Below are 72,089 nucleotides of genomic sequence, written 5' to 3'. Positions count from 1 at the left end.
CCAACAGCCGTAAATGGCTTTGGTAAATCACGCTGGTACATTTCCATTAACATGAGCAAAATTTATGTCAACTCCTTTGACAACAACTGTCAGCCTTGAAAACCCCAATCTCCTCTTGCACAGAGAACACACATGTTTCATACCTACAACTTCTCATACGAACCAGTACCATTTGTCTATCTTGTTTCCATTTTGTTCTCCTCCTCTGGACTCAGAAATCTCCCAGGTCATCAATCAGCTTTAGTGTCAATGAGGTGTATTCCGACTCGGTACAGGCTGTCCCCATTATTCCCTTCTCTGGCTCAGCTGCCTTTTTATTCCAGTGAATGAGGTTTTCCTTGCAAAGCAGCTACATTTGTGTGCTGCAGAGATGGGAGATAAATTGGTTTTGAAACTGCACCATTCTGCACCACTTCAGGGTAATGTCCTTTATTCCATACACAGATTTTTTTTTTTCCTATTGTAACATATATGAGGGCTTTTAATTCCCACACATCAGAAATCATGACCTTAGCTTTTACAGGGTTTCTAGAAAGTCATGGGATATGGCCAGCCCTCAGGTTCACATTCTGCTCTGTAGACAGAGTGAGCCACCTCTACATTTGATCCTGCTAAGAATTCAACTAGGGTTTCTCTTACTATTTGTGGTGAAGGACTAGTGCTTTTTTATTTTCAATATATTAGACGGATACTTTTGTAAAATGCAAAATCAGGCACTTGTGGTGCCTGATGCTGTGGTGATATCAAATTGCACATAAACGCTTCTAAGAGCTTGTTGCCATTGTCCATACTTAGCGCAACTGGGTGGCCGTTGGTTCATGGACCAGCCCAGACCAATGTCTACCTACTGTGGGTAGACATTGAGTTTGGGCCTGTTCGCCACACTGTTCTAAGACTCGTCTTGCAAAAACGACCATGTGATGTAAGATGTGCTCTTCTCTGTTTCCTAGGGCAGAGAGTTTCAGACGGTGCAATGAGTATTACTCAGCCATCAGCCACAAAAAGGAATGAAGTGCTGATAAATGGGACAATATGGATCAACATTGAAAACATGCTCAATGAAAGAAGGCAGAACAAAAGGTCAAAGATTGTATGACTCCGTTTATGTTTAAACAGGCAAGTCCATAGGGACAGAAAGTTTAGTGGTGGATGGGGATTGGGGAGGGGCTGGGTGAAGAAAGGGAAAAACTCAGAGATACAAAGCTTCTTTCTGGGGAGATGGCAGTGTTCTGGAATTGGATGGTGGTGACTGTTTAACAAGATTTTCGTTACAATTGACCCATGAACAATGCAGATTTAAACTGCACAGTTCTACTTATATGTGGCTATTTTTCCAAGTAAATACTACAGTACCACTCAGTCCACCTTTGGTTGAATCCTCAGATGTGGAGGACTGCATATAAATTATACATGGATTAACCCCCATGTTGTTCAAGTGTCAACTGTGTCCTGAAAACTACTAAATTGTGTGTTTTTAAAAGGTTAAAATGGTCACTTTTTTCATTCAAATTTTTTCTCAATACGATTTTGTCTTTGAAGTAATGCAAAGTCTTGAAGGATTGTAAGCAAATTTGAGTATTCAAGGTACTCTGATAGTAGTAGGAGAATGAATTGCCAGGAGCGGCTAATGCAGAGGCCAGGTAACGGCGATCAGAGTAGCTCAGGTGAGGGGTCAGAGCCATGAGCAGGTCCATCTTAGCCACTGACACAGCGGGCACAGTGCCCAGGGCCCAGAGCACGTCTTACTGGCCTGGGAAAATGTTTAAGTTTGGTTTATTTTCTAATAAGAATTTAAAAATGAATATAATAATGATGAAAATAAAATAATGAGCCCAGCTTGGTTTATATTTGTCTTTGTACCAACAAACTCACAAAACATAATTTTTAATTTTTTCTTTTTATGCCGAAGGGGCCCATGAAGGTAAAAATGCCCAGAGTCCATTGAAGTCATATCGTGGCTCTGGCCATAGGGCAGAGATGAAGTGACTTGGATGCGTTCAAGAGATATTTAGAAGATAAAAACTGATGGGTTGGTGGTCAGATGTAGGGATCACACGGCTGGGCAGATGATGGTGTCGAGTGCTGAGCTAGGAGGTTGTGGGAGGAGAGTTGAATTTGGGAGAATCATGAGGATTTGGGGATGTTTACTCTGAAACAGGGAAGCCTGGAGTGCTGCAGTTCTTGGGGTCACAAAGAGTTGAAGACGACTTAGTGACTGAGCAGCGAACAACTCTGAAATGAATGAAATTTCATTTTATTTCTTGGGACCTGGACAGTGTGTGTCAATTGCAGGTAGCAGAGTTTTATTTCTATGGCCTCTGTAATGGGACTGGGAAATGGCTTTATCAAATAGCTTCTTTTGAAGTGTATTCATTGCACTAGAATTTTCGTTTTCTTATTTTGATTGGCGCACTTTGAGGTCTGGGAACTGTTTGATGAGACTCAAAGAAGTCCTGCTCTTTTGCTGAAATGTGTAAACTCCATCAGTATCTTCCCCAGTAGCTGAGTTGGTCAAGAAACTGTCTGCAATGCTGGAGACATGGGTTCGATCCGTGGGTCAGGAAGATCCCCTGGAGAAGGAAATGGCAACCCACTCCAGTCTTCTTGCCTGAAAAACCCCATGGGCAGAGGAGCCTGGTGGGCTACAGTCCATGGGGTCTCAAGAGTCAGACATAACTCCTTGACTAAACTCTCAGTACCGATTGCATTTTATAAGATGTAGAAAACTCCCATTAATTTAAAAATTAAAAAAAACAAGCAAACTATTATTCACCCAGTCCCCTCTTTGCACATTTAGGCAGATAATACTATGAATGTTGGCGCGTAAGCAACAAATTATATTAAACAAGCTATGCCATGTACATCTCCTTTACAAACATGTTAGGAAATGAAATTCAACAGCTGCCAAATGTACTAAGTGATCAAATCAGAAGGAAGTTAATGTTGTTTTGAAGCTCATCAAGAGAATTTACAACTGACATGTTAAAAAATATGAAGATAATATGCATTTGGTGGTGACCTTAGACATCTTAAATGTCTTTTGACCACATTTTCCTTTCACTTTTCATAAAAACCTTTGTTTCTTCAATTACATCTCATGATATGAAGCATTTTTGTATATTAGAGAGAAATTGATGTTTTTTGCTCATATAAAAAAAGAGATATGACATCCAAATTTGTCTTTTTGTAATAAAATAAAATCTGACCCAACACATCGTAATAAAAGAGCAGTTGAACCAAATCGGATGATCTACTTCTGAGAAATACACGAATCATCATTTTGATAATCTCTTTCTTCCTGAAACATCAACAGAAGTGGGTCTTTCATACAATTAACTCTGTGCTAAGAAGCTTTTATCTTGAAATTTCTTCCAGACAGCTATGAATTTTCGAGATCAACCAGTGCTGTAAAATTTGTGTACACAGAGATCTAACCATCTCTTTTCTTCCTTTTAACTCTAACGCCTGGGGTAATGGTCAGGCCAAAAACAATTAAGCAGAATGTAGGTCATTTCACCAGGTGATAAATTTACCCATTCCTTTGGGTCCTCACTCTGAAGTTTCCGAGGCTAATGATATGGCAGGTGCTATTTTGAGCTGAGATGAAAGGAAAGAATCTTCAGAGATCGTGACTGCACAGTGCACGTTTTAGGGCACGTGGCAGAGGGGCCTGCCGGAAAGGGTTCTTGGCTTCAAGAGAAGCCTGCTGTCCTAGAAGCAGCCAGGAAACTTCGAGGCTGCATCTGGCATCACGCTTCTTTCAAAAAGGGGGAGGAGAAAATGCGGAGTGGAAGAAACTGGCTGGAAGGGCTCAACTCTTTTGTGGGGTGCCCTGGGCTGGGAGTCAAGAGTTGAATTCCAGGCCTCATCAGACCACGGAAGAGCTGTGTGGATGTGGCAAGCACTTCACTTCTCTGAACTTCTGTTTCCTCTTCTGCAAATGAGGGCATAAGTTGATTTTTTAAAGTCCATGAAAAGTCTTGATAGCCTAAGAATCTGTTCATTTATCTACTCCTTGGGCCTCCCTGGTGGTTCAGACAGTAAAGAATCTGCTTGCCAATGCGGGAGATGCAGGAAGTGCGGATTCGATCCTTGGGTCGGGAAGATTCCCTGGAGAAAGGAATGGCATGGCAACCCACTCTAGTATTCTTACCTGGAGAATCCCATGGACAGAGGAGCCTAGTCCATGGGCTTTAGTCCGTGGGCTCACAAAGAGTCAGACGTGACTGAAGGGACTTAACATGCTCACACATTAGCTTCATAAAATGCTAAGTAAAAGTACTCATTCTATACTTTTATTTTAAAAGGACTTTTAATTTATATTAGTAAATCTACGCAGCTGGATGATGGATGTTGCTGGCCCTCAGACTCTTGGAGTATCTTATGCTCCACGTGGGTGATGGTACGGAGAAAGCATTCTCAGGAGGCAGTATCCATAGCGATGAAGCACAAAAGCTTGGAAATCGAAGAACCTGGATGCATACATGGTTTCTGCCACTTCATAGATCTGCAATGAAAGCCAGTTACTTGCCTCTCCAGGCTTCAGTTTTCTCATTTTTAAAATGAAAGCTAAAATGGTACTTCCCTCTAGAATGCTTATGAAGAAAAATAACAACTACTTAATGCATACAAAATGGGAAACAAGGTGCCCAGCATGAAATCTGCATTGAATATCTCCTCATTATTATTAATAATTAGTCTCGACGTGGATTATTTCTGCCTGTAGGTGCTACACGTGATGATCAGGCAGCCAAATTTATGAGTTCAAAACCATACCCAGGAACGTCTGCTTTTGCGGAAGAGCTGGGCATGAGGACGGAGCCCTAATTCTCACGTATGCCGGAAGTCTGGAGCACCTGCTCTTCAGCTTTCATGGCTTGGCAGCTTCTAGCAAGTTCTCTGGCAAGCGCTGCCCCATTTTATAGTAGAGGATTAAATTACCTTTCCATCCACTACAGGGCCAGAGCATGCTCTGGGGCCTTGGGCATGATTAAATATGGAAAATCTAGGACTGGAAGGACATTTTTATTTTTCTCTCTCACCTGTGAGAAGGCACAGCAGGGGTCTCAGGGGTCTCCCCTTTTCCAATGTAGTTTCAGACCATGGAATAATGAGTGACTTGTGGAAGAGACCATGAGCCCCAGAATTATTTAGATTCCAAGTCGATGTGTCGTGAGTATATGGTAGACACAGAGGCCGCCCAGCTCCAGCCTCCACTTGCTGCTGCCCCCATAGTGACTGCAGACATGAAACATCTGTACTCTATTTCTCACTCCCCTTCCGCTTAGAGATGAAACATGAAACAGTTTGAGTTCGTAGACAAGCCCTCTATTGGGAGCTTTCCAGGAAAGCTTTATAAGAGAAACTGATACAGTTGGCACCACCATTTCCTTACTCTTTCTCTCTTAAACCCAAATGTGATGGCTGGAGTCTCAGCAACCACGTTGTGACTGTGAGGCTGAACATTGGAAATGACAAAGGAGACACTAGAAAGAGCATGATTGAACTCCTATACCAGCATTGGACAGCCTGTCTTCAGACTTCCTGTGTGAGAACCACAAACTCCCCTTGCCCTTTCTTTTTTTTACTTTCAAAAATTTTATTTATTTGGCTGTGCCAGGTCTTAGCTGTGGCCTGCAGTCTCTTAGTTGTGGTACCTCGTTTTTTTTAAAAAGCCACTACTTATTGGAGTTTCTGTTATTTTGTGAATGGCACGGGGTCTCAACACAGAGACTAATTCTGAAACCCCGAATCCTTACATCTGTTGGATAAGTTTATTTCCGCACAGTCTCCTGACGACTTCTTCCTCTTCTCTTCTGCCCAAAACAGCTTCACATTCAGATTAACTTGCCACTTCTTCGTACCTCAAGGTGTCCCATGCAGTGAGGACACTTCGTTTCCTGCAGGCAATGTGGGAAGCATGCCTGGAGGGCAGCCTCAACCTTGTGTTTTAGTCTGGGTAAGAGTCTGCTGCTTCCAATTGGGTGGCCTTGCATGGGTCACTGAGGCTTTCTCAACCCCAAGCCCCTTCCCTCAAACACTGGCAGTTAAACAGGATATTCTTTCAGTTCCTTTCAGCTCTGACATTCCGTGACTCCAAGTGCCCTCCAAGAGTTATGCTTTCCCTTAAATGCTTAAAGAAACGGCTTCAAGAACACTGGCTTTTCACTTAATGACAAGTGAAGTCATCTCCTTACCTCATACCATTCACAAAAAAACATTCGGCATAATTTTTTAAAATTATAATTTGAAGAGGACTTGAACTCCGGGAGTTGGTGATGGACAGGGAGGCCTGGCATGCTGTGGTTCATGGGGTTGCAAAGAGTCGGACACAACTGAGCGACTGAACTGAACTGAACTGAACTCCCTGATGGTTCAGAGGTTAAGACTCTGATGCAAGGGGTATGGGTTTGATCCCTGGTTGGGGAATAAGATCCTTTATGCTGTGCAGTGCTGCCAAAAATAGCTAACTAAACAAGCAAACTTAAGAAAAGAAAAAATGCAGGTTAAATTCTAAAAAATTATGATTCATATTAAATAGAAATATCAAAGAGTTTATTCTTATTATGTGGGTGAGGGAGGCCTCCAGAAAAAGGCACAGGTCAACATCCCAACTACAAAGGTCAACATGCACAAATTTAACAGCTTCAAAATTAAAACCTCTGTGTTATGGGACATAATGTGTAGACAGCAGGACGGTATTTGCAAGTATGGAATAGGCAGAGATTGTATCTGGAGTATGTGAGTGTGTTAATATGTACAAATCCATTTATACTTCAGAGCTTAGCTCATCAATGCATTCCTTCAGTGATCACAGTTTGGCCCTTCATATTTCTCAAAGTCTGAAAGAAGTTATAATTCTATCAAGGCTGGAAATTGACATTTTCTCAGGTTAACAAAACCTCAGTTTTCTTAAGCGTAGAAAAGTGGGTAAAATATATGTCAGTTCTCAAAAGAGGAAATAAACACAGCTAGTAAGCATATGTGGAGAAGGAAATGGTAACCCACTCCAGTATTCTTGTCTGGGAAATCCCATGGACAGAGGAGCCTAGGGAGTCACAAAGAGTCAGACACAACTTAGCGACTGAACGACAGCCACAGTAAGCATATGACATATGCTTCAATCATTCCTATCCAGGACACTTGAGGTCAAAACTAGCATCACACATTCATAATTTGGTGGTGAATTTAAAGAGAAATGAGAATAAACGCCATGCAACTTGTATTGGTTGTATTGTTTGGAGGGCAATTTGTTAGTATCTAAAAATTAAAATCTCCCTATGCATCTTTTTGTATAGCACTTTGCTTTTTCTATGGCTTCAAATGCATGGATTTAGATGAACAATAATCTTGGCTTCTGACTCATCTTCAATGTTGGTTCCATGTACATTCTTATTCATTTATTCAAACTCATCAAGCAGTGTAAAAAGACTTTTACTTGACAAAGACTCTTACTTTGTCATCATCCCCAGGATAGCACATCTTCCTTGGCCCAAGGAAAGAATATCCTACTCCTGTTCCCAATTTTGTTCTTTCAAAGTTTATATAGTTTCACCTCACCTGTATGGATTGCAAAAAGATAATGTTTGTAAAATGGTAATGTTCTAAAACTTTATATAAAAAGGCACAAAATATTTTCAAGAGTATAAAAAGAAAAGAAAGAGCCTTTTCTAGGAAGTGTTAACTCAACCAAGACGAGGTCAAGTCCGAAGAGAATCTGGTTTCATAGCTACGTATTTAAAGAATTGTTCTCATTTAAAAATTATTTTCCAAATATTTTAGGAACCCACTGTGGGAGACTTTTAAATTAGTGGAAAAGAAAGGAACTCATGCCTCAGTGAAATTTTTATTAATTGAGAATTACTGTTGAGAATTTGGAAGAGCTTGTGTGAGATTTCAAATGGAAGAAAATTTTGAAACATTCACAAGAGCTCCATTAGAAAGTTTGAAAAGATGTGTTAAAAATGATTCAGAAAAAAAAAAAAATTAAGGGAAAGAGAGAGAGAATAATTAGGAGAGAAGGAAGCTTTTTATGTGGTGTGGTGATGAAACAAGCTGGTGATTAACCTGGCAGGTAGAGAGAAGATCCGCAGATGGTAATTGGGGTTGTGAGTGCTCAGGATGGTAATTCTTTCCCTTCTTCCATTCTTCTGAGGAAATAAATGCTTTATTGAAGTGGTTTCCATGAAAATCTTTACAATTTCTTGGAAGAGCTGGTGATTCAAGAGGCTTTTGTGACTACAGACAGTTTTTAAATAATTTCTGGAGGAAAGAAGTTTTTAAAAAATTAATGCTAGTTTAGTTATTTGTGCAGAAATATGCGTTTAGCATCCCCACAGGGCGTTCTGTAGCTTTAATGGCAGTGTCACGTCTTGGCCCATCGGAGGGTTGAGTTGCATCATCACAAAATAAGAACCACCTCCCTTCCAGATTGAACATCACAATGTAATTCTAGGAAGGCTACAAAAGATATAATACTGTGTGTCAGAGCTTAATGGTAGGTGGGAAAAAAGCAAGGAAAGTCAAGCTCAATGTCCTATATTTAACATCCTAAAGGACTTATATTTGAAGAGAGACAGACTTGTTTTGGGCTTCCCTGGTGGCTCAGATGGTAGAGAGTCCACCTGCCAATCCAGAAGACGGGTTCGATCCCTGGGTTGGGAAGATGCATTGGAGGAGGGCATGGCAACCCACTCCACTATTCTTGCCTGGAGAATCCATGGACAGAGGAGTCTGGCAGGCTACAGTCCATGGGTCACAAAGTCGGACACAACTGAGCAACTAACACTTCAGACTTGCATTACTAATAGTTCACTGGAAAATACTTTAAGTCTAACAACTTTGTGCTTCAACAGCCTACATCAGGAGCGAATCAGAGCTCATGTTAATGAGGAACATAAAGTAATTTCCATGCAGGACCTTTTAGAGTGAATATACAGTATGTGTGGAGAAGGCGATGGCACCCCACTCCAGTACTCTTGCCTGGAAAATCCCATGGGCGGAGGAGCCTGGTGGGCTGCAGTCCATGGGGTCGCGAAGAGTCGGACACGACTGAGCGACTTCACTTTCATTTTTCACTTTCACGCATTGGAGGAGGAAATGGCAACCCATTCCAGCGTTCTTGCCTAGAGAATCCCAGGGACATGGGAGCCTGGTGGGCTGCTGTCTATGGGGTCACACAGAGTTGGACATGACTGAAGCGACTTAGCAGCAGCAGCAGCATACAGTATGTATAGAATAGACCCAACAGGTCTGGGAAAGAGTCACATAAACCATTAAAGGACTGGGTTTATGTGGTTTCATTAGCATTAGATATGTTAATAAATACTTGTAATATCACAAGATCGTTGAATTAAGTCGAGTATTTTCACTTGGGAGACAGAAAGTGGATTATCATGAATTTTATTACAAATGCTACCTGAATTATGGGCACTTGGCTTACCTTTTCAGGAGCTTTATCCTAATATCTTTTTAAAAACTGTGTTTATTTATTTGTTTTGGGCTGTGCTGGGTCTTCGTTGCTGTGCAGGCTTTTCTCTAGTTGTGGGGAGCAGGGCCTGCTCTCTAGTGTGTGCTGGCTTCTCATTGAAGTGGCTTCTCCTGTTGCAGACCATGGGTCCTCGGGCACCTGGGCTTCAGTAGTTGCAGCTCCCAGGCTCTAGAGCACAGGGCACAGGGGCTTAGTTGTTCTATGTCATGTGGGATCTTCCCATATCAGGGATCGAATCCGTGTCTACTTCATTGGCAGGTAAATTCTTTACCACTGAGCCACCAAGGAGCCCCTAATTTCCCTTAATAAAAAAAGCAACTATGTGGTTATTCAACTTTTCTTTTAATATTAAGTGCACACTGTCAGATTCTTTTAGTATTAAAAGCTGTGTGTAGATGCCTCTCCTTTTCTTCTTTTTAAAAAAATTATAGTTGTTGTAGAATGTTATATAATCGATGCCTTTCTTTTTTGTATCAGACTTCCCTCCCTTAATTCTTTAAAGAAAAAGTGAAAGTGAGTCACTCGGTCATGTCCAACTTTTTGCGACCCCATGGCCTGTAGCCTGGTAGGCTCCTCTGTCTGTGGAATTTTCCAAGCAAGAATACTGCAGTGGGTTGCCATTTCTTACTCCATAATTCTTTAAGGGGCATAATATTCTTGTGTAATATCATGCCCACTTGGAGAGTGATGAATCGGGTGTCACTTTGAAGCACTCACAATGTATCATGTTAGTAGTTTGCATTAAGTTGCCAGTTAATGAAATAACCTCTGTCTTTTACTGCAAAAATCTTGAGCTTTATTAAGTTAGAAAATTTACAACCAATAGCATAATCAATAAAACATTAACAAACATGTCGCCCTGACAAACCTTTCGTATTGATTTTCACATTCTTATAAAGCCTGCCCATAGCCTGAGATGAAAACACCACCACTGGAATGGGTGTAACAACATTAGCCAAATAAACCATTCCACAGGGCAGTCGTGAAGCTTTTCAAATTGCTGTTGGTTCTAATTATTTGGAAGTCCCCACTCATAGATTCTTTGGGAACGGCTTCACGACTGAATGAATTTTAACTCCAGGGCCCACCAGTGAAAGACAGAACTCATAGCAGAGATGACATTCGAATCTTGAAGGTGACTGCAGACCGAAGGAAAGAACTCAAGCAATTTTCTTGCCAAGCCAAATGGCAACTTCAGGTTTGGTTTAGTTGTCTGAATTTTTCAGGAACCTATCATTATTCTTAGTCTGAAATATCCAAATGACAGCTTTCTTTCTCTAAGTGTGCATGGGGAGAGGGCCATTTTATGGGCTAAGTGTCAGGGAGCTGGGTCTGAAGAGACACTGGATGTGGGTGATGAGTAAGTTGCTTCTCTTGCATGGTCTCCACGCCAGTCAGCAGGAGCCACAGACGTATTCCCAGATCTGAGCAAAGGAAAGTCTGTATCACGCTCTGAGAAGGGGATTTGTAACCTGGATTTGCAATTCTGAGAGTAGAAGCTGCCTGAGTTGGCTAAGGAAAGGATTCTGTCTTGTGGCTCCCCTGTATGGTGTTTCAAGTAAATGGGGTGCCAAGTGGTGGGGAAGGGAGCTTCCCTGAAAGGAGAAGGACCCTCAGGTAGGGGAGGCAGCCAGTGGGTGATTAGGTACCTCCCATGCATGCATGAGAAGCTATACTGTGTTTGTCTCATTAGTCCTGATTCTATAAATGCATTCTACCCCGGCAAGTAGCGGAAATGATGTACCCACCAAGCTATTTAATTTCCCATTAGCAGAAAACCCCCTTGGGAGGAGGGGAAAGAACTCATGTAGAAAAATGTGTGTATTTTGTCAGATGAATTTTACAGTTGAATTCTAAAGTGCAAGTCTACTCTGTCAAATCACGAACATTTAGTCATTCATTTTTTCATTCAATAAATCATGTGCTGCGCTTCAACCACAGGCCAAACCCAGCCCTTACATTTTTTTTTTTAATTGTCATTTAGGTGTTCTACAATGTTATGTTAGTTTTTGCTGTACAGTGAAGTGAATCATATATATATATATATGTATGTATTTCTCCTCTTTGTCACCGCAGAATATTGAACAGAGTTCCTTGTTCTATACAGTAGGTTCTCATTGGTTACCTATTTTATACATTTTATACATAGTAGTGTATATATGTCAATTCCAATCTCCCAATTCATCCCACTCCTCTTCCCTCCTTGGTATCCATATGTTTGTGTCCCTATTTCTGCTTTTTCTGCCTTGCAAATAGGTTTATCTGTACCATTTTTCTAGATTCCACAATCCATTTGAACACCTACAACAGTTACAGGGAAATATTATCTCAGCTTCTTGAAGCCCATGGACTATATAGCCCACCACTCCTCCATGGAATTCTCCAGGCAAGAATGTGGGAGTGGGTAGCCATTTCCTTCTCCAGGGGATCTTCCCAACCTAGGGACCGAACCTGGGTCTCCTACATTGCAGGCACATTCTTTGCCATCTGAGCCACCAGGAAGCCCTTTTAAAGCCCAGGTCAGGAATTTGGAGGTGATGATTAGCAACCTGCTCAGCTGGTCTGGAGAAGCAGGGCTGGAGGCCCACTCCATCCTAACCACTTGACTGCCAGGGAATTCCCTGGTTGCCTTGTATTAAAACTCCCTCCTGTGGCCCTTGGAGGGCTGGCCTGAGAAAACAACTGTCCTACCCCTCCAGTCAGCAGTGCTTCCTATGTCCTGTGGGCAGTAGTCATTTGTTAGATGAACGTAAGGAGACTATTGGAAGGAAAACAAAACAGACGGAACTCTGTGGAGTAAAATTACTCAATGGGCTCCCTTCTATGTAAACATTAATCGAGAGGGGATTCCCTTTAGGGCCTCACACTGCTTTCCTCAACCTCTCTTCCCATTTCCAGTGGTAACCGTGGTGAACGGAAATGCTGAGCCCTGTAACAGCAATGGCTTTTGAAATGGATATCTTTAGTAATAGTGATAATTCCTGGGTTGGAAATTAGAAATCAAGGGACTTCGATCCAAACAAGAACCTTTAGAGAAGATTCTGAAACACACATTTCCCAGAGATTAGAAAGGAGACAGAAACTTCAATTGTTATGTGTCACTTGTTATTCAAAGTTGGGTTATATTTTCAGCTTAGCCTTGGGATGAATGGTTCCCACCCCACCTGATGTAACTAAATCAAGGTTCTGAAGATGGTATCATCCTAGATGACCCAGGCTTGCCCTAAATCCAGCCACGGGTGTCTTTATAAGAGACAGAAGCAGAGAGAAGATCTTGTGAATACGGAGACAGACTGCAGAGATGCAGACACAGGCCAAGTAACCCGCGGAGCCTCCAGAAGCTGTAGGAGGTGAGGGCGGAGTCTCCTCCAGAGACTTCAGAGGGAGCAGGGCTCTGCTGATGCCGTGATTTGGGATGTCTGGCCTCCAGAGGTGTGCAGGGCTACATTTCTCTCCTTTTAAACCACCCATCTGGTAGTAGTTTGATTCAGTACTGCTCCATCTTTCAGTCATGTCCGCCTCTTTGCAGCCCCATGGACTTAGCCCGCCAGGCTCCTCTGTCCATGGGATTCTCCAGGCAAGAACACTGGAGTGGGTTGCCATTTCCTTCTCCAGGGACTCTTCCTGACCCAGGGATCGAACTCGTGTCTCTGGCATCTCTTGCATTGGCAGGTAGGTTCTTTACCATTAGTGCCGCCTGGAAGTCCCTGTTTCAACAGCCCTGGTACTGGAAAATGGCTACGTCTGCTTAGTCACTGAGTCTCTGAACCGCCGCAGAATCAGGCACTATTATTATGATAACCCATCTTACAAATAAGGATCCTGAGGCTCAAGGACACCAAGTCCTTGGCCTTCGACCTGACCGGCTGGGCCCACAGTCTATGCATTGATACATCATCATTGCATCGGGGTTCCAGACAGACACAGGTTCTTGAGACTTGAGACCAAATGCTGCTTTCTGTAGGCTCCTCTAGTTTCTACTTCAATCCGTTTTTTTCAAGTGTTAAATGTGGAAAACTTGGACAACTCAGAAAAAAAGAAAAAAAGCATTGAAAATGTCCACAGTTCTACCTCCCAAAGGGACCCAGTGTTTACATATAATTCACACACACCCAGACCACACACCCACACATAATATTTCACTTGAAAGCAATGTGTGTTAGCATTCATCATGAGTCCCAGATTTCCTAGTAAAATTTCAAAAACAACACATAGGATTACCATACCAACTGTTTATTTTGCTAACTAAGGCCACCGAAACAGCAGCAAAACAACAAACAAAACCTACCATCCAAAAATCACCACCATCATACACAACAAAGGAAGTTCAACCCCATAAAAGCAAGATTACAATCTCAAAATACAGTATTGCTATTAATTAAATAGATTTAACTTTGTGAAAAACTCAACACATTGCCCGTTTTTCACACAATGCCACGGACCAGAGGACACTTAATTGCCAACAAAGAGCAGTCTGTCATCCAGACCAGTGCATCAAACTTTAATGTGAATCCTGAACATTTAAATCATCCCTAGGGAGACCTAGGTTGGGAAGATCCACTGGAGGAGGGCATGGCAACCCACTCCAATATTCTTGCCTGGAGAATCCCCATGGACGGAGGAGCCTGGAGGGCTACAGTCTGTGGGGTCGAAAAGAGTCAGATACGACTGAGTGACTAAGCACAGCACACAAGGCTTCTTTAAAATGCAGATATTTATTGAACAGGTCTGAACAGGGCCTGAGATCTGATATTTTTACATGCCTCTAGGAAGTTCCCTGTAGCTCATACGGTAAAGAAGTAAAGAATCTGCTTGCAATACGGGAGACCTGGGTTCGATTCCTAGGTCAGGAAGATCCTCTGGAAAAGGGAATGACAACTCCAGTATTCTTGCCTGGAGAACCCCCATGGATAGAGGAGCCTGGTGGGCTACAGTCCGTGGGGTCGAAAAGAGTCAGATACGACTGAGTGACTAAGCATACACAGAGGGAATGCTGATATTGCTGATCCAGGGACCATCTCCCCCTCTCTCTTTTTTTTAATCCAGTGTTTATTTTTTAATGAATTTTATTTATTTTAAAAAATATGTATTTATTTTTGGCTGTACTGGGTCTTCGTTGCTGTGTGAGGGCTTTCTCTATGGGGGTCTACTCACTGCAGTGTGGAGGCTTCTCAATGCGATGACTTCTCTTGTTGCAGAGCACAGACTGTAAGCCTATGGGCTTCAATAGTTGCAGCTCATAGGCTCAAGAGAGGGGTTCAGTATTTGGGGTGCACAGGCATACAGTTGGGGTCTCCACAGCGTGTAGAATCTTCCCAGAGCAGGAATCAAACCTGTGTTCCCTGCGTTGGCAGGTGGATTCTCAACCACTGGATCACCAGGGAAGTCCCAGGGACCATCTTTTGATTATAAGCTCCTAGATAGTGGCACATTTCTTTGTAGTTTGATTTTCTTTTGCAGATTCTTTACCGTCTGAGCCACCAGTAGCTCAGCTGGTAAAGAATCCACCTGCAGTTCAGGAGACCTGGGTGTGATCCCTGGGTTGGGAAGGTCCCCTGGAGAAAGGAATGGCAACCCATTCCAGTCTTCGAGCCTGGAGAATTCCGTGGATGATATAGTCCGTGGGGTTGCAAGGAATCAGACACAACTGAGTGACTTTCAGTTCACTTTCTTTCTCAGAACCTGTTGTGAACATTTCGGCTTGTCAAGAAACATTGTTCTACGAGATGACTTTTAATGGTTCCATTTACACCTAGTGGCCTGAATGTATTTCAGCATGATCAGCCAACCTCTTATGGATTACCTGTGTGGCTTTCTCCTTTCTTCTCTCTCTCCCTCCTATCATAAATGGTCTGTGATGGACATTCTGTATCTGCATGTCTGTGCACTTTAGGAAATGTTCTAGAAATGGAGCTGCGGCTTCAAAGGAAAAACACATTTGATGCATCTATTTTTTAAGGTGTTTAACATGTTTTCCTTTCATCCTAACCCAGCTCCCGAAGACCAGAAATTATCCTTCCAGTCTCAATGTCATGTTGCATTCTCTAGGAAGCCCTTCCTGACACCTAAATCAGGGTGTGGGGCTTCCCTCTTGCCTGCTCTGCCCCCTAGACCTCTCCCATCCTGGCAATTACCTCAAGGCCCTGGGATCGCCCTGGACAATCTGGGAGTGCTAAACTTCCTGAGGCTGGTGGCTGAGTCTGTCTGTTCTGGCCTCCAAAATGCATGTTAGGAATCCGCCTGCCAATGTAGTGGACATGGGTTCGATCCCTGGTCTGGGAAGGTTCCACATGCGATTAAACCCGTGAACCACAGCTACTGAGTCTGCTCTCTGGGTTCTGTTCTCCTCAACAAGAGAAGCCCCTGCAATGATAAGCCCACGCAACACAAGGAAGAGTAGCCCTACTCATCACAACTGGAGAAAGCCCACGCACAGCAACGGAGACCAGCACAACCAGAAAACTAAATCGGTTAATTTAAAAGAACAGCCTAGGATGAAAGCAGGCATTAAATGCATATTTTAAAAATGCATGCTGAATGAATGAATAAAAAAGAGTTTCTAATAGCCCTTATAGCTAAATGGTTATTGCATGACTAATTAGCATCAATCATCAACTTGAATGACCCAGTTATATATAAAAAAGGCAAAATAAGAGAATTTCTAATAGTTTGTTAGGTCTCTTCATATCTAGAACTTTAACATTGGCCTAGAAAAAAAGCAGAGGAAATTATAGTATCTGAAGCAATTAATGGACTCGGGCTATGAGACCATCAAGTTTGATTCATATCTTCCTTTCCTTAAAGCAAGCATTACATATACTAACCTCTAGTAGGTTTGGGAGAAGGATGGAGTATTCTAGTATACATGGTCTTAACCCTCTCTCATATATGGCCCAGCTTTGACCTCCAGAGGAACTTCCCTAAAATACTGTGGAGAGAAAGGCCTGGGGATCACAGGCCCTTCAGCTGGAATTCTGTCAGGGGGAAAAACAGACCCTCGTTCTCTCTGGGATGAGACTCTGCCAAAGGTGGCAGAGTGGCCCACAAAGACGGCTGGAGGTTCCTTCCACTCTGGTGTTCAGTGGGCATCAATGGATGCTCCTGTCATAATAGTCAGAGGACATCTAAGCTAACAGGTCTTTGGAAGAGGAAAGAAAAAACCTGAAATTCAGAAGTCAAGGAATTTCAACATGTCCTGGTCGTTAATAAAAACGAAACAAGACATTTGGGAGCATCAAAATGACTCTCTTCTCTTTCCAGTGTATTAAAAGAGGATAGTTCTTTTGTTTTATTATTATGTTTTGCATTGCCCTGTCCCAACTGTAAACACTTCTGTAACTCAACACTGGGTTGTCCAGATGCACAAAGCATGCCAGTTGGTAGCAAGGAAGGGTAAGTGTATTTCTGATGGCTCTTCACCAAGGATGACAAATACATGATATGAACACCGCAGCCTATCCCACACCCGAACCATTGCTGCCCTCCCATGCTGGCCCAGTCCCTTTGTGGACATTGCCAACTGGTCACTATGCTCTTTCTAAACCTACCCCAAATCCTGGCCTTGCACTCTGGGTAGCTGGGTAATACCACTCCAGGGGGTACCAGGAGTATTGAAATCTGTGGGAATGTCTCCCCATCCCCCTCTCCCCCCACCCAAACAATAAAACGTAGCCTTGAGTGTGGGAACTATTAGGCAAAAATTGTTGACTGAACGTAGGTATAACAACATAGGCATAACCTCTGATTCCTTCTCAACATAGCCCTTCAAACAGTCACTGCATTTTGATTGGATTTGGCATGCGAGACAAACCCATTTGCTATTCCTGCTTTAAGGAAACACAGTAAGAGGCTGCCAACACAGAACATATTTAATCGTCTTTGCACAAGTGTGTGTTGGGTACATGCATAATGTGTATGCAAATACAATTTGCTTAGAACATGTAATTCTCTCCCCTCCCTCCCTAAATACACAATTTCATGAAAACCACACCTGCGAGTGCTTATTGGAATGGGAAGGGGTCCAACTTATGTTCTCAAATTTGTAACACTTGCCTGTGAATTTCTAAAACGTGGTTCCTGTAATAAACTATAGTGCCTGGCAGAAAGGTACAAAATATTTATATCTGGGCCCCACAACGTTTTCGTTGGCTTCCACAACCTGAGCTGATTAGAGCCATGTTTGTGGACATCGCTCTTTTCTTTCTCCGCCTCCCAGGTTACTTTCTTACCTGTCTCTCCCCATGGGTCCCATTTCATTAGACTGAAAAGAATGAGACGCAATCTGTAGTAAAGTAGACGTTGGCAAATTCCATGATCTGTTAACATTTCCAGGAAAATCAATGGAAAAAGTAGAACAGGAAAAGAAGGCAGAATTTGTACATTTTATTTTTGTCTTCCAGGGTCCCTCAGTGTTGCTCAGCTTCATGGCAGGTTAGGGGATGCACTATTTACTGATCATGAAACATTTGGAAAAGATGTTGAAATCCTGGTATAAGGACCATTTCAGGGAAATTCCTGGTGGTCCAGCAGTTAAGAATCTGTGCTTCCACTACAGTGGGGCATGGGTTCCATCCCTGGTCGAGGAATTGAGATGCCCTCTGCATTTGGTGATATGGCCAAAAAAAAAAAAAACCATAGCACGATGGACCTCCCTCCAATCCCATTCCCCATTTCTTTTTCTAAAAAAAAAATATTAATTTAGAAATGTTCAGTGCCTAATCAATCAAGTGGAAAACTATTTTGTTGTTGTTTAGTCTCTAAGTCGTTATCTGACCTTTTGTGACCTCAGGGACTGTAGCCTGTCAGGCACTTCTGTCCAAGGGATTTGCCAGGCAAGAATACTAGAGCTGGTTACCATTTCCTCCTCTAGTGGATTTTCCTGACTCAGGGATGGAACCCGTGTCTCCTTCACTGGCAGGCGGATTCTTTACCATTGAGCCACCAGGGAAGCCCAAACTCTTTTACCTTCACTTTATCCTTTCCTTTACCCACCCCTCAGAAATCTTGGGCTCAGGGGAAGAGGTCCTAGAATAAATTCATTACATTATATTCAGAACTTTTTTTGAGCTTACAAATCCCTGAATTTGTGGCCTCTTGTGCTCAGGAATGGAAGGTATACTTCTTTCCTTGGCCAAAAAGGAAACATAGCAGGCAATATATTTGGGACAGATAAACTACAGTTTGATTCAGTTAGGACTGTGACATTGGATTATTAAAAGAGCCTTGACTGGATAAAATTTGGACCCCAAAATTGTGGTGAGGTTAAGACTACCCTATGCAAAATGCAAAACACTCAATTGATTACAGTTTTGGAAAATATCATAGGAAACAAAATTTAAAAGTTCTTTAAACACTATTGGAGTTGATAGCATTTCTTCTCGTGAAAAGGGGTAAAGAGGAACTTGAAATTTTCTCAGTTCAACCTTCAGTAGCATTTGATAATATGAGTTCAATTGATCAAAATGGGGGAAAAGCTAATGACCCACTCGGGAACAAAAATAGCTTCTTAATGAAAGAAATGGAGTTAAGAAATTAGAATATTGGCTGATGTGCCCTTTGGAAATTATAAATTTGCAAAATCCCGTGATGTAGTTTTTACATGCATCATGCTCAGTCACGCAGTCACGTCTGACTCTTTGCAGTCCCATGGACTGTAGCCTGCCAGGCTCCTCTGTCCATAGAATTTCCTGGGCAGGAATATAGGAATGGGTTGCTATGCCTTCCTCCAGGGACTCTTCCTGAGTCAGGGATCGAATCTGTATCATCTGCGTCTCTTGCATTGGCAGGTGGAATTTTTTTCTTTTAACCACTGAGTAATCTGGGAAGCCCTGATGTAGTCATAAGCTGGAGTAAAGTTATCGCTTAATCTGACCCTGGAGACGTGATCAGGAGGCACCGGTAGAAGAGCTGAAGTCCTGCTCATTCTTTGAAGGGGAGATTTGGTTGCTGTGAACAGTATGAGCTAGTGGTTGGATAGTGTCTGAGTCAACTTTGGGGTGGTTTCCTCACAGTTTGTTGACTGTTGGCTTCCGTTCTCTCCAGTTTTCAGACATGGGGCTCCTGGGAGCAGTCATCCTTAGGTCAGATGTTTGGAGAAGGTTCACATCCAAGGAAAACATGAATTTTCTGAGCCAATTTGATAGATGATCAGTCTGGGAAGAGCTCTTGTGTTACCAATGGGTAGAGATGAAGCTGAGAGGGTCATGGTGCCCAGAGCAGGGAGAGGATTCGAGCTGGGACCAAGAGACTTAGAGACAGGCTGAATTTGCACAAGCTGAGGACCAGCCAACTGTCTTCCAGGTGGGTGATGGACAACTGAGCACGGTTCTCTCATTTCTTCCCTCCAACTGCACAGTCACCAGCCAATGAAAGATTGGGGAGTTATGGCAAGTGGCACAACCAGTCTTCAGGGATCAAGGCCTTCTTAGCTGGTCTTGCCTAAATCCCCAGTGACCAGAAAGCATAGGAGGTTCTCGATGCTGGATGCTGCTGTTTGCCGGAAAGAACACAGTTCTGGGGACACAGCCCCTGCTTCCCCGTTTAAAAATGGAGAGTCCCGGGTCCACTACCTAAATTTGCAAAACTTCAGCTCCCCTCTAGGGTTATTCTGAGGACAAAACAATACCAAGTGAGTAAAATGCCTATCACAGTCTGCCAATAAACGCTCATTATTTTCATTATGCATTAACAGAAGGATTCTCAATCATGAAGATGAATCTGTACTATGTCCAAGGCATTGTCCTAATGAGGTAGATACAACGTGTTAGTTGCTCAGTCATGTCCAACTCTTTGCGACCCCATGGGCTCGCCAGGTTCCTCTGTCCACAAAATTCTCCAGGCAAGAACACTGGGGTAGGTTGATATGAAGACTCCTCATTTAATAAATACAGGAATGGAGGCTCAGAGACATAGAGGGATTCAGAGGGGCTGTAATGGGGACCGGGCTTGAGAAGAGAAACTGCATATTCTGTAATGGCCCGAGAAGACCGAGGAGAAGACGCTGGCCTTCGACTTCTTTCTTGATGAGAGCCAGGTCCTCTTTTCCCCTCGGCTCGCCAGCCAGCCTTCACCTAGGGACTGGGTGGAGGATCCAATGAGCTGCCTGAAGCTGGTGCTAACCAAGGATTTATGGAAGATTTTACTGCTATTTCCAGCTGAGAACTTTTCTTCAATCATTTATGGAAAACATAAAAGCCAGTGGGAATCAAACAGGATAAAACAAGGTCGGACCCACTCTTGCAGATGCTGCGCACAGCTGTTTTTTGCTTAAGCAGTGGGAGGGAGAAAGAAGGGTCTTCGTTTGCTATCTGGGTCAGAAACAGGACCGTAAAACCTCTCCTCCATTATTCATCTCGTCCCAAACAGAAGGTCAGATTTCAGACCCTCAACCTTTCTTGTCAGTCTTCTTTTATATCTCGTGGGACTAGTCTGGAAAAATACTAAGGATTCTATTCCATAAAGGGAAAAAATCATCTCTCTGGGGTAGTGGATATGGAAATTCCAGAAACACAATGGGCTGCATGGAGGGCTTCCTGACGTGCCAAAATGCAGACAGTTCTTTCTTCCAACTTCATTTCGTACAGCCAGTGAGTCTTAGCCCTGGGAACAAAGAGAAAAGGGGGAATGATCCTGATCTTGATTTTCATAACTCATGTGCAGGCTGAAAGCTTTCTTTAAAAAAAAAAAAAAGTTGATGGCCCTTTCACCCAAGGGACTTTGGAGGGGCTTGAGACGATTCAGCCAGCCTGCTCGCTCTTCCCTCCTCGTGACCTATGGATAGAACTCCCCTGGGGACTCAGCGCAGAGAAAGCATCTGTCTATCCGCGTTGAGTCTCTGAGTGTCCAGGAGAGCCTGATGCCCTCTGCCAGCACCAGAACTTTCTTAGGCTGTCTGCAATCTGCGTGTGAGCGCAGAAAGGACCACACGCAGGGTTGATATCAGATTGGCACCCGTTTTGGTGTGCTCATATGCTGGTCCTAACACGAATCCCATTCCTCCTTTGGGGGATACATGTACCCTGGAGCAGGAGTGAGGGAGAGCTGAGGCTGGCTGCCTGAAGCATGGTATGGGGGGAGCGGGGTAAAGTGGGAAGGCGTGGTGGGCATCGCCTGCTGGGGGAGGCTATGCTGGCTGATCCCTGGGACCCAGCCTCCTGGAAGCAGAGGGGAAGCCTGCGTTTCTATTCTGATTGGCATCCTGCTGAAGGGTCTGGGAGAGAGGCCCTTGAGACAGAAGAGTGATTGTCTAAAGGATGCAAGCGTTTGCTTTTAAAGTGAGAGAGAAAGGGAGGAACTTAAAATGCTCTCAGTTCTGCTCATGGGAAAGCATTCTGGGAGGGAGTGATGCCGATCAGAAAATAGGCTGGCAGGGGAGGACTGAAGAGTATCAGAGGCTTCCTCTTGGGTTTTCGGGAATGCGTGTGATTAATCAAAAAAGAGATGCTGGAAAGAAAAAGCAACAGAGGCAGAGATAGGTAAATGAGTCCTTCCATTAGTCTGTGTGTATATATCCTCAGTCGCTCAGTCGTGTCTGACTCTTTGCGACCCCATGGACTGTAGCCCACCAAGCTCCTCTGTTCATGGGATTTCCCAGGTAAGAACACCAGAGTGGGTTGCCATTTCCTACTCCGGGGATCTTCGCGACCCAGGGATCAAACCTGTGTCTCTTGCATCTCCTGCATTGGCAGGTGGATTCTTTACCACTGTGTCACCTGGGAAGCCCTTTGATTAGTCTGGTTGTTCTCAGACTCCAGGGCCTTAGAATGGGGGGATGTGGGGGGAGGCAGGAAGGTCACCATTTAAGTGCATTTTCCCAGGACCTCTGAAGACTGCAGAGCCATCAGTCCAGGGGAGGGTTTGAGAATCTGTATCTTAGACGTTCACCCTTGTGATCACGATGTGAGTACTCAGCAGATTGCACTCTGAGATCAGAGTGGGGGTAGTTTAGAAGACAGGGGCATGGAATCAAGAATCTCTGGAAAGTTCCTCGAAGGCTCCCAGAATGCCTGAGGTGGGGTGGGGCTGAAAGCGCAGCAGCTGCCGAGGAGGCAGCCCCGTGTCTCGCGAGACCGGACCGCGGAGCTTGTGAGGATCCGCGCAGCCCAGGGTGGAGCCGAGGACGGTGTGAGACGCAGGGAGGGCGGGGAGTGGGACGCGTGAGAAAGCTGCTCTGGTCGCCCCTGTGATGCGCGGGTCATTTAACGGGTTTGCAAATAATTTAACATGCCCCTCCAGTCAGGGTTCCCAGGGTAACCTGTCTCGGTTCCACCACAGAGGAGCTGTACTGTCCAATTGCTCATGGGCTGGGAGCCCACTGTACTTGGATCCTCCAGCCAGAGGTTTGCTGGAAGTGACATCGAAGTAATTACAGCTTAAGAACTAACTGTAATTATTAATTATAATCCTAACAACAATTAAGGCCATGCATAATCCTTTCTGTGGACTGCCTTTTGCCTGCGGAGCTCATTTCTCAAACATCTCATTAGTCTTACCATAGTCCCTTTTGCTACGTAATTTTCTTCCAAAGTCAGTTTTCTGTTAAAAAAAAGAATTGTAGTAAGAAATATACTTCTTTTTAGTCAAGAGGCAGCAATACTCAAGTTTTCTTTCTGGATACTGTGCTTGTTTCCCTTTTTTCTACTAAAATATTTCAATCTTTTATTGTACTGAATTGAGATTTGACTTTTTTTTTTTTTTCAGGTAAAAGTAGTGGGTTTCCCTGGTGGCTCAGATGATAAAGAATCTGCCTGCAATGCAAGAGATGAGGGTTTGATCCCTGGCTCAGAAAGATCCCGTGGAGAAGGAAATGGCAACCTACTCCAGTATTCTTGCCTGGGAAATCCCGTGAGCAGAGGAGCCTGGTGGGCTACATACAGTCCATGGGGTCACAAAAGAGTTGGTTGGTTGTGACTAAACAACCAAAAGTAATGAAATAAAGACACAGAAACTCATCATATGTTTAAGTGCTGGAATAAAGCATCAGTTAAAATGGAATTCTTGATTTTTACCATGGGTAGAATTCAGAAATACTATCAAAGTTAAAAAGAGGCCCACCATACTACCTCCAGGAGAAAATGAATAACAATAGGTAATGCTTATGATTTTATTTAACAGTTTAATTTTTACACGTAAACGCAAAATTACCTGAGAGGAAGCTGGTTTCTTAAAAGCAAAAGAGGTGAATATTATAATAAGTGCCCTTAACACGTCCCTGCTCATCACACGGAATCTTGCCCCCTGTCTCATTTAGCCTCCCCTAATATCAAGCCAGGGGCTTGAAGTCACATCGCAGCTCCCAACCGCTGTGCTTAAATTGCTTCTAGAAACAGAGAACCCCTCCGTAGCTGTTGCAGATTTAGCTCTGGGCTGGGGAGAAAGTGGGGAGAAGTCATTTGCATCAAAAAACTCTAGTTGTCTGTTCCCATTAGAAGAAACACTTAGTGTTTTAGTGCAAATTGTTTTTAAAGGGCAGATAACTTATGGATGCAGAAAGGGCAATCCACAAAGATGTATGCAGTTTTGTTCAGTTGAATGTCCTCAGGGCGAAAACATCAAGGATAACAAGTGTTCTAAATACAAACAGACACAATCATCAAATATGACACCCATGATTAAAATAGTCTGTTCAAGGGTCTTCTGCACGTAGGGGAGAAGCTGCCTTGTTAATATCAAAGCTCATTTCCTAGACTCAGAGGTACGTGAAAGCAATGGTATCTCGTCTTCCTTGACTGTATTCTGGGAAGGTTGTGAAATTCTGGGACTTTAATTAGACTAGCTGAGAATCACCAAGCTGGTTAGCGAGGGTTGTGGCTCTGGCTTTGTTTGGAACAGGGCAGATTGGGTTTTGAATCCAGGTCTGAGGCTCACACACTATCTTCTCTGAAGTCTAGGAGGCTTCATCTGCAAATGAGAAATTAAGTTGTTGAAAGGTTTAAACACAACAAAACAACTAGAAACCCAGAGGTAAAGTGCTTAGTGTAGTGCCTGGCACAGAAAGGAAAAAAAGCATGTTATGGGTGTTTTCCTTCCTTTAGTGCCTGATTCTAGAAAAGATGGAAGCTGCCCTGGTAGCACACAGTAAAGAATCCACCTGGTATGCAGGAGACATGGGTTTGATTCCTGGGTTGGGAAGACCCCTTGGAGGAGATGACAACCAGCTCCAGTATGCTTGCCTGGGAAATCCCATGGACAGAGGAGCCTGGCAGGCTACAGTCCACGGGGTCGCAAAGAATCAAACATGACTGAGCGACTAACACATACTTAGAAGAGATGGAGGGTGGATAACACCTCGTATGTGATGGGAAGAGCTTCTTATGGTGTCAAAGAAACTGCACCAAAATATGGGTAGCTTTAGATAGCAAGAGGGATGTGAAATCTCAGAACTGTCTGTTTGTGAATGGTACTGATATCATAATTGCTCATTGACAGGGTTTAGGTACAGTTCAGTTCCTCCTTTATTTATCCGAGTATAAGAGTTAGCAGCTTTTGAGCACTTACTTGGTGTCGGATGTCATTCTAAGTGTTTTATGGGTACTGTTTCATTTACTCATCATGATGTCTTCATCAGTAGGCTTATGAAGGTCTCCTGACCCCTGTGCCACAGGTCAAGAATCATAGGAACAGAAGAGTTAAGTAATGTGCCCAAGGTCACAGCATCAGCAAATAGTGGACCCAGAATTTAAATTCATGCAGGAAGTACAGAGTCTACCCTCCTGGCCACGATGCTGTGGGTTTTGTTTATTTATTTTTAAAGACCCTGATGCCGGGGACAATTGAGGGCAAGAGGAGAAGGGGGCGACAGAGGATGAGACGGTTGGATGGCCTCACCGACTCAATGGACGTGAGTGTGAGCAAACTCCAGGAGGTTGTGAAGGACAGGGAAGCCTGGCATTCTGCAGTTCACGGGGTTACAGAGAGTCAGACACAACTTAGCGACGAACAACAACAACAAAATCCCTCACAGCATCATACCTGGTGCTTTGTACCTAGTGAGCACTGAATATTAAATATATATAGAGAAATAATATATAAGTATTTATTTTAAATATGTGGTATTTATATTTCAATATTTAAATAAGATATTTGCTTTTAAAGTGGGGGAGAATGAAAGGATTGACTTGTTTTTATTGACATTTAGAAAAATGAAGTTCAGGAGGCTGCCTAGCTAGAAGGTAGATAGCATCTTACCAAAGACCAACGGGATAACAATATTTATGCAGCCCTATGGGCAGTGATCAAGTGACTGCATGCTAGGTTTAATTCTTCAATTCAGATCCAGAAAAATATCAGCAGCAAAGCATGCTGATAAAGAATCTCTCTCAACACTATGGGCAAAATGACTTAGAAAGTTAAGATCAGCATCATCACTTAAATCTTGTGAAATTATCGAGTTTTAGTGGAAAGACCACAAGGTCTGGGTCTGACTACACCTAAATCAGATACCTAATTCCATCTCTGTTAACAGCTTCATGACTTTGGCTACATTACATGGTCTCTCTGAGCCTTTGTTTGTCTAATTTGAAAAGGTGGTGAACATTACTCAGTTGTGTCTAACTCTTTGCCACCCCATGGACTGTACTCCACCAGGCTCCTCCGTCCCTGGGATTCTCCAGGCAAGAAAACTGGAGTGGGTTGCCATTCCCTTCTCCAGGGGATCTTCCTGACCCAGGGGTCAAAACCAGGTCTCCTGTATTGCAGGCAGATTCTTTACCATCTGAGGCTCCAGGGACGGACTTGGGGAGGTAATACAAATAATACTTGCTCCAAGCTTTCTCAGATGAGATACAACAGATGAAAGTGATAGTTGCTCCGTTGTGTCTGACTTTGCGACTCATGGACTGTAGCCCACCAGGCTCTTCTGTCTATGGAGTTCTCCAGGCAAGAGTATTGGAGTGAAGCTATCGCCTTAATGATGAACACTGAAGAAATGTAGATTATTAAAGTAACATTAGCTACAGACAACCCCCACATATCTAGGATATAATGCAATAAATTTTTTTCTTTTTCAAAATGAGTCTTTCCTAGTTCTCAGGTAACTCCACTCTATGTGGAAATTTAGAGACCCAAGCTCCATCCTGTGTTTCCTTCATCTCTGTAAGTTTGCTGTGGACAAGAAAGAGTGCAGTGAAACTCCTGCAGGAGATTTCTACGGAGTCCATGACCACAGCCAAGTGCAGGGGACACTGGGAAATGGAGCCTAGCGGCGTGACCAGGGACCAATGGAAACGGTTCTGGTAATCAGCTAGCAATTCCAGCCTCCATCTTTTCACAAGGGTGTTGTTGAGATCGAATGAGTTAAAGCATAGGAGAGGGCTTTGTCAATCATAAAACACCACAGAAACCATTCTATAGCCTGATGTCTATATGCTAGATGTCCAAACACAGGAAAGTTCCAAATGATGGAAATTTAAAGCCCTCATCTAATAATTTTTTCCCTGAATACCGAAACGGTTCACTGAGGCACACGGTATGTGATGATGGTTCCACGAGGTGAGTAACTTCACGGTGATTCAGCACGGGCAGGTGGTGTGGGTTGTAATGGGCATGCCAAAGATAATTGTCCTGGAGACCATTAATCTTGTGAGAAGCTCACACCCCTCAGAGAACAATGGCCATTGACAGCTGTGCAGCAGACTCAGCAGATAAAGAGGGTGAGAGAGAAATTTGGGAAGAAAAGTAAAACAAGAGCCAACCAGTGATGCAGATAGCTCTTTGCAAAAGAATTGTTGCCTCAACACTGTCTGAAGGAAAGAGACGTTGCTATTCCTCCATGTACAACCAACATGGATTTCTCACTGAGAAAAATTTCATATATCTTTTCATTATAGCATGGTTCTTTTTTATTTGTTTAGGATATTTTAAGGTAGCAAGTATGCACTGAATAGTCTAATTTTCCAGGAAAGGATTGGAAAACGACACATATTCGTTTCGTTTCCATCTTTAAATATTTTTTAACATATTATTCTTGTTTCAGGGTAACCCAGATGCATTCGATGGATGCAGGGGGATGACAGGTTTTTAATATGTTCTTTGATGGAGTCAAATGATATGTGTATGTTATATAGTTTTCTAGGATATATTCTTTTTAACTCTTTTTTTTTTTCTTACCTTTCTTTATGTCTCATTTTATGTGCCATTCTTTACCTAGTAAAACATTTTTTTCAACTATTGTACTCTTTGGAGCTAATAGGTCTAAATTCTGGAAATAAAGGTAATATTAGAATGGATTATCTTAAGGGCCTTCTGTGACTACTTGATCTAACATAGTTCATCATCTTCACTCTCCTTTGTGGCTTCATTTTTCTTCTCAGCCTAGTATATATTTATATGTTTATTGCTGGTCTACACCTGGGCTTCCCTGGTGGCTCAGTGGTAAAGAATCTGCCTGCCAATGCAGAAGGTACAGGTTCAATCTTTGGGTTGGGGAGATCCCTTGGACAAACAAATAACCCACTCCAGTAGTCTTGCCTGGAAAATTCCATAGACAGAGGCGACTGGCTGGCTATAGCCCCTGGGGTGGCAAAGGAGTCAGATTCAACTAAACAGGAAGCTGACACCTATCATACCTATAACATATATATGTGAGGGCAGACTGGGATGTCTTCCTCCCTGTATCCTTGGTCCCTGATCCCTGGACTAGTACCTGGTACCTCCAAGGTGCTCAATAATATTGGCTAAATGTATGTACACAAGAAAATTAGATCTTGGGCTTTCCAGATCAACGATCTTTTTTCTCTTAACATAGGCATTTTGTGGTTTAAAAAAAGGTATTCCTCAGAAAATCTACACCAAGATATTGGTAATGTTTGGGAATGAGAGGAGAATGGAATCGAATAATTAAGTTTGTGGATGGCACTGATATGATAATTGTTCACAGCCAAAGCTTCTGGACCTCTCTTTCGTTTGTCTAATTGAGCTAATTGAGTTCACAGCTACTGAGCACTGCCAGTGACAGGGGCTATTCTAGGTCCTTTTTGTGTTGTTCCACTTAATCCTCACGGCATCTGAGTCAGAAAATATCTGAGGAGAATGACTTGGCCCTGCCCAACCACCTCTGTTCACGCTAGCAGCGTTAAAACACAAAATTCAGCTGAGCAAACTGGAAGATCCCACTGGCTTCACGAGGAGATTCGTGGTCAGATGCTGACTGCCTCCCGTGTGCCTGTGCTTTCCTGCGATATGTCATTCACTTTTCACAACAGTCCTTTGAAGTATTGTTGTTCCCATCTCTCAGATGAAGAAACTGGGCCTCAGGGTGGGTGATGTTCTCTGGGGAAACTGGCAGAGACTAGGGGAGCTCTGTCTGAAGGTCACAGAGCAGAGCTCTCTCTGGGACCCCCCGTGGCTTTCTCCAGGGGAGTGCCGACCGAGGGGGTGGGATGTTGGGGGTGTGTAACACTCAGGTTGGAGTTTTCAAGTATTTCTGAAATATATGAAAGGCCACCCTCAGCTCAGAGCATTTCTCAATCTTGTTCCTTGCTTTGTAAGCCCTTGTCACCCTGTTCCCCCGTATGTACACACAGCACTCAGGGACCCAGACACACAGAGACACACAAACACACACACAGTCACACACACAGATACAGATGTACATGCACAGAAACATGCAAACACAGAGACAGACACACACACAGACGCAGACTCAGACACGCAGAGACACACATAGACCCAGACACACAGAAACAAATGGAGACACACAGAGACACACAAACACACACACAGTCACACACACAGATACATATATACATGCACAGAAACATGCAGACACAGAGACAGACAGACACACACACACACTGCTCTTCCTCTCTGTCTCTGGCACTAGCCTCCCCAGTCCTTGCTCACTCCCACCTTTGACTTCTTCCCTGGCTTGTCTTCTCCCACTTGAACACCTTTTGCAGCGCATCCGCTGCCCTCCAGTCCCAGAAATGAGTGCTCATCCTTCCAAACGTTTTCCAAGCACTTGGCTGTTAGTAATCAGAAGACATGTCACAGAAAGCCCCTGGTTCTCAGAGATAGCCTAGAGTAAGGTCAGCACTTCAGAAACCCCTCCTAGATCAGGAAGTCTCCCAATTTTTCCCTGCGGAGGAAGCTGGTCTCTGATGGGCCTAGACTTTCCAAAGAGGAGCAGGACCTGGAATGCTGTAGGAAACTCTTGCCTCCGTGAGCAGGGCTGGAATCCTTTGGGATGGAGTTGGTGTAGCCTCCTCTTTCTTCCGTCTTACAGGACATCACTATTAGGGTCTTTTCAGGTCCCCAGCTGCTCTATGAGTGAGGGAGGCAGCTCTGGTTGAGACGCCAGAGAGCAGGGACGCAGCTGCCAGATGAGATAGACAGGAAGTCCACGGCTGTGCCCAGAGGGGACTTCTCAAGAATCAGTCCTATTTATACATAATTTAAATATATATATACTTCCCTGATAACTCAGTTGGTAAAGGATCCACCTGCAATGCACGAGACCCCAGTTTGATTCCTGGGTCAGGAAGATCAGCTGGAGAAGGGAACAGCTACTCCAGAATACTAGAGAAGGGAACGGCTATTCACTCCAGTATTCTTGGGCTTCCTTGGTGGCCCAGCTGGTAAAGAATTTGCCTGCAGTGCGGGAGATCTGGATTCGGTCCCTATATTGGGAAGATCCCCTGGAGAAGGGAATGGCTACCCACTCCAGTATTCTGGCCTGGAGAATTCCATGGACTATATAGTTCATGGGGTCTTGAAGAGTTGGACACAACTGAGTGACTTCTACACTCACACTATATACATATAAGTATTTTAGATTTTTTTAATATGGGCCATTTAAAAAATCTTTATTGAATTTGCTACAATATTGCTACTGTTTTATGTTTTGGAACTTTGGGCCTTGAGGCATGTGAAGTCTTAGCTTCCCAACCAGGGATTAAACCTGTACCCTCTTCACTGGAAGGCAAAGTCTTAACCACTGGATCATCAGGGAAGCCTCCCGTCCCCATTAATATTTAGCTATAAAGTCTGCTTAGAAAGAACATCCTTATTTAAGCCTGTTGGTCCACATAGAAAAGCCTTACACACCACCGTTTAACATTTTGATGCAGGTATAAACCACACCGGCACTTGCCTCCTCTGTCGTTTCATGAGACGTGGCCTGTTTTGAACTGTGGTGTAAGAGGAGCTCACAGGCCCTGGAATCAGAAAAACAAGCTGTAGGTTTCAGCTCCCCAGCTTAAGTCACTTTATCTTCACGTGCCCCAATTTCCACCTGTGTACAACTAAGGTAACGGTATCTTTACCAGGTTGTTAAAGATTAAAGAGGGCGATTTGTATAAAAGTACAAAGAATATAAATTCCTGACCCCTTGCCACGGTTGTTACAAACATGTGCATGCTGTCACTTCAGTCGTGCCTGACTCTTTGCGACCCTATGGACTGTAGCCCCCCAGGCTCCTTTGTCCATGGGATTCTCCAGGCAGGAATACTGGAATGAGTTGCCATTTCCTTCTCCAGGGGATCTTCCCGACCTAGGGATCGAACCTATGTCTCTATGTCTTCTGTTTACTGGCAGGTAGGTTCTTTACCACCAGCGCCACCTGGAGTATGCATTATAAACATGCAGGATAATATTAAAGTAACCAGCAGTTTTCAGTCAGGTATGGATGTGAGAGTTGGACTATAAAGAAAGCTGAGCGCCGAAGAATTGATGCTTTTGAACTGTGGTGTTGGAGAAGACTCTTGAGAGTCCCTTGGACTGCAAGAAGGTCCAACCAGTCCATTCTAAAGGAAATCAGTCCTGAATATTCATTGGAAGGACTGATGCTAAAGCTGAAACTCCAATCCTTTGGCCACCTGATGCGAAGAACTGACTCATTGAAAAGAACCTGATGCTGGGAAAGATTGAAGGTGGGAGGAGAAGGGTTGGATGGCATCACCGATGTGATGGGCATGAGTCTGAGTAAGCTCTGGGAGTTGGTGATGGACAGGGAGGCCTGGCGTGCTGCAGTCCATGGGGTCACAAAGAGTCGGACACGCCTGAGCGACTGACCTGAACTGAGCAGTCACAGGCAGAGAGAGGCAGCTAGACAATAGCCCCGCAAGTCCGCGTGGACACAGAGTTGCTGATGTTCCTTCTGTGCAGTTCCTCTTTCCTTTGGCATTTCCACCGAGGAACAGGGTTTGTAGCATAGACTGGAAATGGAGGAAGACCACAAATTCCAGCACTTTTTACGGGGCAGACACAAAATTCGCTCTCGCCATCCTAATTCCAGTATTCACACAGGGAGAAGAACTTCTGTCTCTTGAATGGTTGAATCAGAGGCAAGTTCTAAATGGTGAAAGAGTGTCCTGGCCAGGCTGGAATAGCAACATAGAGAAGATGACAAAACCCGGCTGGAGGATGGCTTCGATGTAAAAATTCCACCTCTTCCAGGCTATGAATCCAGGAAGGGGGAGTCATGCAGATTAACTGTAGTGAAGATGATGAAGCATCGTGTGTGAATCATCCACCTGCAGACTCACACCTCCCCCTGAAGGCTCCCGTTTCCCAGTGCCTGGGATCTGGGAGGGGCTCCAACGTTCCCTTTGAAATAATGAACATTTTCTCAGGTCAGCCCTTTTGGTTATGGTTGCTTCCGCTGCTCTCTTGCATCTCATTGTGGGCTTTTCCTGGTGGGGGGGGTCTGGCTTTGCTATGGGTACACTTCTTGACCTAGACTCCTATCATGACAAACTCCTATCATGACATAAGAGCCCTGTCCGTGCATGCTAAGTTGCTTCATGCTTGCATGCTGTTGCATGCTGAGTCGCTTCAGTCGTGTCCAACTCTGTGCGACCCCATGGACAGCAGCCCACCAGGCTCCTCTGTCCAAGGGATTCTGCAGGCAAGAATACTGGGGTGGGTTGCCAAGTCCTCCTCCAGGGGATCTTCCCAACTCAGGGATTGAACCCACGTCTCTTATGTCTCCTGCATTGGCAGGTGGGTTCTTTACCGCTGGCACCACCTGGGAAACCCCGTAAGAGCCCTGTAAGCAGCCTCTTTTGTAACTGGGCTGGAAAATGGGTCTCTTCTCCCCGGAGGTACCATTCTTTATTAAACTCCTCACTCTAGTTGAATTTTTTTAAACTGTCCTTTCTTTTGATGAAAATACTCGTGACTGATTCAGAGGACAATAAATGGGTCTACTCAATGTCACATCTCATAGAATCCCAGTGCAGCAATCTTCAATGTGCGCTCCAGGCTGGAACCCAGAATCCACCCAGGGAATTTCCTGGGAATCAGGCAGCAGTCTTTGCCTCTGGTTCCTTGTCACATGCTTGCTTCCAGGGTCCCTGGCTCAGCCTCCAGTCCCCATAGTCCCCTTTACCATTCCTGGTGGATCCAATGATCTCATATGACAGAGACTTCCGACTTTTGTTCATGAGACTTGAGCAAAGACATAATTTTAAAGCTGGAAGGCGTCTTAGAAAGACATCATTTAATTCTGCTCCCTCACTGTACACAGAACTAGAGAGGTGAAGTAATTTGTTTGACGGTTAACATCCAGTTAGGGGCAGAGCTAGAATCAATGCTCGGTCTCCTAACATGGAAATCGGAGTTCTTTCTACGGGAGTATTCTCTTATCCCTCAAGTGGGATTCCCCAAATGGTAATTATCACCTCAGGGAGCTGGTAGGGGGTTCACATAATACCTATGTGGTCAGCAAAAATGTGGGCCAGTCTTCAAGCCACTAAAATAGATTGGGAAAGAAGTACATCTTTGTCTGCAAAATTGAATTTATAGGAGGAAGTGTAATTTACATCCACAATACAGATCAAGATTAATCTAATAAAAACAAGTAAAGGAGAATTAGCTCTTCCACTGTTATTCTTGAGCATATGCATAGCTGCTTCCTTATTCTTGGTAATGAATGAGATTATTTTTTATTGTGTCTGACAGCTTCAGTATTTCAAAACAAAACGTGCAGTTTCTGGGTGCTGACATTTCTCAACTGATTATTTTCTACTTAATTCATTAAATACATGCTAAAAATTTTGTTTATTTAAAAAAATTGTACTTATCTTGTATGAGGCTTTTTTTTTTTTTTTTAGTCTTGGGATAACTGGATTAACCCAAGGAGTCCTAAGGGAAAGAAAGCCTTGGTGGACCCCACTCAACAGTGAATTTTTAAGAGCAGGGGTTGTGTTTCATCATCTATGGAGCATCATTGCCCCTTCTTGTATAAATTGCTATTTTTCATTTTTAACATCATGGAAACCTAAACATTTCCCCAAGGTCTGTGGAGAAGCAATGGGATCCTTTTATTCCAAGGACTCTAAGCCTTTGGTCATGAGGCAGGTGGGGGCTGATGCTTTGTCTGATGGAGCATGTGGATGTTTGGCAGGGTGTCCATGCAGGAGTAGTGACCCCAGGGTAACCAAACTGGGCAGCCCTGTCCTCTATCCTGGATGCCCAACTTCCTGAGAAGGAGGCTTCCACTGCTATTTCTTAGCTGTGCTTGGCTCTGTACATGGCATCGTGTTCCTTACACACCCAACGGGGGATCTGGGCACCAGGCTTAGTCTAAGGGGCATGTGAAGGGAGGTGACAGAAAGGTCCTGGTCAGGCATCACTGGGCTCCTGTTGTCCCTCCCAACTCAGCCATTTCTGGGCAGCTGTGGCCTCCAGGATTCTGAGCGCTGGGGCACGTTCACCAGACATAAGTCTACTCTCAATCCTCAGAGGGCTGGGCATGCCGATCCCCAGCTCCTCCCCCTCCCCTGGTTGTCTCCAGCACCCACTTATGGGTGCCTCTCTGAAGACAAGATGGCAGTAGCCAGTGTAGAGCTGATAGCTACTGGCAGCTCTGAGAAAGTCGGGATGAAAATCTGATACATTAAAGATCAGGTGCCCTCCTTCCCAGGTGAACTCTAAGACAGTTCTGTAACGTGAAACTGTGGCCGCGTCTTGGGATCTGGGGCCAAAGTAGGTTCCAACGCTGGATTTGTCACTTACTCACTGTGTGACCTTGGACAAGTTTCAAAACCTCTCTCAGTCCAGTTTCCTTATCTGGAATATGGGGAAAATAATAATACATCCATCACAGGGCTGTTACAAGGGATATCTGATAAAGAAGGCAAAGTGCTTGTCTCAGGAAACATTAACGATGATTATAGTTGAGCTTTGTGATACGGAAAATGACCCAACTCAGCCTCCCTCATCTTTCAGATAAACAAACGGGAGCTCTGAGATACGGGTTATGTTCTGATTGCCACACAGCTAGAGATACGGAGAGTTAAGATGGGCTCTTTGGCCTTGAGAAAACTCAGTTCAATGCTTTTGTAACATGCTTCCCCCAAACTTTGAAACAAGAAAAAATCGAGTGAAAAAATAAGGCATGTGTTTTGAAATATTTCTGTCATAATCTTATTTTATTTGTTGCTTAGAGCGGTGGATGGTCTTCTCTCTGACACCTGATGACGTGAAAGTCTGTCCTTAATAAATAATTAAGTTGACTAGCTGGAGAAGGCTAAGGGTTGGATGGCTGGGGAAAAGTTAACATGAAACGTAATGCACTGTTTCCTCCAGAACAGACAGTTAAGGATAGCAAGTCCCTAAGGCTGATGCTTTTATTTATTTTTACCTTAAATGTGTTGCTGTCCTGAGATAAACAAGGAAAAATTTTTAAGAAATATATATAAAGCCATTACGGCGAAAGTGAAACTATACCAGTTTGTGTGGACTGTGAGATGAACCTAAAAGAGCCGCCTGCAGACAGCGTCATGGGATTAGAGGTCACAAAGAAGGCGGACCATGTGCATCAGTTGGGTACCATATTGTTTACCACTTGGAACAAAATCCCCTCTGCTCCCACTCTTTAAGCACAGCTTCAAACCAATTACTCAGGTCCAAAGTTTACTTCCGATTCCAGCCTGAACAAACCAGGGCTGAGCCCATCAAGTTTTATTGCAGTCAATACATCTCCCTTCCAGAAGCAACTGGTCACAGCCATTCCCAACACAAAGCTGCTTGGGCCACCCTTTCTTCTTTTTTATGGTCTGCTTCCAGACACTCAGTGACCCATAAAGTTAACTTATAACCAAGTCACAGCCATGACCAGAGCTGTTGTCCTTCTGTCTACCCCTAAAGTTCCCCGGCTTCCCAGGCAGGGCCTGTTGCTTTTTCCCAGGACGTGCACTCTTGGAGACAATGAATCATACGTGTGTCTCTTGTGGGGTCACTCCTTTTAATCCCACCCCAGGTCCTGGGTCCTCAGCCCAGACTGTTTGCTTGAAACCTTCCCCAAGCCCTGGGGTTTTCTGGTTTGCCCTCATGAATGCCCATGCTGTGTTCAGTGCCTAGCAGGACGCTTATTAATGGAGCCATGGACCCCGCGTGGTGAGCCGAGGTCAAGGCACACTGTGAGCTCCAACCACCTGCGCAAACACAGCAGTGATCCGTGGACGTTTCTAGCTCGATGTCCTGATGGTGTCATTTACAGCCCAATTTGTCTTCTTCCCCACCCCCCTCCCCTTCCTCTCCAAATACGGTGAGTATATATACCAAGGAGAGTGTGATGGAGCGACCTGGCTTGTAGGCAGGGTGGAATTTGAAAGTTACTGAATTTAGAGAAACTTATTAGGGCGTGGAACCCAGAAATGATCATGTGCACCCCTGTGATTACAAAGCCACCACACTTCTTAACTTTATTGATTTGGAGAGGTAAGTTTCCTTGACTTGATCAAGGGTGGGGAGCTACCCAGGATTAGGAGTAGGGTTCGAACACATCCTCACTCCCAGTCTGGGGTTTTTCTCATTACAGGATACTGTGTTCCATTAAAATCTAATTTCATTTTGTGACAGAAAGATTGGATTCACAAATAGGAAGACTGTAATGAAATATATTCTGGTTTCAGTGAAGCTTGTGTCTATCTCCCATATTAATTAATGAAGGAAGAAAACTGGAGTTTTCTTTTCCAATATCGGAACATTTTGATTTATAGACTTTTAGGACTGGGAAGTACTTTAAACATAATCATCTAGTTCAGTGGGTTTCACACTATGCTCAGTGGGGTCACACACAGGTGGCTCAAGGGTCTTCTAAGGATGGGGGAAGAGGTATGTAGGATTCTTAGCTTTCTCCCTCAAGGCCACCGGAGCAAGCCTAGCCTTTGTTTTACATGTTGGGGTTTTAGGTTAGATTTTATCTCAAAAGCAGAATTCATTTCTAAAGAAAGTATGTAAAATTTAAATCTAGTTCAAACCCCTCAAATTACAGATGGAAAACCGAGGCCCTGAATCTTGACCCCATGGAGCTGCAAAGCAAGAATGACCCCACTCTCAGGATAAGGGAAATAAGATCCAAAGTTTAAGAGATTTGTAGAAAGATATGGATTTCATCAAGTGGCAGAACCAGGCTGGAACTAGGTATATGGTATATATATTTTTATTCCCATCCCATGACTTTTCCTATCACATCACACTGTTTAATAATACTGAACATGTGGGTGACCTTATTGATTCATGATTCAAGTATGGGGCTCCCAAGTAATTTGGGGCTGACACAGAGGAGTTTTAGGGAGCAGCAATCAGTCAGCGTGGTCCTACTCCTGGACCATGGAAACAGGCACATCCCTCCTCACTTCTTTTCCTGCTGCAGTGCTGTACTCCCAGTACCTAAACAAAGGCTTGGCACTTAGTTCGAGCTCCATTAATGTTTGTCAAATCTTCTTGACATCTTCAAAACCCTTTCCTAGTCAAGGACTTAAGAATATGATGGATTAAAAAAATCAAATACTGTATCAAATCGGGGAATCCTCATGGGCTGCCGTCTATGGGGTCGCACAGAGTTGGACAGGACTGAAGCGACTTAGCAGCAGCAGCAACCATCAAATATAGTTAAGTTTATTTCCACACACAGAAAAGTGCACAAGCCCTGTTCACTGAGTTAATCAGTGAACTCAGCTGGCAGCATTAGAGAAGAAAATATGACTCAAAGTGGATCTCCTTCTCGGAGCCGCCCAGGCAACGCCCCACAGAGTCTGGGCATCAGGCAAGGTTCCTGGGGGCAGCTGGCCTCACGGGCAGAAGGAAGTGCACCGTCCTGTCCATAAGCTGCTACGCAGGTGTTCAACTGCCCTCTGGGGTAGCCTGACCCTGAATGAGCTTAAATAGAAACCAATAAAACCTGGGATCAGAAAGTTCTTGTTATACCTCGCCCAAAGTGTAGATTATTAAAGAGTACTCTTTGACATCTTTGCCTAGGTTACTTTAAGAATAGGAATGGCTAGATCCTGCTGGTTTCAAGATATTCTCCTCTCTATAATACCACCTCACAACAGTATCACAGTCTATTGTCTTTCGAAGTGCCTTGAGCCAGGGCAAAGGATTAGATGCCCTTCTGAGGCCATCTACACCCTGGATTCATTTCAGAGAAAAAAAACACCAGGTGAACTCCCAAACAACAATAAAGAAGTAAAAGATCTTCCAGGAGAACATTACAAAGCAACAAGAGACACCCACAAAGAAAGAGATGCCCTATTAGAGAAATCAAGCGTGTGCCTGACGAGGAAACCAGAAGAGCAAGAATCTGACAGAAACCATGCTTGTCTCTGTTGGTCCTGGGTTCGCCCATGCCCTGGAATAGACCTCTGACATTCTGTGTTGTGGTCTTCCCTGCATGCAGGGGTGGGCTGGTTTATGTCAGCATGGTGGGATTACCATAAAAGTCATTAGATGTACTTCTGGATGTGGCTTTTCCACTTACGGTAATTAAAACCAACTACTAAGCTGACTTTTTCTTTTGACCCAATTCTTAACTTTCGTCTGCTTCTGTCTCTTAAGTGGCTAAGTCTTTGGCTCCGTGAGGGCCTAAGGGCCGTTCTGTCTTCTCTACCTGCTACAGGGTTGCCAGCACGGACAGGCCACGGCCAGGAACTTCATTATTCTTTTTGTCTTAATCTCCTTCTGTGGATCCAAGTGGCCGTTTCAGCCGCAAGGCTTTGGCAGGGCAACAAGTAGGTGGGGCGGGGAGAGGGCACCCGAACCCAGGCTCGGGGTGGGGCTCCTACCGCCTGCTTCCCACCCCGCCGCCGCCCACTGCCCCCCGGGGGTCATTGCTTCGGGTCCAGAGAGTGGGAAAGTCCTATTTTAAAGCTCTGTCCTATTTTTCCGTCTTTCGCCCGCACCTCCGCCGCCAGAGGCACCCTGCACGAGAGGCGCACCCTTCTAGGGAGCCTTTCGGCGTCCCGAGCTGGCCCCGGAGCGCGAGTACGCCTACACTCCCGCCCGGCCCCGCCGCGGGCGCCGAGCACACGCGCCGGCTGACTCGCGCTCCCATTGGCTGCCGCTTGTTGCTAACCCACGTGACCGGCGGCGGCACGCCCCGCCCCCGGCCCCGCCCCCGCGGGCTCCCGCGGCTCGGCTCGGCGCGCGCTCCTGCGCGGGCGGCGTGGGCCGCGCCGGGCCCAGCTCCCGGCCGCCCGCCCCTGCAGACGGTTGGGCTCCGCGCGGCGCCCACAAGGTGGCAGTGCCGCGCTGCGGGTGTCCCGGCCCGGGGGCCGCACGCGCCGCGCCGGGCGCCCGGAGTCCGCACTTCGCTCCTGCCAGAGTTTTAATGAACGTATAGACACACCCGGACCTGGGTCCCCCCCGGGGCCAGCTGGCCGCGCCCCTCGGATCTGCGGGTTCCCCTGGGAGAGAGGCACGCCCCGCTGGCGTCTTTGTCCCAACTCAGGGAATCGGAACTTGGGGCCTGTAACTACAGCAGGTATGTTGACGTTTTCAGCAGTGTTTTGTTTTGTTTTTTTCCTTTGAGGGCCATTCTGGGAATCCATTCGGAAAGAGACAAACACTTGGACAATTACTGTCTGTCTTTTTGAGAACACCGCCTCTTTCCCCCTCCTCCCCCGAAGCAATCTGCAGCCTCCTTTTTTTTGGTAAAAGGTCTTCACCACCACCGTTTCGGAGGATCTCTCCCCGCACCCGAGTCCTGGAATCCTAACCCGCTCCAGTGGAGAACGTCCCGGGAACGTCCTGGTCCCGAGGCTTGTCCTGGGCTGCCCTTAATTCCAGACGCAGAGAGAGAGAAGCTCCTCTGACCTCGTCTGACCCCGCTGCAGGCGCCGGGCGTCCTCATTCCGTGTGCGCAGGTTGGAGGGTCGACTTTTCTCCCTGCTCACTGGAATTTTATTTACCCCCTTCGTTCAGTTTCCTCCTTGGCTTGTGGCTGGGGTCATGCCCTCTACGGCGGGGGGGAGTCTAACCCCGCCCTCCCCCCAACACACACACACACACACAAGCACATGCTTCCCACTCTTACACACACACACACACACACACACACAAGCACATGCTTCCCACTCTTACACACACACACACAAGCACATGCTTCCCACTCTTACACACACACACAAGCACATGCTTCCCACTCTTACATACACACACACAAGCACGTGCTTCACGTGCTTATCACTCTTACACACACACACAAGCACGTGCTTCCCACTCTTACACACACACACACAAGCACGTGCTTCCCACTCTTACACACACACACACAAGCACGTGCTTCCCACTCTTACACACACACACACAAGCACATGCTTCCCACTCTTAAACACACACACACACAAGCACATGCTTCCCACTCTTACACACACACACAAGCACATGCTTCCCACTCTTAAACACACACACACACAAGCACATGCTTCCCACTCTTACACACACACACAAGCACATGCTTCCCACTCTTACACACACACACAAGCACATGCTTCCCACTCTTACACACACACACACACACAAGCACATGCTTCCCACTCTTACACACACACACACACACACACAAGCACATGCTTCCCACTCTTTTTTGGTTGTTCTGAGGGCTGTCTGGGAAAGAGAGAGGCCAGAGGAGGCGAAGGCAAGAAGGCTGGGCTGCACATTCCCACTTATGGAGAAAGGAGGGAGAAACACCCCCTTGGCTTCCCATTGTCTATACCACCCAGCCCAGGTTCCATGCCCCAGTCGTCAAGCCCTTCCCTTGGGCTCCCTACGCTGTCCTCCAGGGAATTTCCCACAATGTTGCTAGTCTGCTCCAGCCTAGCAACGGTCCACCTGTGACAGGACTACAGAGGAGGAACTCCTGTTCACAGATGTTGGGGTTTCTTCCATGCTCAAACATGGAACAACATATGTGCCGACTAAATGCCACCTGCGGTCTTCAGTGAGGTGCAGGTCATCTCTGCACTAGTGCTGGACAGATAAGGCCATCTCTCACCTCCAGGCTGTGTGACAGGAGGCTAAAGACTCAGGAAAGGCCAGTAGGGAGCATTTTTTAGAAAAATGTTCACCTGTTATGCTTTCCCACCTCCCTTAAAATAGGGGAGCAGGGCTTCAGAGAACTACACGGAGAGTTTTGCCGATGTCTTCTGGAGTTGGGGGCGGGGGGCCGCGGGGACCAAGGTGACTTCAGAGTAGAGACTGTTTACAGTGGCGAGAGAAAGAGTTGGCAAGGCACACAAGACGCGGGCCCGTCTTCCTGTTGGCAAAGTGGATCTACCTCCCCAGGCAGGGGAGGGGCACAGTCAACATTGGGAACCTGTTGGGGAAGGGTGGCCCACCAGCAGAACCCTTGGGAGGGGACTTCCAGCCATCAGAAAAACCCATGGAAGGACCCCACAAGGGAAAGGGCCAACATCTGTACGTCTGCCTGAACTCCAGTAATCCCCAAGCCCTCCTTGAAGAACTTTGTTCTTTGGCCTGGAGAGACCTGAGCCACCAGCCAGTGATTGGAGGGTCTGAGAGGAAGAGAGAAACTCTGATCAAGTCATTTTCCTAAGCATAAATCCCCAGCTTCTAATTGGTGGAAGGAGAAAAAGTGCTGATTTAAATGAAAGAGACAGGTTTTTAATTTTGATTGGACTAAAATTTTTAATATTGGTGACTGATAATACTGACCACAGAAAACATTTATATCATCTTTAGTGTTTTACCTGTATTCACTCGTTTAATCCTCAACAGCAGCCTTGAGAGATAGTCTTATTGACCCTGTTTCATAGAAGAGGAGCCTGAGGTCTGGAGAAGTTAAGGAAATAGTGCAAGGTCCACAGTTAGTAAACGGCAGAACCAGGATTTGAATCTGGACTTCAGAGTCTAGGTGTAGAACCCAAGTGCCTCCCCATCTCTGAGTCTTTATTCCTATTCTTGACCAAACCTCACTCTACTTCAAGGCTCGGCTCTGCCTGTTCTGGTCTAAGAACCCTCCTTGACTGGGCCAGCTCTAGGGGCCTCTCTGCTCCGTCGTGTTCCCAGGAGTCTGGTTATGGCTGTGGAGGTGCCAGTGCCCTAAGAAAAGATGGGGGCATCGTCTGAGGAATCGCCTTCAGAACCTGAGGCACATCTGTTCAGACTTTCAATGCTGACAGCTGTTTTTGAAGGTGAATATGGTGCTTGGAACCATCCAGAAGTCATCTGGAGTCCAGTGAAAAAGCCAGCCATCAAGGTAAGAGAAACCATTTTTGCTAAAGGGAAATAGGATACACTCCAGACTTCAGTGTCTGGATCAGTCTGGTTTGCTTCTGTGACTTGAACGCTGAATGAGGCTGGTTTGCTTCTGTGACTTGAACACTGGATCTAAATGTAATTCCAGAAGATAAAATTCTCCAAAGAGGTGAGACCTGGCAGCCTTACTGGAGAGCATATACTCTGAGGAATACGGGCAGAGTGCAACTCATTGGGAAGTACAGGTTGTTTTTCTAAATATATATATATATTCTAATCATGCTCATCACCTTATTCCCGACTTTCATTTATATTCTTTCTGTACAACTGGATTATGAAATGTGAGAACAGAGACTGCATCTTTTAGTTCTTTCCCTGTCACACCAAGTAAGTAAGGTGCAAAATGAGTGTGTTGGGCTCATAAGGAGCCTTGTATGTTGGGGAAATTTTTTTTTTTTTAAGTTTTAATTAATTTATTTTTGGCTGTGTTGGGTCTTCGTCGCTGCGAGTGGGCTTTCCTCTAGCTGGGCAAGCAGGGTCTACCCTCGAGTCGTGTGCAGGCTTCTCATTGCCGTGGCTCCTCTTGCTGCAGAGCACAGGCTCTAGAATGCGCTGGCTCAGTAGTTGCGGCTCCCGGGCTCTAGAGCACAGGGTCAGTAGTTGTGGTGCATGGGCTTAGTTGCCTCACAGCATTGGGGGTCTTCCCAAATCAGGAAGATTGATGAAGGAAATCCATGTTTCCTGCACTGGCGGCGGATTCTTTGTCACCGAACCACCAGGGAAGCCCTGGGAAATTTTCTATTTGAGTAGAATTAAAAAGGGTGTCCCAGTTGCAGATGAGCTGGTATGCAAGGTTGCAGGAAATCGACAGAATAGAAAAATTTGAGATTTACTCGGCCTCCTTGAGTAGAGTGTCTCTTGGGAGCAGAGTTTATTTAGTAGAACCACAGGAGATGTAACTAGAGAGGGATGTCTTATGGGCAGATAGGTCTTTATCTTTTAGGCCAGTAGTTTTTTTAATTAGAAAGGATAGGGGAACGAGAACCAGGGAACTCCCTGCTCACCACCACACCTTGTGTTTGACCATGGACTTGCAACCTTATGGTCAGCTGTGACCTGACAGCACATTTTAGCCCATTGTCCTGTCTCAGAGTGCTTTGAGAAATTGTAAGGAACTAAACAGTCAAAGCTATGGTTTTTCCAGTAGTCATGTATGGATGTGAGAGTTGGACTATAAAGAAAGCTGAGCGCCGAAGAATTGATGCTTTTGAACTGTTGGAGAGGACTCTTGAGAGTCCCTTGGACTGCAGGGAGGTCCAGCCAGTCCATCCTAAAGGAAATCAGTCCTGAATATTCATTTGAAGGACTGATGCTGAAGCTGAAACTCCAATACTTTGGCCACCTGATGTGAAGAACCAACTCATTAGAAAGACCCTGCTACTAGGAAAGATTGAAGGTGGGAGGAGAAGGGGACGACAGAGGCTGAGATGGTTAGGTGACATCACTGATGAGATGGACGTGAGTTTGAGTAAGCTCCGGGAGTTGGTGATGGACAGGGAAGTCTGGAGTGCTGCAGTCCATTGGGTCGCAAAGGGAATACAACTGAGCGACAGAGTTGAACTGAACTGAACTAAACAAGAAGAAACTCCCTGATTTGCTGGTATCGTTCCCCTTTGTATAAACCTGAGCCACTGTGCAGAAAGCCAGTTTTCTTCAGCATGGAGGTCATTGGCATCTATGACGGTTGGCACATTGGCATCTTCCTTCCTGTCCTGAGCCATTTGCCTGTGAGGAATGGACATCTGAAATCACTGAGGAAAGGTCAGAAGTTACCTCGTGGTAACCTCTGATTTATTTTAGAGGTTTCCATTCTGGGTATTACTGTGTGGGTTTTTAATGGAAAAGAATAATCAAGACCAGTCTGCTCAAAGAGCTTATGGAAAATATATGAAATTTAGAGTGCAAAAACCAGATTTAATTGTTAAACCTATTTTTAAAAAGCGAGCAAAGAAAAGCAAGAAAAATGACCCCAATGGCTCATTATGTAACATCCAGATGTTTGGCTTGGAACAGTCCAGATGAGGAGGTGATTTTTTCTTTTCATCTGCTTGCTTTGGCCTCACTGGAGAGGCAGTGAGAGAAATTGTATAAGAAGCTTGCTGGAGTGGACTTGTCCCCACTCTCCACTTGCCCTTCGAGAGACCCATGAGCCTTCAGCTGCGTTTTTAAGCTCCGACACGGCACATTCTTAACGAACACATTCGTTAGACCCAGCGTGGGCTTGAGACGCTTCTGGAAATCATCTCATGATGACTCCAGGTGGACCAGGCAGCGAGGGGAAAATATTTTTCCTTCTCATTCAGGTGTTGTGGGCTCAAGGAGACCTGAGGTTGTTTGATCTTAAACGTGTGGCTCTAACAAAATATTTAAATGTGCCCGTGGGCTTGGAAAAAATGATGGCTGCCCTTCAGCATGAGAGAGATGTCCATGTTTCCGCTGGCTTTGTTTGTCAGCATGGATGTTTGCTCTTGCCAGAAATGCCAGCGAAGGGCAACAAGCACCGTTCTGCTAGAATGAGAAAAGTAGGACCTGATTAGCAGACAGGTTTGTTGAAAAAGCATTTCTGCTGCACACTAATCTCTACATATCCTGTCGGGAAATCCTCTCAATCCCATACCTGATAAATAAATCTGGCAAGTGAGTAAACACTCTGGAAGTCTCTTACTGATAGATAATTCCACCTGTGATGTGGGTTCCACCGGCCTCTGAGCTGGGGCAGCGTTGTGTACCTTTCAGGCTGACCTGGAACAAAGCTTGTCCAGGAAAAGATGTCTGTGTGTCCTCCCTGCCCAGCACTGAGCCCTTGGCTTCAGCCTTTCACAGGAATGAAGCGGGTATTTGGGGCTCATGTTGACGTCCTGGATTATGGATGTTATTATCTGGTGCTTTTGTTGAACTTGAGTACTCCGCCAGGCGTCGTGTAATTCTGCAGATCAGAAATACCATGCTCTGTGTTCTCCTGGTTTTCCACTCAGGGCCAGGGTAGGGGGTCCTGAAATTGTTATAAAACTCCTTTTCAAAAGTTAACATTCAGTCTGCACAAACACTCTCCCTTTTTGAAAGCCCACACGGTCTCCCCACCCTCCTGCAGGGGTCTTGGAATGCCGTTCCACAGCAGTGGTCCATGATGACGTGATGTGATTTTCCTGAAGGTTCTTGAGGGCACAGGCCATGTCTTTTCATCAGTGAAGATCGGTGCCTGGTATGCTCATTATTAATTAGTTGTTAGTAATTAATTAATGCTGAATGAATGAACAGCAGTCCTTGGTTAAGTTTGAGGGCGCGTGTGTGTGAGACATTGCCAGAGAATGACACTCAGGTCTTATTAAGTTAGTGGGTGTGTGCTTAGTCACTCAGTTGTGTCCGACTCTTTGCTACCCCATGGACTGCAGCATGCCAGGTGCCCCTGTCCTCTGCTGTCTCCTGGAGTTTGCTCAAATTCATCTCCAGTGAGTCGGTGATGCTATCTAACCATCTCATCCTCTGCTGTCCCCTTCTCCTCCTGCCCTCAATCTTTCCCAGCATCAGGGTCTTTTCCAGTGAGTCAGCTCTTTGCATCAGGTGGTCAAAATATTGGAGTTTTCAGTGAAATTCAGGGTTGATATCCTTTAGGATTAGCTGGTTTGAGCTCTTTGCATCCAATTCAGTTCAGTTCAGTCTCTCAGTTGTGTCCGACTCTTTCTGACCCCATGGACAGCAGTACACCAGGCTTCCCTGTCTATCACTAACTCTGGGAGTTCACTCAAACTCCCGTCCATCGAGTTGGTGATACCATCCAACCATCTCATCTTCTGTTGTCCCCCTTTCCTCCTGCCTTCAATCTTTCCCAGCATCAGGGTCTTTTCAAATGAATCAGCTCTTCCCATCAGGTGGCCAAAGTATTGGAGTTTGAGCTTCAACATCAGTCCTTCCAATGAATATTCAGGACTGATTTCCTTTAGAATGGACTGGTTGGATCTCCTTGCAGTCCAAGGGACTCTCAAGAGTCTTCTCCAACACTACAGTTCAAAAGCATCAATTCTTTGGTGCTCAGCTTTCTTTATAGTCCAACTCTCACATCCATACATGACTACTGGAAAAACCATAGCCTCAACTAGACGGACCTTTGTTGGAAAAGTAATGTCTCTGCTTTTTAATATGCTGTCTAGGTTGATCATAACTTTTCTTCCACGGAGTAAACGTCTTTTAATTTCATGGCTGCAGTCACCATCTGCAGTGATTTTGGAGCCCCCCCCAAAATAAAGTCTGACACTGTTTCCCTATCTATTTCCGATGAAGTGATGGGACCAGATGCCATGATCTTAGTTTTCTGAATGTTGAGCTTTAAGCCAACCTTTTCACTCTCCTCTTTCACTTTCATCAAGAGGCTCTTTAGTTCTTCACTTTCTGCCATAAGGGTGGTGTCATCTGCATATCTGAGGTTATTGATATTTCTCCCGGCAATCTTGATTCCATCTTGTGCTTCCTCCAGCTCAGCGTTTCTCATGATGTACCCTTCATATAAGTTAAATAAGCAGGGTGACAGTATACAGCCTTGACGTACTCCTTTTCCTATCTGGAACCAGTCTGTTGTTCCATGTCCAGTTCTAACTGTTGCTTCCTGACCTTCATACAGGTTTCTCAAGAGGCAGATCAGGTGGTCTGGTACTCCCATCTCTTTCAGAATTTTCCACAGTTTATTGTCATCCACATAGTCAAAGGCTTTAGCATAGTCAGTAAAGCAGAAATAGATGTTTTTCTGGAACTCTCTTGCTTTTTCAGTGATCCAGCAAATGTTAGCAATTTGATCTGTGGTTCCTCTGCCTTTTCTAAAACCAGCTTGAACATCTGGAAGTTCATGGTTCACATATTGTTGAAGCCTGGCTTGGAGAATTTTGAGCATTACTTTACTAGTATGTGAGATGGGTGCAATTGTGTGGTAGTTTGAGCATTCTTTGGCATTGCCTTTCTTTGGGCCATCCAAGGGACTCTCAAAAATCTTCTCCAGCACCACAATTTTAAAGCCTCAATTCTTCTGCACTCAGCCATCTTTATGGACCAACCATCACATCTGTACATGACTGCTGGAAAAACCATAGCTTTGTTGGCAAAGTGATGTCTCTGCTTTTTAATGCGCTCTCTAGGTTTGTCATAGCTTTCCTTCCAAAGAACAAGAGTCTTTCAGTTTCATGGCTGCAGTCACCATCTACAATGATTTTGGTGCCCACGAAAAAAAATCTGTCCATGGAGAAACTCATGGACAGTATTCAGTTCATTAGACAGTCTAAATCCAGCCAGTACCACAGAAGAAGAGAAGCAGCCTTCAGTTCTTGGAGGGAGGTGCATCGAAGACTTTCTAAACATATTTTAAATCCATCGCAGAGCTGTTGCTTTAATTCAACAGGTATATTTTGAGCACTAGCTGGCTTTTCCACGTGTGCATGTGAAATATATAAATCCTGCTTTCTCTGCACCCTGGAGGAAGTCCTCATCGAGTTGCCCAGTGTGAGAAACAGGTTGTCTGAAAAGCAGGACCTGGGGTTCTGAATGCTTGACCTCATACCTTCACTTTGAAACCACTTTTGTTTTCTCTGTCTGAAGCATGGTGAGGCTTCTCACTGACATCCATTTGTAACCTCTTAAACAAGAATACGGAGAAGGCAATGGCAAGCCACTCCAGTAGTCTTGCCTAGAAAATCCCATGGATGGAGGAGCCTGGTAGGCTGCAGTCTGTAGGGTTGCTAAGGGTCGGACACGACTGAGCGACTTCACTTTCACTTTTCACTTTCCACTTTCACACATTGGAGAAGGAAATGGCAACCCACTCCAGTGTTCTTGCCTGGAGAATCCCAGGGACGGGGGAGCCAGGTAGGCTTCCGTCTATGGGGTCACACAGAGTCAGACACGACTGAAGTGACTTAGCAGCAGCAGCAGCAGCAAACAAGAATAACAGTCGCACTCACTATGAGCCATGCCAAGAGCTCCACAAATACCGTCCCAATAGATTCTCACAATCACCCTGTGAGCTTGGTGTTCTCATCATCATGGCTGTTTGGCTGATGGGGACGCAAAGGGCTGACATGGTTTGCCTGAAGTCACCTAGTCAGTAAATGGTGACTCTGGGATTTGAATCCAGGCAGTCTGGCTCCCGAGTCTGGACACTTTCTTTCCTACTCTGTTAGAGGGTCATCTCTTTCCACGCGGTGGGCTTCTCTCTCCACCCAAGACCCCTAAAGTTAAGTTTGTATGTATACTGTAGGGCTTCTACTTTATATGAGACCATATCAAAAGCATTCTGCCAAGGAGGAAGGGATTGAGGTCTGGTATTTATCACCACCACAGAGCCCCATTGAGACCTCCCCACCAGCATACCAGGTGTCTCAGTGATAAAGAATCCATCTGGAGACGCAGATTTGATCCCTGGGTTGGGAAGATACCCTGGAGTAGGAAATGGCAACCTGCTCCAATATTCTTTCCTGGAAAATTCCATGGACAGAGGAGACTGGTGGGCTACAGTCTATGGGGTTGCAAAGAGTCGGACACGGCTGAGCATGCATGCACTGCCATACCTCATTCTTGGTTTGGGAACTCATCCCTTTTTCTTCCCCTTCAGGTCTGGGAGTAATAATAGCTCCTCCACTGCGGTAGGCAGAATAATGACCCTCCCTTCTCCCAGAGATGTCTGTCCTAATGCCTGGAACCTGTGAATATGACAGAAGGGGCTTTGTGGATGTAATTAAGTTAAGGATTTGAAATGGGGAGATTATCCTAGATTATCCAGGTGTGACCCATATACATGGATCCTTATACGTGAGTCAGATTAGATAGAGATTTGAGAAAGCTCTGTTGCTGGCTTGGAAGATGGAGAAAGTGGCCATAAGCAAAGGGAAGGGGGCAGCCTTAAGAGCTGGAAAGGACCGGGAACCAGATTCTCCCCTAGAGATTCCAGGAGTGCAGCCGTTCCCACACCTTGGTTTTAGCCCAGTCAGAGCCACTCTGCCTTCCAGAACTCTGTAATAAACGGTAATAAAATTGTGTTATTTCAAGCTCCCTATCTCTCCCCTCAAATTCCACCCTGAAAATCCACCTTGCTGTTTTTACATAATACAGTAATGGAGGAAGAAACTACAAAACTATGTCTTATTAGAGATTATATAATTATATTAATTGAGCATATGTGCAAGTTCCAGGCTGTGGGATACAAGAAATTCATGGTGAGAACTTAGAACTTCACTGGGAAGAACAGGTACACACGTATGCAGCAAGCAACAAGTCTTTATTTAAGGGCAAATATGAGCAGGGCCTTCCCTGGTGGCTCTGACGGTAGATGCAGGAGACGCAGATTTGATCCCTGGGTCGGGAAGATACCCTGGAATAGGAAAAGGCAACCCGTTCCAGTATTCTTGCCTGGAGAATCCCCATGGACAGAGGAGCCGGGTGGACTGCAGTCCATGGGGTCACAAAGAGTCAGACATGACTGAGCGACTCAGCACAGCATGTGAGCAGGACCGATAGTGAACCCTGGGAAGGTATGCAACCAGGTCGGGTCAAGGATGCTGGTGTAGCTGAGCATGTTCTGGAACTCTGCTGTTATTTTACCATATCTCAAAGACCACACACGTGCATGGGCTAAGTCAATTCAGTTGTGTCAGACTCTTTGTGACCCTGTGAACCTTAGCCCTTCAGGCTCCTCTGTCCATGGAATTCTCTAGGCAAGAATACTGGAGTGAGTTGCCGTGCCCTCCTCCAAGGGATCTTCCTGACCCAGAGCTCGAACCCATGTCTCTTAACGTCTCCTGCATTGGCAGACAGGTTCTTTACCACTAGCGCCACCTGGGAAGCCCAAAAGAGCATATAGGAAGCAAGAAAATAATCTTGCTGATCCATGGACTCAGACACACAGCTTTCTAGAAGGTGTCAAACAGTTCTCTGCTTTCCCCATTGGAAGTGGAAGTGAAGTGAAAGTCACTCAGTCGTGTCTGACTCTTTGTGACCCCATGGACTATATGGTCCATGGAATTCTCTAGGCCAGAAAACTGGAGTGGGTAGCCTTTCCCTTTTCCAGGGAATCTTGCCAACCAAGGGATGGAACCCAGGTCTTCTGCATTGTGGGCGGATTCTTTACCAGCTGAGCCACCAGGGAAGCCCAAGAATACTGGAGTGGGTAGCCTATCCCTTCTCCAGCAGATCTTCCTGACCCAGGAATCGAACCAGGGTCTCCTGCATTGCAGGCGGATTCTTTACCAACTGAGCTCTCAGGGAAGCCTTTCCCCATTGGTAGCCCTTTAACTGACTTAGAGCAGCCTCAGTTGAGTCCCCACTTTCTCTGCTCTCCTCATCTTTCTGTGTTGTGCTCCCACTCTCTTCTCAGGATCTTTGTCATCCTGCCAGGCCCTGGAATGGTCCAGAGGTGGAGAGGCTCCAAGCTCTATCTGGACAGATGGTGGGGATTCTTACACTCCTTGGTCCCTCATCGAGCATCCTTGCATTCAACGCAGGTTTGCCAGTCTTTAAGACAAGCGTCCAGAAGATGACCGAGCGCCCTTTCATCCTAATTACGGTTCATCTCCCACAGCCCAGCTCTCACCCACCTGAGTGAGTAGGATGAGGACAATCAAGCAGGTTCCAGGGTCTGATGGACTCTGGAGAAGGGCTGGGATGTGAGGGTGGGGATGGGTGTTAAGAGCATTCCAGGCTGGGAGAAAGCATTTCCAGAGGCCAGGAGGGAGGAACAGGCAGCCCTATGCTAGAGAACAAACAGCAAAGAGGCGGACTCACTTGGGGTGGAGGAAAAGGAAAGAAACTGCCTGGGGCAAGAGGGATGAAGTTTTGGTGCTGGGAAAACTGTGGTGATGAATGTATGTTTGGGGAACCCTTCAAGGGAATGACTGGATTCCTCCATTTTCAGCCCAGTTTTGGACATCATTTACTTGTGCCTGTGATATTGAGGTTGTTTAGTCACTTGGTTGTGTCTGACTCTTTTGCATCCCCATGGACTGTAGCCCACCAGTCTCCCCTTTCCATGGATTTCCTGGGAAAGAATACTAGAGTGGGTTGCCATTTCCTTCTCCAGGTGATCGAACCTACATCTCCTGCACTGGCGGGCGGGTTCTTCACCACTGAGCCACCAGGGAAGCTGAAGCTCCTGATTTGAAGAACTGACTCACTGAAAAAGAGCCTGAAGCTGGGAAAGATTGAAGGCAAAAGGAGAAGGGGACGACAGAGGGTGAGATGGTTGGATGGCATCACTAACTCAGTGGGCATGAATCTGAGCAAACTCTGGGAGATGGTGAAGGACAGGGAAGCCTGACGTGCTGCAGTCCATGGAGTCACAAAGAGTTGGACGCAACTTAGCAACTGAACAACAACAAGAAGCCGTGAGGGGTGGCTGCTGGAGGGAACATTCCCTCTGCTCCCACTCCTCTTCCTGCAGAGCTCAGCACTGACCTGGACGCTGTGCTACAGAAACCCCAAGAGTGATTGGCTGGGCCTTGGAAATAATTAATATGCTTACTAGTCAGAGTCACGTCCCCTTACCCAGGTATGTCCCAGGGTGGGCGGCCCGGCTATTTGTCACATTTTCCGGGAGGTTGCCTGGAGCCTCCGCCTGCTGGGAAGCTCGCGGCTGACGGTGCAGGTGTCTGACCGCGTTAGCATTGATCCCCGGCCCGGCTGTCGCATTGCACTCCGCGCAAGCAACGCATTTCTGTTTCTCTAGTGTATTAGAGCTGAGTTCTGTGCTCCCTGCTGTATGCATATCACATATAAATGACTTCAAGCCTCGTCTTTGTGTGTGTAGAGACTGCCTTTTTCCAGGCGAGTATTTCATGAGGTCTCTTCCGACGTGCTGTTTCCGTGCTGTTGCGCTCCGATATCACGGCATTTCTGCGGTTCCCGGCACTGAGGGGGAGATGTTGTCTTGGTGGCGATATCTCACCCAGAATTTCTATCACTTTTGTAAGTGGGAAGGGGGGGTAATCACACCTACTATAAATATTCTAGGTCCTTACTAAAATATTTTTTCATTGAGAGTGGTATTTGATATACGAAGTTTCCTTCTTGGATTCCTGCCAGTGAGTTTTAGGGGATTACCCAAAGGATTTTGTTATGAGCTGAGCCACTTACAGACTGCTCCTACGGATAGGGGTTCAAGTGATGGAATGTGGCTGCGGGGGAACCCAGAAATGAGCCAAGAACTTTGTGAAATTGTCCCGGTCGGTATTGCAATGAGAGGGGAGAGCCTGCTAGGTACGATTGGCTTTATTAGGAAAAGCGGTTTACTGCTTAAATGGTGAATTTTCAGCTGTTTCGCTTTCTGTTCTGCCACATGGTTTCCATAGCGAGGCGACGCCAGTTTCCATCTACGAGCTTGGGTCCTGGGGTCAGATGGCTGGGATTTGAAACCCAAGCACCAGGTTATTTAAATCTCAAAGCCTTCGCTTATCTGGAAATGATAATAATAATAACAGCAACAGCAGCAATCTCGTATCTAACTCAGAGGACTATTTTAAAAATTAAATGATAATGATTCATGTGACACATGTAGTGTCTGGCTTATAGCATAACAAGGAGGTCAGAATGCCATTATCTTCTGTTGTCAGTAACAGTATTATTTTTATATTGTTTATATTGTTTTAATGAACTGGAAGGTTCAGAGTACATAAAAGAGAGATAATGCTGATGATGGGAAAATTTTAGAAAAAAAATACAAGGCATCCTGAGTTTTGGATAATAATCAGGAGTGAAGTATTTACACAGACCCTTACAGGCATCATCACTGTGCTTCTGTCTGTAGAGATTTGCTGCCAGCTCACAGAAGAAGCCCTTCCACATTCTTTGGGCTCGCACACATGTGGGAGTGTGTGTGTGTGTGCATGTTGTGTCTATACATATGTATGTTGCTTCATGGAATACTCCCTTGCAAAATGTAGAGAGAAGCGTTATGGGCTGTGAAGGAGACCGTCACAGAAAAAAGAGATTCCTCATGTGTCTTTTCAAATGGCCCACTGCCCACTGAAGCACCTTTTTCTTCCCTCTAAAGCCAAGTAAAGGCATTGGGGCCTACCGTCTTTCAACAGCACTCTTTCTTCTTCTTCTGTTTGGATTTCTCTAAGCACGCTTCCCCAGGTGTCCAGAAAATTAAATGAAAGAAATAAAATAATTCATCTTTTTTCCCCCTTGGAGTGAGGACCTGCAGAAATAAAGGAAACCAAGATCCTTACAATAGGATCCATGTAGGTTTCAGGGAACAAAAGAGTGACAGCAGTCACATGGATGACTGAAAAGAGCCACACCTCAGGGTAGACTCGTTACGCAAGAGAGATGAGGCTGGTGGCAACTCCAGCCACTTAAAGAAGGAGTCCATCGTCTTACAAAGGAAGATGCGTGTGTGCTCAGTCGTGTCCGAGTCTCTTCGACCCCATGGACTGTAGCCAGCCTGCCGTGCTCCTCTGCCCATGGGATTTTCAGGCACGAATACTGGAGTGGGTTGCCATTTCCTATTCGAGGGGATTTTCCTGACCCAGGGATTGAAACTTAGATCTCTTGCATCTTCTTCACTGGCAGGTGGATCCTTTACCACTGAGCCACCTGGGAAGCTCCTGCAAAGGAAGATACTCACTGCCATAAAAAGATTTGCCTTCTGGTTAGGGGTCTCTCACTTAGGTGATATAGACAGTATTAGCCAGCAGCGTGGGGGAAGTTGAATTGGGAAGGGACAGTAAAGAAACAAAGAGGAAAGAAATTGGGAAACGAAGAGGTGTATTCCTGATGTTAATTGGAGCTAGCGCCTCTGACTCAGGAGGTGGTTTGCAGGGGCCCTGCTCAGGCCTCTTCGGAGTGGGCGTGGCGGCGAGCTGCAGGCAGGGTTTTGAGAAAGCCTGAGCAGTGGTGGAGAGGGCTTCCCCTGACCCTGTTCTCTGCTTTGCTGTCAGTCCTGAGAGGTGATAAGCACGCGGGCCGCTGGGCACGTAATGCTTAGAAACACCCTTCCTCAGGGGAGCCCCAGCTATTCAGGCGGGGTCTCTTATGCGTTGGAAAATCAAAACAAGTGAAAAATCAGGAATGTTCTAGGAAGAAGAAACAGCGATGGCATAGTCTGTGATCCAGGGAAGATTTTTATGCGTTTGGGGAACTGAAAGGCCAGTAGGGAGGGAGAAGAGAGAGCGAACGAGAGCAGCGCCGGTCGTGGGGGGAGAGCTGGGCTGCGGGCCGGTGGATGCAGGTTGTGGGAGTGCGCTTAGATTTTTATTGTCGGTGCGTAGGTAACCCGGGGCCTTTAAGCTGGGGAATTGCAAAGGATATGATATGTATTCACTCAGCCTTTAGGAAGATCACTAAGAAACTTCAGGGCACTCTCTGAAATGATACGCTATTAGCCCAGGATCTGCGGGGCAGGCTGGGGTACAAGAGACCCGTCCATCCACTTGTAGTATCCCGTCCACTGGCTGCACAGCATCCCAGATGTCTTTCTTCAGCACCTTCTGGTGTCTACAGGTCTTTATTCAAAACTGAGCTTCTCGCTGTTTTCAAGAGGAGGAGACAATAGTCTATATTCCTGGTCTCCCAGTTAACATATTGAAGAGGAAGGTCACAAAATGAAATTTTACCTTGGAGATTTTTTCTGGATTACAAAGCTCTTCTAAATGTAACTAAACTGGAGAGAATGGAGTGATCTCTTTAAGAAATCTTCAAAATGCCAATAAAGTTTTCTCCAGGTCGTTTTTCCCCAAATCAAGCTGTAACAATTTGTAGGACTCCCCTGGTGGCTCAGCAGTGAAGAATCCACCTGCAATGCAGGAGATGTGGGTTCGATCCCTGGGTTGGGAAGACCCACTGCAGAAGGAAACGGCAACCCACTCCAGTATTCTTGCTTGGGAAATCCCCTGGACAGAGGCGCCTGGAGGGTTACAGTCCATGGGTTTGTAAGAGTCAGACACGACTTAGCAACTAAACCACGACCGCCAATGATGTTTAAGAAAACGATAGACTCTACTCTAAGGCTTCATCTATTTGAAGTGGGTAAAATGCAGGTATATATACAGGTATATATCAGTCAGCTGAAGTTTAGTTAATGCTGCAGGAACAAAAAACCCCAACTCTGTGTCACAAGACAAGGTCCTTTCCGCCCTAAGTTACAGTTTGCAGGCCACCTGGACTCCGTCCTGTGTTGTTTTTATCCCAGAACCTCGGCTGAAGGAACAGCATCGCCTGGAGCACAGCAGCTTCACCGTGGAGGGAAGAGCGATGACAAAACAACCCATCAGCTTTGAAGGCTCCTGGCCGAGATGGCAAGGCTGTGCCGTCTCTCACATTTCATTGGCCGAAGGGAATCAAATGGTCAAGCCCAATGTTCACAGGAACGAACGAATAATTGTTCTGTAGGAGCTGGTCTGCAGAGAAGGGCAGTGAATATTATGAACACATAATACAGTGTGTAACAATGCAATATTTTGCTCTCTCCATTTCTTTGAACCAAATTTCAAGGGGAAAATTCAGTGACAGTCTTTTATTAATAGAACTGAAAACTTTCAGATACTGCAATTCAGAATGTGATCCAGTCCCTGAAAATTAGCATCACACGCATTCCTTTTGAAGGATAACTTGTGAAAGTCTGACACGTGCAGTTTGGACGTGATTAGCCCAATTTTACTAGAAGAAAAGAGCATTTAATAAAGCAGAGTTCTCGGTTTCTAATCTCATCTTGTACCAATTCCTCAAACATTTGAGACCAACTGCTAGGAGCACTTTTATACAGAGAAAAGAAAAAAGGAATCTTGTATTTCTTTCTTCAAGTTAGGATGAATGGGGTGAAAAGACTGTATTGTTCACATAATTTTGGTCAGTGTTATGTCCACTTAAGAAAATCTGTATTGTGGGGTTAGCCATGGAGTAGGAAACTTCATATTCACCAAGGAGGAAAAAAAATCCCAGCTTAGGTAAGTCAAGGAGAAAAGTGAAAGTGAAAGTAGCTTGGTTGTGTCTGACTCTTTGAGACGCTATGGACTGTAGCCCTCCAGGCTCCTCTGTCACGGAGTTCTCCAGGCAAGAATACTGGAGTGGGTTGCCATTTCCTTCTCTAGGGGATCTTCCTGACCCAGGGATCGAACCCGGGTCTCCTGCATTGCAGGGGGATTCTTTGCCGTCTGAGCCACCAGGGCTGTAAGGAGAGTATAAGCCAAACATCAAATATGTCAGTTCTAGTAGAGGATTCACCTGTTCTTGCCTGGACTATTGCAGGGGCCCCAACTGACCTCTTTGTTTCTGCCCTGGCCACACTGACATCTGTTTATTCTCCACACAGCTGTCAGAGTGGGTCTTCTGGAACTTAGAGTATATCATGTTCTGCTCAGAATCTGTGCAGAACCTTCGAAGGAGACTTCCAGCTCGCTCTGAACCATATCCCGAGTTCTCTCCATGGTTGGTGGGACCCTGAGTGATATGCCTTCTGGACAATCTTTCTGATCTCATCTCCCAGCACTCACCCCTCCCCCACTCTGCTGCAGCCACACTGACCTCCTCCACCTTCCTCTCACCTGCCAAACCTCTGCTGTCTCAGAACCTTTGCACTGACTGTTCTATTAGTTGGGACACTCTTGACTTCAAAAACCCACATTCCCAATACATTTGCTTTATCAGGAGGCCTTCCCTGACCATGCTAGCTAATATAGCACCCAGACCGTCTCTGCCTACTTCTGCTTTATTTTTCCTCGTTCGCGTGTGTCACTTCCTGACGTCGTATCCACGGTCATTCTCCACCTCCTTTTACTAGATTAGAATCTCCAAGAGATTAGGGTCTTCATTTCACTCACTGTTTTATCCCTGATGTTAAGAACAGTGACTGGCACATAGTAGGTGCATAATAAAATTTGTTGGATGAATGAAATAAACTATTGTTATTATTCCTGATTTCATGAGATTCATGTAAATACTAACATGCTGTTAATACAGAGAATAGTATTAACAGAAATGTGTTTCTGTACATCAGTTCATTCCATAAAACTCTGATGAAAAACCCTACACATTAAACGTTTCACAACAGAATTGGTCTCTTTCAAAACATCCCATAATTTTCTCTGCTTTTGTTAATTTTCTTTCATTTTTTGGCTGCATGGTGTGACATGTGGGATCTTAGTTCCCTGACCAGGGATCAGACCTGTACCCACGGTGTTGGAAGCACAGACCACAGTGGTCTAACCATTGGACAACCAGGGAAGTCCCTAGAAATTCTCGGTGTTTACAGTACCGTGAAGCATAGTAGGTGATCACAGAACCCTGAATAACAGGCTAGATGAAAAAATCATCAGATATGTTCGCACATGAAGGATGAACTGTCCTTTGTAAGCTGGACATAGTGTATTACGGTTATAGCAGCAATGTTGAGAGTGAAAAGAATAGCAAATATAGAGGTGATGGGAAAACAGAAGTAAGCATGGAGCCTAATCAAGCTGATGAGACAACTATCACGATGACTAAATGGAAGTAATAAACCGCCAGGCTCAGAGCCGTCTGGTTACGAGTCAGCCCACACACTGGTGATCAGGACTTCCATAATCTTGGAAAATTGCATTCCGAATTCTCCTGTTCTCCTGTTTCCACGAAGACAGCTGCAACCAAAATGATGACACACGGTGAGTCCTTACTGTGTACTCACTGAAGAAGGCATAATGGCAAGAGTGAGCTGGATTTCCTTTGGAGGTTGGATGGACCCTCCACAGTGATGATGAGTGATTAAGACACTTTGATGGTTGAGAGTGAGGATGACTGATTATGACCCCAGAGCTTGAAGCTTATTGAAATACCACCCCCAAAAGGAAATCCTCACCCAGCGAGATGAGTGTTGTTGTTATTTTTGTTCAGTTGCTAAGTCGTGTCTGACTCTTTGCAACGCCATAGACTGTAGCATGCCAGGCTCCTGTGTCCTTCGCTGTCACCTGGAGTTTTTTGCTCAGATTCATGTCCATTGAGTCTGTGATACTGTCTAACCATGTCATCCTCTGTCGTTCCCTTTTCTTCCTGCCTTCAATCTTTCCCAGCATCAGGGTCTTTTCCAATGAGTTGGCTCTTCTCATCAGGTGGCCAAAGTATTGGAGCTTCAGCATCAACTCTTCCAATGAATATTCAGGGTTGATTTCCTTTAGGATTGACTGGTTTTATCTCCTTGTTGTTCAGGGGACTGTCAAGAGTCTTCTCCAACACCACAGTTGGAAAGCATCAATTCTTTGGCTCTCAGCCTTCTTTATGGTCCAACTCTCACATCCATACATGAATACTGGAAAAACTATAGCTTTGACTATAGCACCTTTGTCGGCAAAGTGATGTCTCTTCTTTTTAATACACTGTCTAGTTTGTCATAGCTTTCCTTCCCAGGAACACAGGTTCTTTCATTTTATGGCTATGTTACCATTTGCAGTGATTTTGGATCCCAAGAAAATAAAATCTGTCACTGCTTCCATAATTCAGCCTCGAAGAAGGTATCTTGGGTCCAGCAGGCATTTGTGGCCTTCTTTCCTAAGTTAGAGCGCAGGCTTTATCTTAGCTGGAGATAGTTGCCCAAGCCTGTATCATACCCATGCTTCTCCCCCAGCTGTGAGCTGACAAACACATGTCTACGCAGGCCAGCCAGGCTGCCAGGTTGGGTAGCTCAGGGCTGCTGGACCCTGGCCATAGGGGGCAAGTCAGTCACTGCCCTCATCCTTCTCAGAAAGCGTGGGAGCAAGGTGCTTGTTGTAAACGAGAAAGGGAATTCACGCCTGTAGAATTTGTAATCTAACTCCAGGCACATAGCAGATGCCCCATAGGCGTCATATTCTACTGTTGCCTAGAAACAAACTTTCTCGCTTAGAGTCAGCATCCTTGTTTTAGAGGCAAAGGAGTCACCTCTCAGACAAGCTCAGTAGCTGCTGCCCCACCACCCAGGATCTGGGCAGGAAACTCACGACCCTCTCAAAAAGCTTAACCAGAAGAGGATTTCAGGAGGGCTGCTATTTACTGAGGTGCGGGCAGGGGGCTAGAGACGGCACCTCTGGGGCTGAGTGGGAAGCCATGACCAGCCCCAAGCCTGCCGGGGGCCAGGTGTTATCAGAGGCTGTGAGTGTGGGGGGGAAGGCAGTGGATGGGAGCTGGTCCTGTCCAGGGATGCAGCGTGGCCGCGTCAAGCCATCCTCAGTGTCGAAGCAGGGAGGAGCGAATGCTTCTGCTGCCCTGCATTCCCGTCGTCCTATCACCGGCCTTCGCCCCCCTCCCTCCCTTCGGCTCTCTGGTGGTCCTTTCTCCATCCCTCCTCCCCCGCTCCTCCTCTCTCTCCCCGCCTCTGCTTCTCTCTCCCCTTCTCTTTCCCTCCATCCTACTTTCCCTTCTCTGCCAGAACCCACCAGGCCTTGAGACATCACCGAATAAGACCCGACTCCCTTTGCAAGGTATTTACTGCAGCATCAGGCTTGTTCCATTAAGGACACTCTGTGTTTTCAAGCCCCAAGCGCAATTTACTTCAGAATTTTATTTTTCAAAAGGGGCTCCCATCTGCGAGCGCCTTGGAGATCCCCCAGGCAGGAAGGCAGCTCCCGAGTTTGCAGCTCCCTCTCCGAGGGCCACGTGTGTCTGCAGCTGCCCCCACTCAGCTGCCCGAGCCCCAAGCCTTTGCTGCTGCTGTTCTTTCATTTAGTTTTAAATATGTTTTCCACCGTGCCTCCGACCCAACAGGACCTGTTTCTTTCTGCTCTCTCATTTTGGAGATCTCCGACACCCATGAGTTTTCTTGGGGAAAGTGGGGTGTTTGGGACCAAGCCTAGTGACCAGGTGCCCCCTGTCTGGGCCGGGAAAGACCTCCCCAGGTGGGAGATGGGGAAGGCTCAGGCTTCACTGCTATGGACCAGGGCAAAGCACTGGTGCCTTTCTCTGCAGCCCTGTTTATAAAACGGAGATAATGACCCCTTTTCCTTTTAACCGGAGTGCGGGGAGGCTTTGGTGCTTTTCGAAAGGACTTGGAGCCCCCCATTTGGCGAGTGGAGAGTGCTGGGTGCGCCGTGGTTCTCAGCATTCACAGAGAAGCACCTTCACTTCAGTTCGCTCTGCACCCTCACCATCTCCCGGTGTTATTTACTAAAGTACTCTCCAAGAAGAATTTCTCCGAGGCTCCCATGTTGACATCGTTCCTACTAGTGTTTCAAGAGCCAGGGTTGCTAGCTGTTTGTTCCTTTGGATGAAAGCCTGCAATCGCTCTATTAAGCACTTTCATTTCAGTGGGAAGAAAGAAGAGAGTGTAGGGAGTGGGGAAAGGGAGCAGGAATCCAATAACTGCTCCCACAAGTAGACAGTAGGCCTTTGCTTCTCAGGGTTCCCCCTGCTGTCTTGTAACCCTGGACTTCAGCCCTCGTGTGCTTTGAGGAATTAGATCTGGAGCAGGTATACCTGCTGCAGTGGGGACTGGGCTCTTCCATGGGATGGGTTGGTGTGAGAAGCCTTCCAGTGCTGGGGAGGCATGATGGTGCATCGGCCGGGGTGGATTCCAGTTGCAGCAACTCAGTCTCCTGCCTGTGTCTCTACCTCTGTCCTCTTTTGAGCAAAAGCGTCTGGCCCTAGGACTTTCCTTCTGTAATCCTCTGACCCTGTTTCCCCACATCAATTACCTTGTTGCCGGAGAAGCCAGCAAAGGAAGGAAACTCGAGGACCACGAACACATCTTATATGCTCTATAGGGAGGAGGGACCCGTGTCTGCATTGCAGGGGAGCCTAGACTTCTGGGCATGTCAGACAAAGCAACAGCACCTTCTTGTGGCATCTCTGGGGCATCCTTGGCAGGCAGCCTGGGGAGGTGGAGCGGGTACCACCCACAGATTCAAGAATTAGAACTCATAGGTTCTTTCATCGGGGCCTCATCTTGAGCAGCCTTGTGACTTCGGACAAGTCCCTAAACATCTCTAGCCTCAAACACCAATATGTCACAGGATTTTTGTAAGCATTCATTCATTGATTTAGCAAGTATATATTGCGTGCCTGTGTGCCAGGCACTGTGCAAATGTTAGGGCTGTCAGTCTTTGCTTCCAATATGTTTCTGGTCTACAGGAGAAAGTGAAAGAGAGTCAGTCGTGTCCAACTCTTTGTGACCCCATGGACCGTAGCCCACCAGGCTCCTCTGTCCATTGGATTCTCCAGGCCAGAATTCTGGAGTGGGTAGCCATTCCCTTCTCCAGGGGATCTTCCCAACTCAGGGATCAAACCCAGGTGTCCTGCATTGCAGGCAGATTCTTTACCATCTGAGCCACCAGGGAAGCCCAAGAATACTGCAGTGGGTAGCCTATCCCTTGTCCAGTGGATCTTCCTAAGCCAGGAATTGAACCAGGGTCTCCTGCATTTCAGGTGGATTCTTTACCAGCTGAGGTCTACGGGAAAAGTGGATGTGAAACAGATCAAGACAATCGTGTCTGATAAACGAGCACAGTGGGCTACCATAGGGAAGAGAGACGAGTCAGGGGAGAGGCACCCCACCCCGTCTTGGGTGGTGATGGAAGGCTGCCTGGAGGAGGCCACAACCAAAATGAGAACTGATTGGTGGAATAAGTTGGCAGGGAAAGGGGGTGAGGAGGGGGTGCCCCAAGAGGGCATTGCCCATCATTCCGGAATGGCTGCAGTGGAGAGAGAGAGGAAGAGCAGCCAGGTTAAGGGGAACCATGGGCAGTGGGGGTGTTGATGGGTGCCCGCCCCAAGACTTAGGCAGCAACAATGCAGGGATGGTGTTAAGCGGTTCAAGCATCATCTGGGGCAGTAAAGAGCCACTGAAGACCTTTTAAGTGAAGGGATGGCATAATCAGATCTGTGCTATAGGAACGGTGCTTTCGCTGCAGTGTGGAGCTGGAACAGAGAGGGTGTGTGGGATATTTTCCATTTGTCACTCCAAACCTGCCTGCTGCCTCTCTCCATCCTGGTCTGTGTTCCAGCAGGCTGACAGTTTGGGGACTGCAGCAGAGGGCTTCTCTGCCTCCTGATTTGCAGATAAGTCCAGACCACAGAGGGCAGGAGCAGGGGATGGGAGGGAGGCAGAGTTGGAAACTGTGCTGTCTGTTCCCCAGCTCCCTCCCTGCTGTGGTCTCAGATGGGCGGAGGCTCTGCTCCCCTCCTGCAGCCCCTGCTCCCCTCCTGCAGCCCCGATCCTGTCTGGCCACCCTTTCCCCTCTTTGTATTCTCTCCTCTGGGTTATATGTAGTGACAGCTCCCTTCAGGTCCAGGCGCCTAAGGCTCCCCCTGTTGCTAGCCCCAGGGGGCATCACCATCCCTTGTGAGTTTCCATCAACCCTGCCAAGACCCTTTGTAAATACGGATTCTTCAAGGACCCATGGCAGGGTGCCATCCGCTGGGCTCTGGCCCTGGCACAAGGGATTGTGGCTGAAACAGTGCAATGTGAAGCTGTTAACATCTGCCCAGGCCGGAATGAGAGTGGGGAAGGGTCAGGAGGGAGTCAGTGGAGTCCAAGGTTACTTGTGAGATAAAAGCAACAGGACTCAGATGTAGGGATGAGGGTGGGAAGCTGGGATTGTCCTCTAGGTCTTGGCTTTTAACTGGGAGGATGGTGGTGATGTTCACTGAAATGCCAGGAGGGTTGGAGTAGATTGGTTTGGGGTACAAAGAGATACTGAGAGTCCTTGAAATGGAAATTCTCCATAGGCACTTGGTTGTAAAAATCTATGTTTCAGAAGAGGAATCTGGACTGGAGATTCATTAGCATAGACACAGTAGATGCTATAAAAGAAAGTCTAATGACCCAGGCAGAATGCAGAGCGTGGGAAGAGAAGGAAAACCAGGCAGCTGCCCTGAGGAAGAAACACTTGGAAGGCCTGATGCACTGGAGGCTGAGAATCCACCGTCTGGGGCAACAGGAGTGGAGGCAGAAAGCTACAGAGACCGAGCAACCTTCATCAGACATTCTTCCATGTATATGAAAGGTGATGTGATTGACAGCCTCCTCGTCCAGTCAAAGCTCTCCTCTCTGGTTAGAAACCTTTTCCTTTATTGAGGCCCCGTGGTGAGAAAGGGGAGTTCAAGATAGTCTTGTGTGTGAAGTGTGAAAGTCTCTCAGTTGTGTCCGACTCTTTGCGACCCCATGGACTATACAGTCCATGGAATTCTCTAGGCCAGAATACTGGAGTGGGTAGCCTTTCCCTTCTCCAGGGGATCTTCCCAACCCAGGGATTGAACCCAGGTCTCCCACATTGCAGGCACAGCTGAGTCACAAGGAAAGCCCAAGAATACTGGAGTGGGTAGCCTATCCCTTCTCCAGAAGACCTTCCCGACCCAGGAATTGAACCGGAATCTCCTGCATTGCAGCCAGATTCTTTACCAACTGAGGTGTCATGGAAGCCCAAGATATTCTTTCAACTCCATAAACATCGGTTGACTGTTTAGTATATGTGAGTCTCAGAAATTCCTCTAAAACCAAGTGACCCCTGGGAACACCTGATGTGCAGGGCTCCTATCTCCTATTAAAGATGTGGTAGGGACTTCCCTGGCTATCCAGTTGATAAGAATCCGCCTTGCAGTGCAGAGGACGTGGGTTCGATCCCTGGTCAGGGAATTGGGATCACAGATGCCATGGAGCAACTAAGCCTGAGCACCATAGCTACTGAGCCCATGTGTTCCAGAGTCCAAGTGCCACACGAGAGAGCCCCTGAGCTGCAACTGCTGAGGCCAAGCTCCACAACTAGAGTCCGTGCATAGCAGTGGAACATCTATATGACCTAACGAAGATTCCACAGCTAAGTGGAAGTGCCACAGCGAAGAACCAACACAGAGAAAAAAAAAGTTGTGGCAAAATGAACATAATATAAAACTATATAAATATAAAATTTGCCACCTTCATCATGTTTAAGATTCAGTAGTGTTGAGTATCCAGAGTCACTGCAGATGGTGATTGCAGCCATGAAATTAAAAGATACTTATTCCTTGGAAGGAAAGTTATGACCAACCTAGACAGCATATTAAAAAGCAGAGACATTACTTTGCCAACAAAGGTCCATCTAGTCAAGGCTATGGTTTTTCCAGTGGTCGTGTATGGATGTGAGAGTTGGACTATAAAGAAAGCTGATCACCGAAGAATTGATGCTTTTGAACTGTGGTGTTGGAGAAGACTCTTGAGAGTCCCTTGGACTGCAAGGAGATCCAACCAGTCCATTCTAAAGGAGATCAGTCCTGGGTGTTCATTAGAAGGACTGATGTTGAAGCTGAAACTCCAATACTTTGGCCACCTGATGAGAAGAGCTGACTTATTTGAAAAGACCCTGATGCTGGGAAAGGTTGAAGGCAGGAGGAGAAGGGGACGACAGAGGATGAGATGGTTGGATGGCATCACCGACTCAATGGACATGGGTTTGGTTGGACTCCGGGAGTTGGTGATGGACAGGGAGGCCTGGCGTGCCACGGTTCATGGGGTCGCAAAAAGCTGGACACAACTGAGCGACTGAACTGAACTGAATGTTAAGTTTTGGACTTCCTGGTAGCTCAGCTGGTAAAGAATCTGCCTGCAGTGTAGGAGACTCCAGTTCCATTCCTGGGTTGGGAAGATACCCTTGAGAAGGGATAGGCTACCCACTCCAGTATTCTTGGGCTTTCCTGGTGGCTCAATCAGTAAAGAATCTGCTTGCAACACAGGAGACCTGGGTTCGATCCCTGGGCTGGGAAGATCCCCTGGAGGAAGGCATGGCAACCCACTCCAGTATTCTTGCCTGGAGAATCCCCATGGACAGAGGCTCGTGGATGGGCTACTGTCCATATAGTTGCAAAGAGTCAGACATGACTGAGCAACTCAGAACAGCACAGTGTTAAGTATTAATATGTTCACATTGTTGTATAATGGAGAAGGCAATGGCAACCCACTCCAGTACTCTCGCCTGGAAAATCCCATGGACGGAGGAGCCTAATAGGCTGCAGTCCATGGGGTTGCTAAGAGTCGGACACGACTGAGCAACTTCACTTTCACCTTTTACTTTCATGCATTGGAGAAGGAAATAGCAACCCACTCCAGTGTTCTTGCCTGGAGAATCCCAGGGACGGGGGAGCCTGGTGGGCTGCCGTCTATGGGGTTGCACAGAGTTGGATATGACTGAAGTGACTTAGCAGCAGCAGCATTGTTGTATAATCAATCTCCAGCACCCCTTCAATTCTGCAAAGCAGAAACTCTACCCATTAAACAATAGCTTCCTCCCCCGCAGGCCCTGGAAAGTACCGTTCTACCTTCTGTCTCTATGAATTTGACTGCAGGCAGACTGTGATAAAGTCTGCATAGATAAAGCAAGTCACATGAATGTTTTGCTTTGCCAGTGCATGTAAAAGCTATGTTTATGTTGTACTGTAGTCTACTAAGTATGCAATAGCATTCTATCTAAAAGAACCAGTGTATACAATTTACTTCAAAAAGATTTTATTGCTAGTCCCTTCACTGTTCACCTGAAACTATCAGAACATTGTTAATTGGCTCTATACCAATACAAAATAAAAAGTTTAAAGTTCGGGAAAACAAAGAGAAATACTTCATTGCTAAAAAAAAATGTTCAGTGAGTTATAATAGGAATATCACAGATCACTGTTGACAGATCATCAGAACAAATATAATAATAATGAAAAAGTTTGAAATAGTAGAATTACCAAAATGTGTCCCAGAGACACGAAGTAAGCAAATGCTGTTGGAAAAATGGCACCAGTAGACTTGCTACATGCAGGGTGGCCACAAGTCTTCAGTTTGCAAGGAAAAAAAAAAAGAGAGATGCAATAAAGAGCAATAAAACAAGGTATGCCTATATTCTAGATATCTCCTGTAAGTGGAAGCATACAGTATTTGTACAGTAAGGGGTTTCCTACATACGGACCTTCAAGTTGAGAAGTTTCAAAGATGTGAATGTGGGTTTGCAAGTCCAGTCAGGTAAGTTATTAATAATTCATCTGTCTCGCATACACTGTCAGATTCGCACATGCTCTACAAGTGGCTGTCCTTTGGGGCACTTTACTGTACCTTGCTGTATAGAGTACAGTAGTTCAGTATCTTTGTTTCAAGCCCAGGATGTCCAGAAGCAAGGGGAAAAGCAGCGGTATATAGCTGACTGTGCTAGGCTAACTTTGTCTTACAAACAAATTGATGAGCTCTCAGAACAGAACTTGTTTGTATGCACTGTACGTTGTGGCTTATTTCACATAGTATAATGTTCTCAAGAGCTTCTCAGGTGGCTCAGTGGGTAAAGAATCCACCTGTAATGCAGGAGACGCTGGGGCAGGGAGGGGCAATCCCCTGGAGGAGGGCTCGGCACCCCACTCCAGTATTCTTGCCTGGAGAATCCCATGGGTAGAGGAACCTAGTGGGCTACAGTGCATAGGGTCTAAAAGAGTCAGACACGACTGAGTGACTAACGCGCACACACAACGTCCTCAGAGTTCATCCCTGGTGTAGTCTATGTCAAAATGTCCTCTTTTTTTTTTAAAGCTGAATAGTATCCCTTTGTATGGATAGACAACATTTTGGTTTTTCATTCATCTGTCAGTGGACACTTGGTTTGCTTCCATGTCTCTGTTGTGAGTAATGCTGCTATGAACATGAGTGTAAATATCTGTTAGAGTTCCTGTTTTCAGTTCTTTGGGGTTTATCCCTGGAAGTGAAATGCCTTAGGATTTTTTTGCATTTAACAAAACACTAATTTGTCTTAATGAACGTTTAAACCTCAGTGATTGAGGAATAGTGAAGAATGGAGGCTTTTCTTCTATTTTTGACTTCTGCAACATGCATGACTTTTCCATGCTGTGTTCCTTGGCATCTCTGAAACCTCCCAGAGGCTTCCAGAAGAGACTTCTGGAGCACTTAGTTATTCCTCTGGAACACTCGTCTCCTCCTCCAGGCTTGTACTTCCTTATTCATTGCTTGAGTCGGTGGCCCCAGGGAGCCTGTGTGACTGTCGTGTTTCCTTAGCATAGGGTCGGGGTTTGTGCCTGCTGTGGTATGCATCAGGATTTCCTTGCTTTTTAAGGTGGTATGTCCATCTCCTCTGTTACATCATGGGGCGTTTCTCAGTTCACTAAGGCCTTTTATTCCCAGCATGGGGGGGTGTTGTAGTTATTATTCCTGGATTGCAGCTGAGGAAACAAGCCCCGTGGCTTCGGGACCACACAGAGACCAGCACACAGGCTCTTGGTGTCTGGTCCATGGTGCTTTCCCAGGAGCACAGCTGTTATGGACAGAGCCCGCTGGGCATGCACTTGGCAAAGTGGACCCTGGAGGTGGAGAGGGGACAGGAGGCCCCCAGATAGAACAGGTCCAGGGACAAGTCAGTGACAAGACAGGAGTGGAGAAAAGGCCGGGGGTGGTGGAGGGCCTCGCAGCAGGCCTCTTGTCTGTGAGGCAGGGGCTCACTTTCCTCTGGGACACGGGAAAGGGGGTGTGCCAGGTGGCCCTGGGAGCAGGGTGACCAGCCAGCCCTAAGGTGACTCCCCAAAGTTAACATCAGTGATGAGAGCAGCCAGGCAGGAGAGAGAGAGATGAAGGGCAGGTGTGACCTATGCAGTGCCTACTGTGGGCATGTCACCTCGAGATGCCATCACTGTTGTTTAGTTGCTCAGTTGTATCCAACTCTTGTGACCCCATGAACCATAATCTGCCAGGCTCCTCTGTCTACGGGATTCTCCAGGCAAGAATACTGGAATTCCTTTTCCAGGGGATCTTCCTGACCCAGGGGTTGAACCTACGTCGCTTGCATTTCCTGCATTGGCAGGAGGATTCTTTATCACTGGTGTTAGAAGCTCCCTAAATAAACTGAGCGAACTGCGGTCTTCTGGAAGAGTTCTCCTTGGGGCATCTTGCGGCTTGGTGGGGAGAGTAATCGCCTCTCCCTTAGGGTTCATGTCCAGACCATCAAACAGTCCTGCGTAAGAACAGACCTTTTGTGCTTGGAGAACACACACGTCGTGAACATTGGCCGCCTTTTTGGTTGCCCCTGGCCATCAAGCCTGCAAGCAGTAGCTCTTCTGTCCCTGAAACAGCTGAATAAACTCTGTGGCCGACACTAAATCATAACCTCCGGGACCTGGGCTTGGCCAGTGGAGGAAATGAGCAGAGGGTTGCTGCCTCTGGGTTCCCAGTAGGAAACGGCTTCATATATTTGCTGCTCAGTTTCCCATCCGGAGACTGTTCCAGAACGTTTGCTATTCGTCATGGCGTGCAGGTGGGTTATCCTAGTTAATCATATCTTCTGGTTAAAGGTGAGCTATTAGTTCTCATTCGTGGAGCATGACTTTTCAAGAGCATTAGTATGCAACAGAATACTCTGAACTGTAAATTACAAGGAACATAATCCAATCTATCTTATAAACTACTGACGCCACTTGTATTTCCTTAGGAACCTAATTATGAACCTCATCCACCAAAGATTTGGTAAAACAGGCGAAAGAATGCTGGATCAACAGCTTCTAATGAACTTCCTTGGAAGGAAAGTTATGACCAACCTAGATAGCATATTAAAAAGCAGAGACATTACTTTGCCAACAAAGGTCCGTCTAGTCAAGGCTATGGTTTTTCCCGTGGTCATGTATGGATGTGAGAGTTGGACTGTGAAGAAAGCTGATCACTGAAGAACTGATGCTTTTGAACTGTGGTGTTGGAGAAGACTCTTGAGAGTCCCTTGGACTGCAAGGAGATCCAACCAGTCCATTCTAAAGGAGATCAGTCCTGGGTGTTCATTGGAAGGACTGATGCTAAAGCTGAAACTCCAATACTTTGGCCACCTCATGCGACGAGTTGACTCACTGGAAAAGACTCTGATGCTGGGAGGGATTGTGGGCGGGAGGAGATGGGGACGACCGAGAATGAGATGGCTGGATGGCATCACCGACTCGATGGACATGAGTCTGAGTGAACTCTGGGAGTTGGTGATGGACAGGGAGGCCTGGCGTGCTGTGATTCATGGGGTCGCAAAGAGTCGGACACGACTGAGCGACTGAACTGAACTGAACGAACTTCCCAAGTCTTGATTCTGTCATACGTTAATTTCCATAAAAGGAACGGAGCTTGTTGGAAGGTGATTAAGATTCAATTAGCTCATAGAAGAGAGTGACCTTAGAGGTGCCTTAGCCAGCTCTGCATCCAGCATGGAATGCCCCTCTCCAAACTTTCTGATGGTTATTTTTTTCCTGCCTTTTCTCAGATAAACCGCATTACCAAGGGGTTCACAATGCCATTCCATTTGTGAGTGTACTACTGAAAATCCCCGATTCTCCCTCTGCAGCCATAGAGACTCAGTCCCATCTCTCTGTTTGACAGTTCTTCCTTTGCCCATGACTGGGACATTTGCATACTCCTTTCCCAGTTTCCTTTTAGCTAAGCCTGTCACCCCCATTTCCTGCAGTCTTCCTCAGTATTTGCAGAGCATCCTTTGAATATTTGTTTTGTCTTGGAGGCTGCAGAGAAAACTATGAGAGTAGACGTGCCAAATGCCGTGGGAACGTCCCCTCCCTCCTCCTGTGTTGTGTGCTTCCATGACCATGCCCAGGAGCTCTGCCGCTCTCCAAGGTCATTCTCTTTGGGCTCAAATCCTGGCTCTGCTACTTTCTATTTTGTGACCCTGGGCAAGCAGATAATCTCTGTAATGCTATCAAAGGGGAGAAATTGTAGTATCAACCTCACAACCTCACAGATCTATGGCAGTTGAGAATCACATGTACAGAATAAATACCTCGACCTGCAACTCGTTGTTGTTTGGTCGCTGAGTCGTGTCTGACTCTTTGTGACTCCACGGATTGCAGCACACTAAGCTCTTCTGTCCTCGACTGTCTCCTGGAGTTTGCTCAAATTCATGTCCATTGAGTCCATGTGCAACTTATTTACTGAGACTTAGTAAATACTCAATAAATATATCTGCTTGGAAGACACTGATCTGGATGGCTGGACTCACATCCCAGTTCAGGTTCAAATTCTGACACTATCACCTCTGAACCAAAGAGCCTTCGGTAAGTGGCTAAAACTCTTTGTCCCTCAATTTGGTTACCTGCCAAAGGGAAGTATAAGACTTTTATGAGGGTTAACTGAGTTGTTATATGTAAGGTGCTTGGAACAGAGCCTGGAAAGTACAAAGGGCCATATAAGTGAGATACCAGACCACCTGACCTGCCTCCTGAGAAATCTGTATGCAGATCAAGACGCCACAGTTAGAACCGGACATGGAACAACAGACTGGTTCCAAATTGGGTGAGGAGTATGTCAAGGCTGTATATTGTCACGCTACTTATTTAACTAATATGCAGAGTACATCATGAGAAATGCTGGGCTGGATGAAGCACAAGCTGGAATCAAGATTGCTGGGAGAAATACCAATAACCTCAGATACGCAGATGACACCATGGCAGAAAGTGAAGAGGAACTAAAAGAGCCTCTTGATGAAAGTGAAAGAGGAGAGTGAAAAACCTGGCTTAAAACTCAGCATTCAAAAAACTAAGATCATGGCATCCAGTTCCATCACTTCATGGCAAACAGATGGGGAAACAATGGAAACAGTGACAGACTTTATTTTTGGGGGCTCCAAAATCACTGCAGATGGTCACTGCAGCCATGAATTTAAAAGACACTTGCTCCTTGGAAGAAAAGCTATGACCAAACTAGATAGCATATTAAAAACCAGAGATGGGACTTCCCTGGTAGTCCAGAGGTTAAGACTCTGAGCTCCCAATGGAAGGGGCATGGGTCGTACCCTGGTTGGAGAACTAAGATCCCACATGCTGCATGTCCAATAAATACAATAAAACAAACAAAGCAGAGATGTTAACTTTGCTGATAAAGGTCTGTCTAGTCAAAGCTGTGGTTTTTCCAGTAGTCATGTATGGCTGTGAGAGTTGGACTATAAAGAAAGCTGAGTGCCAAAGAGTTGATGCTTTTGAACTGTGGTGTTGGAGAAGACTCTTGAGAGTCCCTTGGACTGCAAGAAGATTCAACCAATCAATCCTAAAGGAAATCAGTCCTAAATTTTCATTGGAAGGACTGATGCTGAAGCTGCAACTTCAGTACTTTGGCCACCTGATTGAAAGAACTGACTCACTGGAAAAGACCCTGATGCTGGGAAAGATTGAAGGCAGGAGGAGAAGGGGACAACAGAGGATGAGATGGTTGTATAGCATTACCAACTCAATGGATATGAGTTTGAGCAAGCTCCGGGAGTTGGTGATGGACAGGGAGGCCTGGTGTGCTGCGGTTCATGGGGTCGTGGGGAGTTGGACAAGACTGAGCGACAGAACTGGACTGAGTATTATTATTATTATAGATTGAAAAGGTATTTTATCTTTTAAAAGAGTCACATTAGAAGCTGGCCCATTTTGGAGCCCTGGATACCGACATGCCAGGTCCCACAGTTCTCACCATCTGATGGTCTGTGTATCCACAGTTATCACTACTTATACTTTTTTTATCTCAGAGTACTCCTTTAGCAGATCATCCTGAAGATGACAGGTGCTTCAAGAATCCCTGGCATTTGCAATCATGTCTGTCTTTCCTCTGAATATCTGGAATCTGCTTTCTTAGTTTCCAGATCATTTAACTACATACTTTCTATCTAAACACTGCTTGAGGATTGCCTCTTCTGAAAACTCCTTGGATCCTTCTAGGTGGAACCCCACCCCCTCCCAGCACACTACACCTCCAGAATTCCGGAGGCAGTGCACTGCTCATGTGTGTTCAATAACCTTATTCCCTGTGAGACCGTAAGGCCTTCAAGACAGGGCTGTACTAATTGATTTTTCTATATTTATTGAGTTCAGGCACATTTAGAGTAAAACCTGACTTCTTCATGCTTTTGTCCTACTGCCAGTTGGCAAGAAATTCTTCCCTTTTTAGAGGCACTTAGCATAGGGTAGGGGCTTAAAAAATGTTTCTGGAGTAAATGCTATGCTTAACCTGGCCCAGAAGCCCCATCTGTGAGAAAAGGGATAACGTAGAGAAACTTGTTTAAACTGCAAAGAATTTCCAAATGGTTATTACCCTTTCTTCTAAAGCAGCAGAATTACTCTTCCAAGAGCTTTTCCCCCCTATATCCCAACTGACTTTTCTCTGGAGAAAAATCAGAATTAAATCTGGAAGGGAAAGCATCCTTCTCTATTTTTCATTCTTATT

The 72,089-nt window shown here is 45.8% G+C and overlaps 1 long non-coding RNA gene across 2 annotated transcripts; it reads left to right on the top strand.

The window, feature by feature from the left end:
* The first annotated feature begins 38,882 nt into the window (after window positions 1–38,882).
* On the top strand, window positions 38,883–61,828 carry LOC129543478 (uncharacterized). Of its 2 annotated transcripts, XR_016036022.1 has the most exons (5): window positions 38,883–39,197; window positions 41,662–41,933; window positions 50,343–50,566; window positions 51,045–51,512; window positions 56,274–61,828. It is a non-coding gene; the product is annotated as an uncharacterized LOC129543478 (long non-coding RNA). The 2 variants fall into 2 exon arrangements; XR_008683293.2 differs by lacking the exon at window positions 56,274–61,828 and having other exon boundaries at window positions 51,045–56,238.
* The last annotated feature ends 10,261 nt before the right edge of the window (window positions 61,829–72,089 follow it).

The sequence above is a fragment of the Moschus berezovskii genome, chromosome 23 (genome assembly GCF_049115385.1).
Source record: "Moschus berezovskii isolate FMDL1 chromosome 23, NW_MosBer_1.0, whole genome shotgun sequence".
In the NCBI taxonomy this organism is placed as follows: Eukaryota; Metazoa; Chordata; class Mammalia; order Artiodactyla; family Moschidae; genus Moschus; species Moschus berezovskii.
This window is presented reverse-complemented; position numbering and strand designations above follow the sequence as displayed.